General features: G+C 36.4%; 5 protein-coding genes across 5 annotated transcripts in view; 2 read left to right on the forward strand and 3 right to left on the reverse strand.

Moving 5' to 3' along the window:
• Positions 1-3,292, forward strand: part of LOC144974392 (EF-hand calcium-binding domain-containing protein 10-like) — an 8,471-nt gene extending 5,179 nt beyond the window's left edge. The window contains exons 3-4 of the mRNA XM_078917231.1: positions 1-66; positions 3,102-3,292. The exon at positions 1-66 is cut by the window's left edge and continues 25 nt beyond it. Of these exons, the coding sequence (XP_078773357.1) occupies positions 1-66; positions 3,102-3,147 (112 nt within the window). The 3' untranslated portion in view covers positions 3,148-3,292. The remainder of the gene's footprint in view (positions 67-3,101) is intronic.
• Positions 3,293-4,352: 1,060 nt separating this feature from the next.
• On the reverse strand, positions 4,353-18,288 carry LOC144974391 (uncharacterized). Its single transcript, XM_078917230.1, has 6 exons — positions 18,142-18,288; positions 16,524-16,644; positions 14,578-14,682; positions 11,840-11,906; positions 10,539-10,691; positions 4,353-8,854 (listed from the first exon to the last, which is right to left on the reverse strand). Exons 2-6 carry the CDS (start codon positions 16,606-16,608, stop codon positions 8,695-8,697), a joined length of 570 nt encoding a protein of 189 aa, XP_078773356.1. The 5' UTR covers positions 16,609-16,644; positions 18,142-18,288; the 3' UTR covers positions 4,353-8,694.
• Positions 18,289-19,559: 1,271 nt separating this feature from the next.
• Positions 19,560-21,059, forward strand: LOC144975581 (uncharacterized). The gene has a single exon (XM_078919745.1). The coding sequence runs from the start codon at positions 19,560-19,562 to the stop codon at positions 21,057-21,059; it is 1,500 nt and encodes a 499-aa protein (XP_078775871.1).
• A 12,456-nt stretch (positions 21,060-33,515) lies between these two features.
• Positions 33,516-38,043, reverse strand: LOC144975604 (solute carrier family 22 member 15-like). The gene is made up of 2 exons (XM_078919765.1): positions 37,954-38,043; positions 33,516-35,284 (listed from the first exon to the last, which is right to left on the reverse strand). The coding sequence occupies exons 1-2, from the start codon at positions 37,964-37,966 to the stop codon at positions 33,765-33,767; spliced, it is 1,533 nt and encodes a 510-aa protein (XP_078775891.1). The 5' UTR covers positions 37,967-38,043; the 3' UTR covers positions 33,516-33,764.
• A 10,519-nt stretch (positions 38,044-48,562) lies between these two features.
• LOC144975605 (solute carrier family 22 member 15-like) lies at positions 48,563-52,078 on the reverse strand. The gene is made up of 2 exons (XM_078919766.1): positions 51,967-52,078; positions 48,563-49,434 (listed from the first exon to the last, which is right to left on the reverse strand). The coding sequence occupies exons 1-2, from the start codon at positions 51,974-51,976 to the stop codon at positions 48,677-48,679; spliced, it is 768 nt and encodes a 255-aa protein (XP_078775892.1). The 5' UTR covers positions 51,977-52,078; the 3' UTR covers positions 48,563-48,676.
• Positions 52,079-72,089: the final 20,011 nt, after the last annotated feature.

Consider the following 72,089-nt stretch of genomic DNA (forward strand, 5'->3'; position numbering starts at 1 on the left):
TTATGACCCAAATCCCCATGGATCAGACATTGACAGGATAAATCTGGACATCTTCTCCAGGGAAGCGTAAGTTTGGATTTTTTGGGGGTTTTTTCTTTGTTTTTTGTTTTGCTTTGTTTTTCTTCTTTTTTTTTCTTTTTTTTGGAAGGGGGGGGGGGGGGGGGGGGGGGGGAGAGAGAGAGAGGAGGGTTGTCTTTTAGAATCTAACTTTGCATCGTATACCAATTTATAATTTTTGACTTATTATATAGGTGAGTTTCCTAAAATAATGATGGTCTAGAGGGTTGATTGCAACAGATATCATTGAGAAATCCATTTTACCTAGTTTTACTTTTAAAGGCGGTATGCTGCAATAACTATGCAGAGTTTTTACAGGGAAACGCTGAGAGAGAGAGAGAAAATATGTTAGGAGTGAAATATCTGTTCAATGTTACAGTTATCATTTAACGTTATAACAAGTGTAACTAAATGACAAATTGCCATATTTATGGACAATAAAGATCTATTATTATTATTATTATTTATTATTATTATTATTATTATTATTATTATTATTATTATTATTATTATTATTATTATTATTATTATTATTATTATTATTACTATTATTATTATAGTGATGCCCCCTGACTGCTAGACTCCCAACCTTGTGTATCACAAATTTAACGATGAATAAAAAGGATTAAATTCACAATGATTATATTCTTCATACAGGCCATTTAAATACGGTTCCAATCAAGGCAGTAAACAGCAGTTTTACTGTATATATTTAGAATAAACCCCATATGGGTTTTCCGATACAGAAGTTGGAAGAGCACAAGCAAAGAGACTGCTCTCAGTTTCTGGTGCAGTCAAGGCTTTTTTTTTTCTGATTCTGAGAAGTAAATGGATGGTCAGGTCTAAAAAGATCTGGTTAAAAATAGTAGCAGCCTGTCAAAAGGCTGGCAGGCAATTGTTACTTTCTTTTATGTTACAGAAACTGAATATCTGCAGGCTCTGTCTGACTTATTACGTCTTCTTGGTAGCTGAATTTAAATTTGACTGGTTTGTTCCAACTTTGTGGTCTTGTGGTAATGACACTCGCCTTTTGACTTGTAGATCCCTGGTTTAAGTCCAGTTCTGGCAGCGCAAAGATGAGTCCTTAGAAAAGACTTTTTACTCATATTCTCTCACCGTACTCGGGTATAAAATGAGTATCTGGTCAGTATCACCATGGTCTCTGTCCAAAAATATTGTAATATTACCTTACAGGCATCATGTCTCGGCCAACTTGTCTCTGTTGGCTAAAGATGCCTTGTAAAGTGCTTTAACCACATTGAGTGAGTGGATATTGCCATCCTTGTAAGGGAGTGTAAACGTTTGTGATTGTGATGTGTATTTTATTTTACATTTGCTGTGTCATGTGCCCAGAGCCCTCAATCCAGCGAGGGGTTAGGCGCAGTTAGAAGTGTTTAGCATTATTGTTATTATTATAATTGCTCTTCATAAGAGATAGAGAGAGAGAGAGAGAGAGAGAGAGAGAGAGAGAGAGAGAGAGAGAGAGAGAGAGAGAGAGAGAGAGAGAGAGAGAGAAAATAAGTAGGAGTGAAATATCTGTTCAGTGTTACAGTTATCGTTTAACGTTATAACAAGTGTAACTAAATGACAAATTGCCATATTTATGGACAATCAAGATCTATTATTATTATTATTATTATTATTATTATTATTATTATTGTTATTATTATTATTATTATAAAAGCTCAAAAGACTGAATCAGGTTTGACCGTGCATGGTCCATTATAAAACTAGCCATGATGGGATAATGGAAGTCAAACTGGGATATGATTGTCAATCAAAGAAACAGCCATCAATGATATTGAGATAGACGCCACAAGAGCTTTTTTAAAATTTTCATTGTCCTCTTTTGCTTATTGATATAAATACCAAATTGATGACAGACAATCGATGCCCATATCATATATAGGTTAAAACGAACTGGTCACCTATCACATTACTACGTCTTCTTGGTAGCTGAATTCAAACCTGACGGGTTTGTCCAACTTTGTGGTCTCGTGGTATGACACGTTTCTTTGGACTTGTAGATCCCTGGTTTAAGTCCAGTTCTGGCAGCGCAAAGATGAGTCCTTAGGATATTGCTTTGCAAACAGTAAAAGTAGCCTACAGGTCAATTCACATCTAATTACAGATGCAGGGCTCAGTTTACATTACTGGATTTAACCGTAGCCTTCGTTAACTTATTATAGCCCGACACGAGGACTTATATTAATGTGACGTCATTTTAAGTTAGTGCAGCACCTAGTGAGTTGTTTTCAGTAGTGCTCAAGAAAACAACTGATCGCATTGGTTGAACTAAAGAATACAACTCACTTCCATAGTGGGCAGGGAGGTAGACACTGTCTTCTATCCCCTTATATATGTTTTCTGTATTGTCTTGGAATGAGATTACATACATTGGTTTTGTCCTGGACCTGGCCGGAGTCCTAGCTCAGAGGGAAACAGTCAAATGCATAGTTGTTTTGGGAGATGATTTTTTTTCCCTTGTAAATCATCTCTCTGTTATGTATTATTATGTATAATGTAAGCATTTGAGTGTATTCCTCTTTGTTGGATTTTGTGCTTGTGTCCAGATGAGACTTATAGGTGATCTCAAACTAAGTACATTGGTGGTGTGCTCTTGGAATCTACATCTGATCCCTATTTGTTCCCAGTTCCCCTTTGTCTTACTTTCTCTTGGGTGCTTTAATTGTAATTCTAGAACTTTTTACTATCCCATTTTCTTCCTTTTTACTGGCGCTGATATAACCTAAATGTGTTGCAAGCGCCGTAAAACCTTTAAAAACAAAACAAACAATACAACTCACAATTTGCTTTCTTTTGGTGGTCTGGCCTTATATTTTGATATCATTTTTTTTGTCAGTGTCAGGCTATGATTTTACAAAGGCTACAATTTAACTCTTGTCACATTCAACATGAATAAAATCAAATGTGTTCAATTTCATTCATGTTGAATGTCATGTCAATCGAGATCAAAACTACATTTCTACAGTCTCTCTTTAATCTCCTCCTCCCCCCAATCCTCCATTCTCCTCTTCCAACAGGAAACAAGGTCTAGCCAATGCCTCTGCTACTTTCCATGAAGTCTGATGGGCATCTCTGTCTTATTTCATTACATTGTAAATAATACAGCCGTTATTTTCGATCATTTTACATTTTATAATTTTTTAAAGTAAGCATATTTTTATTTTGTTTACTACCATTCTAAATAAATCATTTTCATCAATTCCATAAATTTTGTTTTTGTGATTTAGCTTTAGATTGAAATGAAAGTAGATATACCGTACCATTTAATCAATACTGTCAATTGGTGTGGGACTCCATCATATCAAATTGTGGAGTATCAGATAAAGATATGAACAAGTGTGTATGAAAGATGCCAGACAAAGCAAGAAAGAAAAATTGAAGAAAAAAAAGCATCCCAAAAAAGTCAGTCGACCTCAGACCTTGTGATCACCGGTCAGACGTGCTACCATTAATGTACAACTCGTGTACACCAGATGTAAAGCATCTAACTAAATGGAATATATTATATCCAAATGTTGGACCTTGTGATCACTGGTCAGACGTGCTACCATTAATGTACAACTCGTGTACACCAGATGTAAAGCATCTAACTAAATGGAATATATTATATCCAAATGTTGGGATAGATGCGTAGTATAAATTTTTGTCATTATTAATGATGAACCCACCACCCCAGAATAGAAGATCTACTAAGGCACAAAAGAAGTATAACAATGGGTGGCAACAACAACAAAACAGAAAGACAGGTAATCAATATTAAAATATTTTAGTCTTGTTTGTCAAACATAACTTTATTCATTACAATCATGGATAGAGCATATTAAGTGAATAATAAAAAAAATAAAAAACACAATTAAAAAATATTACTTGACAATTTATTTAAAACATTTGTTCATTAGATGAGATAAGAAAAGCACCATACAAATTTTGAGTTTCAGAAACAATGAAAATTTCCTGTAACAATGGCAATATCAACAAAGGAACCTGTACCATGACAAAAGATTGCTGCAACAATACCAGATCTGGACATCAGGAAATAGATGAAGACAATACCTGACTCAAGAACACGTAGGAAACAACATAATCTTTCTTCGACTCATTTTAAAAATAAATTTAAATGGTTGTTCACTTTTGATTCGAGTGCTACAATATGTAAACATGATCTAGTAAATTACAAATATGATGTCTTGTTTTGTTCTTTAGGATTTTACGGCGCTTGCTACACATTTAGGTCATTTCAGCGCCAGTAAAAAGGAAGAAAATGGGAAAGTTTTACAATTGAAAGCACACAAGAAAAAGTAAGACAAAGGGGAAGGGTTTTTTTTTGTTTGTTTGTTGCTTTAGGTCTCTTCCAACACAAATGAGGTTATACGAGAGACCGCTGAAACAAAAAAAACAAGCAATCTAACAAAAATAAGGGAGAAGGGTTCAAATGGGGAACAGATGTAGATTCCAAGATGACACCAACAACGTACTTTGTCTGAGATCACCCAAAAGTCTTATCCAGACACAAGCACAGTTCCCAATAAGAGAAATACACTCAAATGTTACAATCAACTATATATCTTTTTTTTTAAAAATGCAACAGTACATAACAGATTAACAAGGAAAATAAATATCTCCCAAAACTATAACTATACATTTGACTGTTTCCCTCCCAGTCAAGGACTCTGGCCAGGGCGTAGGACAAAACCAAGCAATCCCATTCCAAGACAAAGACAGAAAGCAACTCTGAAAACTGATATACGGGATAGAAGACATAACCTCCTGCCCACCATGGGAGGTCAAAGAGCAAACTATCAATGTACATTGAGATCACCTAAAAGTCCCATCCAGACAGGATCCCACCAAGAGAAATACATTCAAATCATGACATTCATAACAAAAAAAAATATTACAGAACATAACAGAGAGATGATTTACAAGGAAAAGATAATCATCTCCCAAAACTATTATTATACATTTGACAGCTTTCCTCTCAGTCAAGGACTTTGGCGAGGGCCAGAATGTCTCATTCCAAGACAAAGACATATTATAGCAACTTGGAAAACAGATATAGGGGAACAGAAGACACAGCAATGGTCCTCTAGCCCACCATGGGAAAGGCTTGGATTTCCACCAAAGACAATTATTTTAGTGCATATGGATTCTAAACCACATACAGCATACATTGTCATATCCCAAATATAATGTTTCAGTCCAAAAATAAAACGCATTTTCATTATCTTTAACAAAATTACTTCAATTTCCAATCCTTTTTTTTCTTCTAATAGTTTATATAACATGATATAGAAAACTTGGCAAGCAAATAAAAAAAACAAATCTTTTTCCAAAGAATAGATTGCCTCTAAGAGAACACCATTCATAATAATATCATTGGCAATCAAAGGAGTAAAGATAATCAGAGAATCAAACATCTCCATCAATGCCAAAATAGTCTTCCTTTCAGATGCCAAACAAGTAAGACACTTTAAACAACCCAATGCAAACAGACCTGAACCATGTAAGTGCAGAGTTAAGGAAACTGAATCAAAGGGCAAAAGAAGTGATAATAAATATTTCAATGAATTCCTGGTAAGTGCGGCATCAGAGAAAACGAAATAGATACAATGGCCAAACTGGGATCTGAGGATGAAAACTTTTATGAAGTTCGTGAAATCAAGTCAATCATCATGTCCCAAGCAAAAGCCAACCAGTACATACACACATCCGAGCATCAATAAAAGTGATCCGATCAAACTTTTAAAATGTTTTTAAGGGTTTTACGGTGCTTGCAACACATTTAGGTTATATCAGCGCCAGTAAAAAGGAAGAAAATGGGATAGTAAAAAGTTCTAGAATTACAATTAAAGCATCCAAGAAATAGTAAGACAAAGGGGAACTGGGAACAAATAGGGATCAGATGTAGATTCCAAGAGCATACCATCAATGTACTTCGTTTGAGATCACCAATAAGTCTCATCCGGACACAAGCACGGCCCCCACTAAGAGGAACACACTCAAATGCTGACATTATAAATTATAACAAATATAATAATACATAACAGAGAGATGATTTACAAGGAAAAAAAATCATCTCCAATACAATAACTATGCATTTGACTGTTTCCCTCCCAGCCAGGACCCCGACCAGGGCCAGGACAAAACCAAGCAATCCCATTCTAAGACAAAGACAGAATGCAAGTTGGAAAACAGATATAGGGGGATAGAAGACACAATAAGTAAAACAGTCTTCAGACTGCAATCCTGAAACACCACAAGCACAAGATTTTCAAAATAGGAGGAACAGGCATGTGTGACTGTGGTAAATGAGAAGACGCCCATCATATGCTCCAAAGTATGCAACGGCAAGAGAGGATTTTTAGCCTGGTAGCATATCTCTGCAGACCAATGTGTATGGGCTCCCCTGACAGAGCTGAGGAAGACACCGGCGTTGCTTCACCAACTAGATACTCATGAAGACAACATGAAGGGGAACGAAGACGAAGAAGATAATAAATCAGTGTTAATGATAATTATCATAATAATGGAACTGTCAAATGTTTTCTTTGACAAAATATGATTGCAACAGAAAAGGTCCATGAAGCACACTCTTACTTTTGTTTTTTTATGAGAACAAAGCTCCCAAAAAATTCTAAGCAAAATACAAATGAATCATAATTTAGATTAGCATTCAATAGGGTAATCAAGTGCTTTGTGTTTGACTATCACGTAATTGGGGTCTTTCTTGTATTAATATAATAATAATAATAATCATAATAATAATAATAATAATAACAATGAATAAAGAACGATCACATTATATAAACCCAAACAAAAAGAACAAACATAGAATTTCTGTATGATATCTCGCCAACTTGACCAGAAAAAATTAATCATAATATAGCAATATCATTATCATATAAATTGATCAACATTACTTTGTTGTTGTTTATTCAATTCATTGACTTATCATTTTTAATTTTGTAACCTTTTCAACAAATATCTAGTTCATAATAGTTCATTTTAACTCATTGTAGTAAAATTCACTTTTAATACCAGTTACTTCTCTTATAGAACATTATAACATCAGTAGTAAAAATCACATTAAATCTTTACCGGGTGGAAAGTTCAATTTAACTTGAACATGGCATCGCATCTATCCATTTTCACACTGACAATAGAAAGAGCAATGAGACTCAGGCTTCAAATGAAGCCACAATATTCACAGTTACAAAACTGTCTTGGTGAAACCGTAAAGCCAGCAGTTTTATCCTGATAAATGACAGGAGAACTTATAATTTGAAAGAAAATCCAATGTATCTGCAATTTTTTAAAGAAAAAGTTAGGCAGCAACAACAACAAAAATTCTTAAAACAAAAATCACATCATTGTGTTAATTCTCCGATTACTTTGGGAACCTACAGCTGAAGTGTAAGGAACGATTTCATTTCTGATAACGCACAGTGAAAGAATAGGCCAATTGTTAATCCACATAACCGTACATTAATCCAAAACAAAAAAAAAGTCCTGGTTAGTTACCTTGGACATGAAAACAGAAAGATTTAATCACTACATATAAACATTTTATGGGGCATCAAAATTGGCTATTCCAGAGATTAGGAAGTTTACTAAAATTTTTAAAGAAAATTGGAGTTCTGAAAGCTCAGTTGGTAAAACATTGAATTGGATGCAGTTGAGTTGTGTTGGGGTTTTTTTTCTCTGATCCATCCATCTTCTGAGAAGCTGGGTTTGTTAGACTTTTAAAAAAAGATTTTTTTAAAATCGAGCTATTATATAGCGCAATATCCACTAAACATGCTCAAAGTGCTTTACAATGGGTCCTGACCAACAGCAACATTTAACATGTAGGACGGGACATGACGCCTGTTAGACGATATTACAATTTTTTTGGACAGAGACAATGCTGTTAATGGCCAGGTACTCGTTTCACACCTCAGTACGATGAGAGAATGTGAGTAAAGAGCCTTCTCCAAGGACTCAACTATGCGCCGAGACTCAACTATGCGCCGAGCAAGGCTCGAACCCAGCACCTTCTGATTCAAAAGCGAGTGTCATACCACAAGACCACATAGCCGCACAAAGACTTGGTGGAAAGAAGTTTGTGGTAGACTGGCCTCCTATCCAAAGGATAACAAACATTAGTTACCGCTATTAAACTCAAGCTCCATAGGCCTTTTGGTCCTGGATTTCTTTTCTGGAAAAATATTGTTATTGCAAACTCATAAATAGGCATTTTACCAAATCTAAAGTTTTCAAAAGCATTTTAAAGTGAAAACATTAGTCAAAAACGACAGTAATAATGCACTTTCGAGTTATTCCGGATTTTATCCTCAAATTTCTAATTCTTAAAAGTAAATATTGGGATTCATTGCTCAGTGCCTGTGACAGCTCTGTACAGATGGTCTTGCTAGAGTGTAATGATTATCTCACAAAATTTCATGGTTGAGAAGATTTTTCAAGAATGAATTGGGTGCCGTGTGAATTTGAAATCAAGTTTTCCAACACAAGCATTGATATTATTAAGTTAATATATATTTAAAAAAAAAAAAATAGGTATATAAAGCGGTCAACAATATGATATAACAACATAAACATTTCCAATTTCCACTAGACCTCCAGCTTGCTAGGAATTCTGGGTATGTTGGTGTCTGCGTTGGACTCCATGTTGCAATAGATGAGATAGACCAAGACCACCACAGCTGCCAATGCAGACAACTTGACCCACAACGGCAATCCTCCACTGCTCTGAGTCTGCACTGTCCCAGCGCTACAGAATGAGATGTAATGAAAAAAAAGTCATTATTACCACAAACCAATGCACATCATCATGGTCAGTTTGTATCATGTCTGACTGGTGCCAATGATTTTCAAAATGGCGGCCGCTAGATAAAGCCTTGTCATTTTTTGCATTCGCAATTGTATCTTCTCAGTTTTAATTCCGCAATGAACTTTTTAAAATGTTAATTCTTTGAATCTTCAACTATTTTATGACCAAAGATGCAAATTTACAACCTTTACAACCAGACATCAAATTTACGAATTTACGACCTTGATGAACACCCTGTTGTAGAGTATTGGTTGTTGAGTAACAGTTGGTGTTAGTGATCATTTTGACATGAAGGTGGTGGTCATTGTACGGAAGGTAATGAAGATGACCTGGTAGTGGTTGTATTAGTGGTGGTAGTGATTGCTGTATTCATGTTGGTCGTGGTGATGATAATCTTGTAGCTGCAGTAGAGGTTAATAGTGATAATGATGCGATGATGGCTGTAGTAGTGATAACGGTGGTGATGATGTGGTAGTGTCGCACCAGTGGTGGTGTTGGTGATGTGGTAGTGTCGCACCAGTGGTGGTGGTGATGATGTGGTAGTGTCGCACCAGTGGTGGTGGTGATGATGTGGTAGTGTCGCACCAGTGGTGGTGGTGATGATGTGGTAGTGTCGCACCAGTGGTGGTGTTGGTGATGAATATGAATTGGTGGTGGTTGTGGGAGTCATTGGAGTGATGATGTCGGGGTGGTAGCAATGATAATGGGGTGGTGGTTGTAGTAGTGGTAGTAGTGGTGTTGTGGTGGTTGTAGTAGTGGTGGTATTGATGATGATATAGTCTATCTCACTGTCACTTTGATTTTTTGATTTCTTGTCTACTGAAATAACAAGAGTGTCCCGTCTCTCTATCCTCAAATCAGAGGAGGTGCAGTCCATTGCAGTATACAGGGGTGGGAATGACTGGTCACTAAAAAGGAGGACATTTTTCAGCGCTTAGATCAAGAACCATCCATGCAAAAATAACCTATAAATTCAAATTTCATTAAAATTTACTATGATGCAATCCAAAATTTGTCTCGCAGCAATTTCTGACACCACTCGGAGGAATTTCAAAAACTGAAAGTGTAATTATAACATGGTGGTTGTAGTAATGGTAGTGGTAGGGATGATGATGTGGTGGTGGTTGTAGGGATGATGATGTGGTGATGGTTGTAGTAGTAGTAGTAATAGTAGCCACATCTCCCGTATTCACAGATTCACTTATGCCCACATCCCAATGTTTCAAGTTGATGCTGTAAATTTCAGAAACAATTCCGAATAATTTCAATGCTTAAACAGGAATTTCTGCAAACAAAATATAATCTATTGAGATCTATAATCATCCCAATACCCCTTGTTCCAAATCAAGTTAAGTTCCAAAACCAATTTCATTATGACGTATAAAATATTAAAATGAATGGTAGGGGTGGTGGTATGTAACAATGATATGATGGTGGCTGTTGTACTGTTAAATTATGACACAGGACATGATGACATTTATTTTTCCGTGAATCCACAAAACGGCCTGATGTTTATGAGCAGAGAGTTTCTGAAATGACGAAATCAGAGGAAAATTTTCTGAGAAATTACAAAACATTCCAGAATTTTTGCGGATCATTATCCTCAATAAAAACCAGAACTTACCTTGGTTTTGGTACGGGTCTATCTACCATGGGGTCGTAAGAACGTGTAGTTTTTCTGGCTGAGTTAAGGGAAGGTCGACTATCAATATGAGGAGAGTAGATATCACCGGGGTCTCTCCTTTGTCTGGTATAAGTCGGCTCTGGTGTCCTATGTCTGGGTCATCAAATACAAAATTATGAGATTTAGGAACTAAGGTACATAGAGATATATATTAGCAAGGGGCATCTGAAAAAAATCATTACAATTTCATAGTTTGAAAAGAACAAACACTAGAATGAAAAGGTATATAATTCACTGGTAAATAACCCGCTTCGTTGAAGTAATAATATACTTTCAATACAAATTAAATGAAGAGAAATGAACATCTGCGTCACAGGGAGTATTAAAAATTATATAAACTATTGTACCTACTGATTGAGATGGTTAACCAATCAGTGAACAAGACCCAAAAAAAATACATTCCAAAAAAAAAAAGGCTCTTGATCTTAACATTCCTTATGAGTCAGTAAGAAGAATATTAAGGGATGAAATTAAGCTGACCCCTTTCAAAATTCAAGTTTTTTACAACATCTGCTCTTAAATCTACAGTTATAGCTCATGTATGTTTTGCAAAATAAATCCGAATTGATGCTCTTTTCAATCATACCCATTAAAAAAAAATATTATTATATATTTTCTGATATTAGCCCTTCTTCAGTTGTCTGTTTTAAGGGTAGCCTGGTACATGGTGAATACACCATTAAAGTCTAAAAAAGTGGTTACTTGATACAGTATCATTATCATTGTGATAATTGCCATCATAAATATATTTATTATCACTATTAACTATTATTGTTACCATGATCAAATACGACAATCCAAATAGATATCTGAGTGTTTTTTCGGATAAAGGTTTGGCTTTTGATGTTCCAGCAAGTGTGTTGCTTCATATAGTTCTTTTTTATTTTAACCTCAGGAATGAAAGATATCCAATGTTTGTCGTCATTTTGCCAGTTCGGGTTTATCTTCATCATATACATACAACAATAGACATTGCCAAAAGGATATTGAATTTTAAAAAAACAAAAAAACTAACTAAATAAATAAATAAAACAATACATAAATAAATAAATTAATTAAAAAAAAAATTTTAACAAACAAAAAATTAATTTAATATGACTTAATAACCCTGGTACAATCTTAGATAGTAATCATTGCTATCTTCATAGATTTCCTAGTTATTCACTTTCAATAATTTTGTTTATTATGGATCTGACAATTTTTTAACACCATTTTATGGAAAATGATAATGAAAGACTTACATCACATTGGAAGGCGGTGGCTGATAAGTCTGTTGGGGTTCAGCTGCTTGGGGCTTGAACTGGACTTCTGGAGGAGTTGAAGAAGGGACTAAATTAAACAAAGATGTCGCCTAATAAAATATCATTTGGACGAAAATAGATTTGAAGAGCATTTTTCTAATTCAATCTAATCCAAAAACAACTCTAATTGGGAAAATGAATTAACTTACATAGAAAAAAAATCACAGAGATTTGTTTTACATCACACCTAAAATTACTGGTCTTGTAATTCACATGAAGGAATTGGAAATCTGCTATAGATGGACAAATTGTAATGGAGTCTCAGGAGAAATATCAGACCTTGCATCCAGTTGTTCTAGGAAGTCTCAGGTTAAACAGTCATTGTTTGTTTGTTTTTAAGGGTTTTACGTCGCTTGCAACACATTAAGGTCATACCAGCGCCAGTAAAAAGGAAGAAAATGGGATAGTAAAAAGTTCTAGAACTACAATTAAAGCACCCAAGTATCTGCCCATCTGGCAAACTCAAGCCGAAATGCAAAAATACATATACAATATGATAGATTTGTAACATTATATAATAAACTTCTTTTGTAAATACTTAATGAATCGTCCTTTCCCGAAAATAATTTTAAAAGCTCACAATATTAATCATACCGTTATCTACATCGAAGAGATGATAATTTTTTAGCACAAAGGCAAGTATTTGTTTTTACTTTACAAAGCAGACACTACAATACCTACAACCTGGTGGTTACGCAGTTTATAAATTAGACTCAAGAATATCTAACAACTTGCAAATCATAGTCTGTCCAAAGAAAAGGAAAATAGCAAATTAAAAAACCACCATTGCTTATTGAGTAATATTTTATCTTTCTTATGACAAAATGACTTCTAAAAACAAAACATGAAGATAGAAGAGTAGTTGGGATATAAATATGAGAAAGGGAGAGAGGCAGAGAGAGAGAGAGAGAGAAAGAGAGAGAGAGAGAGAGAGAGAGAGAGAGAGAGAGAGAGAGAGAGAGAGAGAGAGAGAGAGAGAGAGAGAGAGAGAGAGAGAGAGAGAGAGAGAGAGAGAGAGTTGTGAATTGATTTTCTATTTTTTTCCAATCCCTACCTTTGACACAAGACATGATGGTGATTTTTTCATCGATCCGATTTACCCCGTGAAGCCACCTGAATGCTTTTCATAGAAAAATGTTTGACACTGTAAAAACAGTGGAACATTTCAAAGAAAATACCAAAAGTCGTAAAACACTATGTATCAAATTGTCATCTTTTTGTTTTTCATATATTCTTTTTTTTTTTAAATTGCTGCTTTTAAAGTGGTGAATCTGAAATCATGTATTAACTAGGAAAGTATGAAACACGCATTAATTAAAGGCATTAACTTGAATTGTGCAGAAAATTATCTTCAGATTGATGTAGAATCTGCGAGCTTTTCCCCTTCCACACTATCCATGCATGTAACTTTTGTGAAGGAAAACTCCACCTCAGATTAGAAATTAGAAATTAGGACCTTATAATGACACTAATAAATTAAAAACTAAAATATCTGTGTTTAACTTTTAATCAGATTGAGCAAATCATTTGAAGGAATGTAAGGAAGCGAGTATTGTTGCTACAGCTCTTACACAAATACTAGTAATATAATTATCAATTATGCCACTTTGCAACGGCACCATTACATCCTGGTATAGAATACATCAAACAGGATTTATGATGTCAACAGTAAACACCCATGTTGTCCAAAGTGAGCTAATTGGGGGTTAATAATCTTGCCTAAAGAAAAAAAGTGCCTGAAGCGGGCTTGAACCAGGACCTTGCAGATCACAGTGCATCCACTAAGACTATCAGTTATTATGTCAGAAAGAAGTGGTCGCCCTTTCTCTATTTCAACGAAAACAGAGAGACACTGAAAATCTTTTCTGCCGTCCAGTATTAGGCTTTATAACAACAAGCAATAATCATTTTATATAATTATTTCGCATTTTTACTTTCAAAAAATGTAAATATTAATTTATCAATTTATTTGTTTTGCAATCTTTTCAATTTTCAATTTATAGTGACAGTTTTATCTTTTATCTATTTTACAGTGTTGAAATTATTCATATTATAAAGCGCAGTTCTGGTTATGGAGCTGCTCCTTTTTTATATATACATCCTATTTCCATTGTATTTTTATCTTATTGTGTAAGTTATAACACGTCTGAAAAAAAATTTCCTTTTTGGGATGCAATAAAATATTATTATTACCATTATTGCCTTAACTTGGCCCCCCCCATAAAATATAGTAATATAAAAATAATATGTGCACATGTATACCAAAATAAAAAGCCAACCATCGCATGAATAACTCACAGAGGAATATAGCTATTTTCTCAAAAAATTGGTCTCTCCACCGATAGAACCCCTAAGCTTCATGCTCTAGGATAAAATACAAGTAAGACTCCTGTATGCCCTACTTGATGTAACTACCACTGCAACTACAGACCTGTCGCTGTATATAGTTAACTTAAAAATCAACAATTTACCCTCACAAAGATTAAATAACTCGTCAAGTCAAAATAATTAAAATTATGTCGTCTGGCATCAACGTTCATTTTCAATAAGTTTAATGACTTCCGAGATGAAATTAGAGTCAAAATTTCGTAATTCTAGGAACTTTTTGTAATAGTAGGCAGGTCTGCAACTACAACAACCACATGTGTTTCTACAAAACTACAACCACCACTTCCTACCATCATCCTCGTCATTAGTTGCTGGTTCATATTTGGTGGTGAATGCCATTGTTGTTCCCGTCTTCAATTTGTGAAGTTTTCTCTCATAGGTTTTCCTCGTTGACACTGGAATAAGAAAAAGAAAAAAAGATGACTCTAATAGTGTCTGCATCGCATAAAAACTCATTTTTCAAAGTTAAACACCAAAAAAATATACTAACAGTTCAAATATAAAAAAAAACAAAAAAAAAACAACAAAAAAAAACGATCATGATTACAGAGATAAAGAGAATCAAAAGCTTGATAGGTTTTTTAGTCAGCTAAAAACTTATTCATAAGAAGCTTAGAAGTGTACAAACTACAGTCTTGAAATATATATTTTATACAAAATTTGGCTAAGACCTCAGAAACTTTCTCACCCAAGAAGCGGATTAACAGATGGTGACCATGGAATAGTAGTATAAATATAAAACAAATACAAATAGTAATAATACAATAACAATAATAATAATAATAATAATAATAATAATAATAATAATAATAACAACAATAATAATCAATATGCAAATGCATGCACATGCATATAATATACATATTAATTCAAACTAGGGCTCATAGGGATAACATATTTCACTTTGCAAAATTGATATATAATGTCGCAATGGGTTCTTAACTTTATATTTATACATTTTTATGTATGACACATCTGTAAAAGAATTTCCAGTTTTGGATAAATAAAGTACATTATTATTATTATTATTATTATTATTATTATTATTATTATTATTATTATTAATGGTGGCTAGTCGGATTCATGTGCTGGCTATTTTATGTCTCTGGCTCGCAGCGCTTATGGACACAATGTCAATGCGAAAGTAAATGCTCAATAGAGGAGAATGAATCGTCCAGCTAGCGGTTTTTAGGCATTTATTCTTCACAACAACAAATTTTATCTGAGTTATTGGGGGGGGGGGGTGTCTCACTATTGCGAATGCAAACACTGCATCAAAAACGCGCATCGACTTTGCTCCAGGGCTATGCCCTTCACGCTATAGAAGAGAGAACAGAAGTAGACCTAAATAAGAAAACCAGTCCTAACACAGGTAAAAAATGCGCACACTCCTGTGTACAAGAACTGGAGTCAGTGCAGGAGAGGACAGTACAAATGGGAGGATCGAAGTGTAACAGAAAGGTGGAAATATAAAACAGAGCGCCCAACCATCAGCAAAAGAAAATCCAAAATATGAACATACAGATTCATCATACTTGTAAATAACCAAAAAATTTAGATGACGGAAACCTTTCGGAGAAATATAGGTCGCTTATATTCCCGACCCTTGCGAGAAATAGTCACTTCGAATAATAGTAGTGACAAGACTATTGGGTATCCGGCGCACCAAAGGGTAGGGTATCTGAATATTATGTATGTTGAAAAGGATTGGTTGAATCCAAGTTTTGTGTGTACTGTCGTCTATGTATTTACGTCTTTATTGGTGGCTGAAGGGTTTTGAGCCCGAAACATTCCATGTTTGGTATTTTGTTCTTTTTTGAAGCTGTATATTCATTTTTGTTTATTACTTTTTACAGTCCACAGATTCTAGCAGCTTTGTATCACCCAGACCTACAGTGACAGTGATTCTACAGGAATTACGCATTTTGATCTGATAGACAGAACTATGCAAAAGATCAATTCTTATTCAAGAAAGAAGCATTCTAATTCTACTTCAATTTTAACTCCCTGCATCATAAAACTTATGACTCGACAGAATTAATATGTTTTTGTTCAGCTTTCAATATGTATGTAAAGAAAAAGGGATGTGAAAAATATAAAATGTAACATATATAAAATGTAACATATCTAATATGTAATATATATATATATATATATATATATATATATATATATATATATATATATATATATATATATAATTATAATTGAGATAAATCTGAAACATTTGATTTACTGTTGATTGGTCCCACATCCACACCATAGTCCTTCAACATCTGAGAGAGTTCTTGGTCACTCAGGGAACTGTAGTCGATATCCATTATGAACCTCTTATCTGCGCTGACAGAATGATAATGCTGTGAATAGAAAATTCAGAAATATATTATTATATATATAGTTACATCTATTCAGTTGGAACACCTGAGAAAAGTAAGTGTACAAAGACGAAAAAAAATAGGTGGCGTTTTTATACACCTCCGTTGGAGGTGTACAAAAACGCACAGTTTTTATGCACCTCTGTTGGCGGTGATGGTAAAGTTGTTGCTGCATACGTCCATGAGGTTTAAATAGTTTTAGATTGTAGTTTAGCACGCTGCTTAGTGATTACCGATGTACAATGATAATAAATTAAAGAATAATAACAATAATTTTTAAAAAATCAAAAGTAAAAAGAAACATGGCACACAAAAACTGATCTCAAATAAATAAATGATTTTAGAAAATTAAAAGCGAAGTTTTTTAAAAACATGATAAAAAGTTTTTGAAAAAAAAAAAAGAAAGAAAAAAAAAGCAAACAAAAACAAAGTAAATCAAAAAAAAAAAAAGGTCAACATTGGGAATCCAACCCGGTACTTTCAAGGCTAGAGTCTGACAGCTTGTCCACTGCGCTACGGAGCCACCTGACTGTTCATCACATTTAATAAGGTCTTTCTAAAACATTATTTTACCTTCAATGCAACTTCTATTTTCTGGTTTTATATTTCGATTTTTTAAATTATTAATATTTTTATATAAATTTATTAACAAAGACATCCTACAGATGTCACAATATAACTTTCTCCATGTCCAAATGAAGAAACACAATATCGCTAATGAAATTGGGTGGAATGCGCATGCGTGACGGAGGTGTATAAAAACGATCCGTTAAGATACACCGTCAACGGAGGTGCATAAAAACACTACGAAAAAAATATGTCCCAAGGTAACCTGACAGAATAATGAATAATGGATCCGGAATTCCAGATTAGAGAGAAGACACTGTACTGTATGAGTATGAACAAATAAGAAATCAGGGAGACCTAAATCTAAAGAGATTTTTTTTCTGTTTTTTGGGGGTTATTATAGTTGTTTTTTGGGGGTTTTTTTTATGAGGAACAGGAACCGGTGTGCAATACAACAAAAATAAATTTTAAGTTTAAGACAGGAGAGAGAGAGAGAGAGAGAGAGAGAGAGAGAGAGAGAGAGAGAGTGGGTGTGGTCAGAGTGTGAGTGTGAGCGGGAGAGGAGAGGTGGTAGACGTGTAGAGACAGAGAAGTAGAAGTAGAAGAGATGGCAAAGGGTGGAGTGGAGAGCGAGATGGAGATCCTTGGTCCACATCAGATTATTTTCACCTTTGATGTATTGAGAGAGGACTTTTTTGTGATAATGAAATCAATTTACAGTGGGAAAAGTCTTGAGGTTTGTCTCAATAATATGAGGGGGATAATACCATCATGATCATCACTTTTTTCCCCCGAAAAACGAAAGTGAAAGTGAAGATTTGTCGAAAAATAATTGGTAAAAAGTTGGTAATCATTCTTTTGATTTCTCCATGCGATGGATTATCTATCTACTACACTCAGCCATATGTTTACCTTGCTCTTTGATGAAATGAATGTAGACGTATTACAAACGAAAACTAGAGAAGAAATTTAAGTTATGGGTGAGTAATGACTAAAAATTACCAATGGGCTGACTGTAACACTTTTCGGTACTAAATTTTATTTTTTTAATGCAATCAATTTTCTGCAGAAATATTCATTACTCTATTCTTTGTTTAGATGACTTGATTTCGAATCTATATTAAAAAAGTCTCTCTCATCAATGTCCTTTTTAATGTAATTGATAATGACAATTAACTTCTCTAAACTCTTCTTTTTAATAGATTTTTATTTTGTTACTTTTTTATTTCTTATTTATTTATTTTTTGCTGAATTTGTTGCGAATCTGGCAAACTAAAAATTGGGTCCAAGAATTTAGAGCGGAACTGGCGCGAACGTCATTCAAGCAATGGTTCGCAATTTTGGTCTCAATTATTTATGGAACTTCTAGAGCGACCCCAAGGAATTTACCCAATTCGTTTAATTCTATTCTCAGTTAATACAATTATGTAATCAGCCCATAAAGACGCCTATCAAGTTGATTGCTAAGCAATACAGGATGCAGAAGCCGACAAAACACAGGGCCTACACTGGTACTGCAAGAAATGTAATAGGTTTGCCAGTGGATTTATGTCAGGGCTACAGCGCCTATCGGCCAGACAAGACGCCCTAGAAGAAAATTTTGGCGCACTCGAAGCACGAGTTTCAGAGAAACTTAAGGAGGTGGATGAATCAAATGAAGACCTAGGTAAGAAGGTGCAATCCTTGGAGGAGAGAGTAGTCAAACATCCATCTGAATATGTAGAGCTAACAGTCAAAGAGGTGCAGGATAGGCAAGAAAGAAGGCTAAACATTATTTTCTACAATTTGGCCGAAAGCTCTGCCGAGGACCCAAAGCAGGTGAAAAGCGATGACCTCAGGACAGTGAGTGATATACTGGACCAAGTGGGCATTAAAGTTCCCTTTACCAATCCCACTCGCCTAGGAAAGAAGGAATCGACATCGGCAAGACCCCTCAGGATACAAACAACAAGTGAAGAAGATGCCACTAGAATCTTAAGGATCGGGAGGAAACTCAGGGAGATTGAAACTCTCAATACAATCTATGTAAACAAGGACAGAACCCCTTTAGAACGAGAGGAATGGAAGAAACTACTAGTAGAGCGGAAAGAGAAAAACCAAGAATCAAGAGCAGAAGGCAAAGAGGAAAACTGGGTCATCCGCAACAACAGAGTTGTCCAAGGGAAGCCTCAGGATCATCTCTAGCTCAGAAACCACTGGAGAACAGACAAATTGTACATAAACCTAATTTAAATTGTTATTCACCTGTAAATATTGTTAGAATTAACCAAAGTTTTGTTCGAGGTGGGTTAAGGATTTTATTAACTAATGTAGACGTAATAACCACAAAGATGCCCGATTTGCTGCAGCTTATTGAAGATCATGAACCTGACATTGTTGCCTTGACAGAAGTAAAACCGAAGTACAGTAAAACCACCCTCACAGAGGCAGAGATATGTATTGAGGGTTATCACACCCCAATTCATAATTTAGAAATGGATGGGAGAGGAATCTGTATATATTTTTCCACTAAACTTAGCGTGGCGGAATTCAAATGTACAAGTACACAATACTTTTCTGAATGTGTTTGGGCTAACGTTTCTCTTGGAAACAATCATAAACTTCTGTTTGGATGCATATATCGTAGTCCGTCAAGCACCTATGAAAATAATAGAAACCTGGAAAATATGTTACGTGCCATAGTAGATATGATCCCAGAGCGCCTAGTAATTGTTGGGGACTTTAATTATCCCCATATAAACTGGGAGGAATGTGCAGCTACAGTTGAAGGTTCAGACAGTGATTTATTTACAGAATGCCTCATGGACTGTTTCTTAACACAACATATCGAAAGACCAACACGATATAGGGGGGACCAACAACCATCAGTACTAGATTTAGTGTTAACATCCGAGGAGAATGTTGTGAATAACACCCAGTATCTGGCCCCAGTGGGCAGCAGTGATCATTGTACCATCATATTCGATTATACATGTCAAACACAGGCAATTGAAAGTAAAACCGTGAAGTACAAATATGACAAAGGGGACTACAGAGGAATGAGACAATATCTTGGTGGCATAGACTGGGCCCATACACTTAATGAATGCAGTGAGCAAGAGGATTGGGACACTTTCCAGAATATATTAGAATCCGCGATGAAGCAATACATACCTGTGCACAAGGCTAACGACACTAAAAGAAAGAGAAAAAGAAATCTATATATGAACAAAGAAGAGTTTAGACTTATCAAGACTAAAGACAGATCATGGCAAAGATACCTTCAGACCAGAAATAGCCTTGATTACAGGTTGTATTGTGACGCCAGAAATACACTGAGAAGTTACACAAGGAAGCTTAAGAGCGATTTTGAGGAGAGTATTTCAAATGAGATCCAAGAAAACCCAAAAGCCTTTTGGAAATACACCCAATCGAGAACAACAATAAGAAGCGGGGTAGGTGATCTGCGGGACAGTAATGGAGACCTGCAAAACGAGGACATTATAAAAGCAGAAATATTGAACAAATTCTTCTGTGGTGTATTTACACATGAGGACACTAACCATGTGCCAGCATTGGAGACAAGACATTACAGCGAGGCACTTGTCAGTATAGTTATAAAGAAAGAAGACATACTGAAAAATATTATGAAGCTTAACCCAGGCAAATCGGCAGGACCTGATGGACTCCACCCTCGAGTACTAAGGGAAATTGCGAATGAAATTGCCACACCGCTTCAAATCATATTCACAACGTCGTTACACAACGGGAACTTGCCACAACAATGGAAACTTGGACAGGTTACTCCAATATTTAAAAAAGGTGATAGAAACACTCCTGGCAATTATTGACCTGTGAGTCTGACAGCAGTTCCGTGCAAAGTGATGGAGGCAATAATTAAGGAACATGTGATGGAGCATATGGTTACAAACAATCTGTTCTGTGATGAGCAACATGGCTTCGTGCCTCGGAGATCATGCATAACACAACTAATTACCTGCATTGATGAATGGACAGACGCATTGGATAGGGGAGAACCGATGGATGCGGTATACCTCGACTTTAAAAAGGCATTTGACACTGTACCCCATGAAAGGCTCATTCAAAAACTACATAGCTATGGCATCAGAGGAAAGATAAACGAATGGATATCTAACTTCCTGCACGACAGAAAACAGAGAGTCTCACTGAACGGGCACACATCACAGTGGTCGGATGTCACCAGCGGCATTCCACAGGGGAGTGTTCTGGGTCCAGTATTATTCGTGGTATTCATCAATGATCTACCTGATGTTGTAAAAAACGTGATCAGAATATTTGCTGACGATACAAAGTTGTTTGGACCTGTAAGAACAGAAAGTGACCGACATACTATACAAGATGATATCGACAAATTATCAGACTGGTCAGACAAGTGGCTGTTAAAGTTTAATGCAAGCAAATGCAGCGTAATGCATCTTGGTTACAAAAATCCAAAGCACACATACAGAATGAGAGACGATAACGGAGTGTACCAGCAGCTAGGGGAAACAGAAGTAGAAAAGGATTTAGGAGTGCATGTAGACAACAGACTATCCTTCCACCATCATGTCAACTGTGCAATAAATAGAGCAAACAGAACTCTCGGAATTATTAAAAGGACATTCACCAGCAGAAATAATGATATTATTAGGCGGCTCTACACTGCTCTGGTACGACCATCACTTGAATATGGTAATGCACCGAGGATATCACAGCATGTCGGTGACATGGATAAAATTGAAAGGGTACAAAGGAGAGCAACGAAGCTTTGTTCAGATTTGAAGCATCTACCATATGAAGATAGACTGAGGCATCTCAAACTACCATCATTGTACTACAGAAGACAAAGAGGAGACATGATACAAGTATATAAGATAATAAACGAGAAAGATAGAGTAGATAGAGAGCAAATAGTACCAGAGAGCACATTTAATAGAACGAGAGGACATAGCGACAAATTAAAAAAAAGACAGGCCAGATTAAATGTAAGAAAATGCTCCTTTGGACTCAGAGTGACAGATAACTGGAACAGCCTTCCAGAAGATGTAATTAAAGCGAGGACAGTGAATGAGTTCAAAGACAAGTTAGACAAACACTGGCATTACAAGCGTTACCAGCTCCGCCCCAACCATGCAGGTGCGCGTAGATATATCAGAGATAGTGCAGAACGGGTATTACAGGCATAGCCTTCAACCCGAAGAAGATGTATCAAGGTATCAAGGTATCAAGATTGTAATGACAATCACCAAAGTCATCCTTCACAAACACTTCTAATAATATCACTCAATAATTCCGTTACGGTAATACTGACGTACATAATTCGAATAGATTATGAATAACTCCAAAAACCCTTCTACATTGGTGTGGTCGGGCAAGGAAGCCTCCATATTTTTTTTTCCAAACCAGTTTTCTCCTGTGTTATTTATTAATAAATTTATCTATTTATTTTATGGATTTTAAAAAAATTATTTTATAGATTGGCCTGGTTTCAAATGAAGGTCTTCGATTCGGGGTGCGTGCCACATCCGTTTATCGAAACCTCCTTTTCCCTGTAAGCAGGGGCGTTGCTGGCTGTTTATGGCGACATGGATCGAAAACACATTCTCTCACAGTACTCATGTGTAAAATGAGTACCTGACCGGAAACTGTGTTGGAGGAAAATGTTATCTCGCCCAACAGACAGCATGTCTCGTCTCTCATGTTGTTATGAGCCTTTTTTTAAAGTGTCTTGAGCACACTAGGTGGATATTCCGCAATATCAAAGTTCTAGTGGGTTTATTTTTTTAGAATGTGTAGATATTATTGTGTGTAAAAAAAAAAAAAAGGGGGGGGGCATGCGTGGTTTGAATTTTAAAGAGGTGTACTCACGTATATTAGCATTTACGAAGGGCATAATAATATGTAAAAGAGGTCCATTTGTCGACCTTCCTCTAGAGAAAAAATGGTATAGCATTATATAGATCCGGCCCCCATCGGTTCAATAGCACACGCTCCCAAAGTTGTACAGGCAGTTTAGGTATGTCGGCCTCCTTTGCCGGTTTCCTTAGCTTCAGGATGGCAGCTATCTGAACGTGCTTCCACACTAGTGGAAACTTTCCTTTTGCAAAGACGTCAGACATTGCTTTTGCCAACCAGGCCCGTGTCCTGGGGCCCAGATGCGTCACCATATCGGGATATATGCCATCTATCTCTGCTGCTTTTCCGTTCTTCACATCTCTAATGACTGCACCCACTTCTTGGAGACTGAACGTGGATATCCAGTCAGACTCTTCGTCCGCAGGTAATGAGTCCAAAATCGAACGGTTTGTCTTGTGGGCACCGCGCTCGAAAGACCGATTCGGGAACCGTTGGCTTTATATTCTTGGCAATTGTGTCAGCCTCACACTCCGGTGCTGCCTTCGCAAAATTCCGGTCAAGATCTAATTTCTTTATCAGTCGCCAGGCTTGGCGGCTAGAGTGTGTAAAGTCGAGACTTTCCACGGTCTCCTGCCACCGTTGTTTCCTTCCTTCTGCCAGAGACGGGAGTAGTCTATAGGCTATGTCCTGGGACTAGGTATGCCGGCACTCCTCTTACAGATTTTCCGACTCCTCCGTCCAGCAGGTGGTGTAGAATTTTCGTGGAATGGAGCGGTGAGCGCCCTTAACCAACAGCCTGTTAAATTCCGTTATGTTCTCGGGCTTGGGAGGAATAGCAGAGCAGACCAGCTCGATATAGGAAGCAAATTCCTCCCAGTTAGCCTTCCTGATTTCCATCTGCAGAGTAGAGAGACTGCACCCTCGGGATTGTCACCACCGCTGTGACAAGTAACGACCTGTGCTGGCTATGTGGGCAGTTGCCAGGGACTATCCGCTTAATCTGCAACGGTTCCCCGTTCGCTCCCTTTGTCACAAGGTGAGGTCAGGAGTATACTATTAATGGCGGGTGCCCCTAAAGGTACCCTAGGCCGTAGGATTGTTACACTAGGTGGAAATCGTTACAGTCCATCCATGAGTGAAGTTGTCTATCTGCCTCGTTGCAGTCTCGGTGGCCCCACTCATGGTGGGTGGAGGGGGGGGGGGGAGGGGGAGGGGGTGAAGCACATTGCTTATGGCTGTCACAAGTGAAAAATATCGATATGGCAATTTACCAGCCAACGACAACCACTAAGTGTCAACTGGGTTGACACGCTATTATTGGTTGTGCGGCTATGTGGTCTTGTGGTATGACACTCGCTTTCGGATCGGAAGGCCCTGGGTTCGAGCCTCGATCGGCGCATAGTTGAGTCCTTGGAAAAGACCCTTTACTCACATTCTTTCACCGTACTCAGGTGTAAAATGAGTACTTAGCCGTTAACAGCGTTGTATCTATCGGGAACAAATTAATATCGCCTAACAGACGTCATGCCCCATTCTACATGTTAAATGTTGCTGTTGGTCAGGAACCCTATGCAAAGCGCTTTGAGCACATTTAGTGGATATTGCGCTATATAAAATCTCATTAAAAAATTACTTCCGTAGAGAAGGATTCAAATTTCACACCTACATTAGAGCAAACCATTTTCATCTATTAAGTAAGATGATAGAGATTAGACTGTTAAGATGCTGATCTTTTCAACATCAAAGTACTTTTGTAACACGGACACAGTTTTTTGTGCGAAAACCAGAATGGAAAGCTTATATTAATACAAAAGATGAATGCGAGATCTTTAAATAAGATGCTGGTCTACCATCGCAGTAGACTTATATGTATGTATTAAACTTACATATCCAATAACCTTTAGGTTAACAGAAACGGGCACACAAGTTCATTGTAATTCAGGAGTTGAAACAAAGTTGATTTGCATTGAGTTAGAACTCAGCAAAGCCTTAAATTGAAAAAAAAAAAAAAAGAAAATCAAAACAAAAACAAAACAAAAGAAGAACAGCAATGAACAAACCTACAATGTGCACTAAAATGAATGAAATTAAAAACACCTAGTTTTTGAGGAAAACAAAAATTACTCTTAGTTTTATTTCACTTTAAACTGTATCAATGGACACCACACGTTGCATATTAAATGAAGATACCTCTGATGTTATTATGAGGAATAGTCACATTCTCACCCACCCATCTGTATCTGAGCCAACGAAATTAAAGACAGATTACATGTTTATACATATCACTTTTATTGTCATTTCATTTATATTGTTCATGCTGAAAATAACACAAATATAGAGATTTGATGTATCTCTACTACAGGTATGCTTGTATTCTCATCCTGTGAGGAGAGAGAAAGAATGAGAAAATGAGGAAAATTGTTAATTATTAGTGAAACGGTAGGGTCCTATTTAAAAAAAATCTATTATGAAAGCCCCCCCAGCAAAAGCGTTGGTCAAAAAAGGCTCTTCATCTTTAAAAAAAAATTGTAGAGAGAAAAAAAGTTTTGTTTAAACCCTCTCCTTACCACCTAGAGCAAAATCGTCACATTTGTTACGACACAATATACATTTTTCTTATTCAGATTTATTTAGTACATCACAAACTTTGAAGAATGATCTTTGTTTAATTAATAAGAAAATAAAGTTGCTTTGTAGAGAGCTTGTTTGAGTTTAAAAGATCAATTTTTCTGCTGGGTAAGCCTGTCATTTTGGGAAAATACTGAAAATGGTCGGTAAGGAGAGAGTTAAAAACAAATGAATAAATAGATTTTCTCTGCTCTATGACTGCATCAGATTATTTTCAAGGAAATGAAGGAAAATAAATGCATTCAGAATCAATGAAAGGTATGTGACTTTTCTTAAATTGAAATTGTATACTAACTTGACCATGCAAGTTGAAATCAAGTGATTATTTAAGATAACTTCAATTGACTTGATTTATATTGCTAAAAATATAAATATACCTAGATCTCTTGAGATATTATATACCTTGAATATCCGGTACATAAACGCTGAGCCTAACATCCTCAATTCATGTTAAAATCGGCCCGTCGCTCTTCCACTCATTTCCCTCTTTCAGTCTGCTTCCTGTCTACAGTCTCCATGCCTCAAGTTAGATTCTGTTTCTATATTTCTTTCAAAATTTGTTTTTACTATAAATAAAATGATTTTTTATATATCAAAAATACATTTAAAAAAAACAACAACAAATCATTACATTTTCTACAAATGCTAGATTATATTATATATTTTAAATATCAACTGCAATATTTATTACAGGGTCAAAAGACCAATCTATCAAATTTTACTAATATTACAAAGCAGCACTCTTATCCCATTGATAATTGTTAGATATAAAGAAAAGAATAAGATATTTTCTAAGAAAGTTCATCAAATGAAAGGATATAAACAAGAATAAAAGATATTGCATATTTCTTTGTATTCAAAACCAAAGAAGCAGTGTTTTAACATATTTTTCTTGACTCCCCGTTGTAAAAGTGTATGACAAGCACACGGGGAATCTGAATCTATTGTGTAAAGAAACAGAAGCCAATACCAATGACATAAAGAGATAAGTGCCAATATAGGAATATTATAGGCATATTGATAATAATGGTTTTAACTTGTATTAGAGACTTGCACTAGAAAAAAAAACGTGAAATAGAATCTCTAAAATCTACAGCACGCTGCTTTTAAAATAAGGAATCACTTGAAAACAAAATAAGGTTTTGTTCTCTCTGCTTAATCGCCACCCTATAGATTCTAGACCATGGATTAACAGGTCTATTCAGTGAGAGATTTTATAAAGACTATAGAATAAAGAAGAAAAGAAAACAACGAGCAATTCTATAAGCTATAGTAAAGTTGAAAGTTATTTTGATCACCTTGAAGGATATGATGATGAAGATGATGATGATGATGATAATGATAACAACAACAACAATAATAATAATAATGATAATAATGATAATAATAATAATAATAATAATAATAATAATAATAATAATAATAATAATAATGATAATAATAATAATAATAATAATAATAATAATAATAATAATGATAATAATAATAATAATAATAATAATAATAATAATAATAATAATAATAATAATAATAATAATAATAATAATAATAATAATAATAATAATAATAATACTTTTTTCTGAATATAAATTGTTTAGTTGCCATGGTATAGGCAGGGCAAAAATAAAGAGGTGCATGCTTGTTGTAATGTTATTGAGTCTGATAACAATTTTAGATTTAAAAAAATCTTGGCAAGAGGGTCTCCCTAATGCCTTCTCCCTCATGGGCGACGTGACATCAGACTATAGAATCAAATTACGCGATAAATGGTGTTATGTAAGGTCTTCCACAACGTACAATTATATTAAAGAATATTGTAAGGCGGTGTTAGATACCTCGAGAAAAGTGTATGCGTTGCATTGCTGGCACCGATTGTCGCAGAGATTTACCTCTTACTTTGTTAAGTTGATGATCTCTTAACTCTCTCCTTACCAGCCATTATCAGGATTTTCCCCAAAACGTCACACCCAACACTAACACAATATTGGATTTTTATCACCCAAACACTACAGCAGTAAGTTATTGCGATAAATAATTTCTTTAGCAAAACATGCCCTACAACACATTATTCATTTTCTTTAAATTTTTTAATGCAGAAGATACATTTGAAAAAGAAAAATGTTGGTTGTATCGTAACGAATGTGGCGATTTTCCTATAGTTGGTAAGGAGAGCGTTAAACAAATTGTACAGTTACAACATATTTATTTGGCCTTATGTGCAACTGAAACACCAAGAGGATACGTCTGGGTGGGGTTCCTGACCTCCCATACTGGGCAGGGAGGCACTTACTGTGTTTTCTATTCCCCTATATCTGTTTTCCAACATGGTCTCTGTCTTTGTCTTAGAATGGATTGCTTGGTTTGTCCTGACCCTGGCCGGATACCTTAGCTGGGAGGGAAACAGTCAAATGTATAGTTAAAGTTTTTGGAAATGATATTTTTTCCCTTGTAAATCATCTGCCTGTTATGTACTGTTCTTTTAACATATGATTTGTAAACATTTGCGTTTATTCCTCTAAGTGGGATCTTGTGCTGGTGTCTGTGTGAGACTTTTAGGTATTCTCAAACTAAGTACACTGATAGTTTTCACTTGGAATCTACATCTGTTCCCTATTTGTACCATTCCCCTTTGTCTTACTTTTCCCTCAAGTCCTGTTCATGATTTTTAATTCTTCCATCATATAATTTATTTTTCAACTTTTTAAACAGTTTGCGACGTGAACTGAGTACCGCACAAAGATTGTTTGTAATGCTATTTTCATGAAGGTTAAATAGGTACTTTTTGATGACATCATATTATTTGATTTGACACCCTTCTCCCCCCATGTCAACACATCAACATTTAGCAGATCCCCCCCTCCCCTCCCCCCAGCTGATGACCTAATATATGTGAACATTCCCCAAGCCACACATTTTAACTGCAAGTTGTTTTGCCGCTGCCACATGAACCTAGGTCTGACTCCGCGGTTTTTTGCAAAAAATATTTCCAAAATTTCCAAAGAAAATGATGAATTTTGCAGAAGAAAATAAGAAAATTTGGCAATAATTTTGCAAATATTTTGCAGGTTTCTGAATATGTTGTATCATACCTCTAACAAGTAACTACATGCAACCCGTTTCATAAAATATCCCGCGGAATTACGCAATTTCAAACTCAAAATTATGCAAAATTATGGGGCAAAAAATGTCAAATTATGCTGATTTGGAAATAGGCACAAAATTGGGAAAACAATATTAGATCTACAACAAAATATTGCTGTCAATGAAATTGTTATAATAAAAAAGTAAGAAATTCGGAAATGACCTTTATTTAATTTAAATAAAAGGTCATATCCCAATTTAAAAAAAAAGAATCGAAGAATTTGTCAAAAGTTTGCAAAACGTGCAGATTTTGCGGTTGAAAAGCAAATCAGAAAATTTTTCCAAATTTTGAGGCCGCAAGCTGTGCAAAAAAAAAAAAAACAAAAAAAAAAAAAAAAACAAAAAAAAAAAAAAAAAAAAAACCGCGGGCCAGCTAAGTGTGTTATGAGTTTTCATGAGTCTGCTGTTGTCCCATCAAATATGACTTTCCTTCACTCAACCAAGTCCCTTGAAGATGAATCTCAACTGATACCAGCTGCGTTCGGTTACGAAACATTCTTTGCTATTGAGCTGTGTTTGTACATGATTGAAACACGAATCTTCGTTGTTTTCAAATTCCATCAACATCATTGTCTTTTATCATCGAGGCATTTTATTCACCAACTCTTCTGTTCATCTCACAGGACTGTCCGTGTCCCAATTTTTAAGCTCCTTAGTGACAGTTTTACGCATTACTCAGTTGAAGGAGCCGTCGGTTCACAACATGGGTGCCAGCAGGAAGAAGTGCTGAAACCTGAAACTAAAATCTCGACACTTTTGCTACATGCCCTTACAGAGAGAACGTAATCCTGATTTTGCGCATGCGTCTCTCGTCCTCGCTTCCGGTGAAATCGCGCTGTTAGTTAAATCGTTTCTCAGCGATCTTTAAGTTTTATCGAACCGTGTGTTTAATTCTAAACATTTTTTTCTCTCACCCCAATAACATTATATTTAGAACTTGAAATTATTTTTCATTCTTTAATTCTTTTTCATAATTAGTGAAATCTCCTTAACCAAGGAAAGATATCCTCAGTTGAAAAGTTTTTTTAATTTTGTGGTCTATAGTCTATACGGTGCGAAAGTTTGGTTAATGCACCTTCGTTTTTACAACTTCTGCTGTAGTGCCTTTTAACATCACTAGTAGGCCTACCATCACCGTGCCCTCCGCCGACTCCATATTGGCATTTTTGACGTATATCATGGCGCACAGACCAAGAGGTAAGATTGTGGTTTATTTGGGAACTTGGTGCTCTTATTACTGAAAAGATTTATTTTTAAAAAATTGAACTTTTATATAGGGCAATATCCACTGAAAGCACTCAACGCGCTTTACAAGGGGTCTCAAGCCAACAACAATACTTAACAGGTAGGAAGAGACATAACACCTGTTAGGCTATATTATTACAATTTTCCTGATAGAGATAACGCTGTTAACGGCCAGGAATTCATTTTACACGAGTACGGTAAGAGACTGTGAGTAAAGAGCTTGCTCCAGGGACTTAACTATGCACCGCTCGAGACTCGAACCCAAGAGCTTCTAATCCAAAGGCGAGTGTCATATCACTATGCCTCATAGGCGCACATAATGTTAATTAGATACCTCTTTAACGTTTACACAGGCTATATTAATGCAAAATATTAAATCTTAGTGGAAAATATATTCATACAAAATTGGGTCTTAACTTTGTGCTTTGAAAAATCTATTTTTTATCATACTACACCCGTTACAAACATTTTTAGGTACTTACTTAAAAACGTGGTCCTTGCCGAGCCGAGTAATCTTACCGATATTTGTTAGCTATATGTCTTATGTTGATCAATAAAAATAGCAGCAATTTTTTATGTTACGATAAATAGGTAGCCAATTTTTATTCATGTTGCCGAAAAAAAAGGATCAATTTCTGACACAATGTTGCCAAGAAGAAGAAGTAGTAGTAGTAGTAGTAGTAGTAGTGGTAGTAGTAGTAGTAGTAGTAGTAGTGGTAGTAGTAGTAGTAGTAGTAGTAGTAGTAGTAGTAGTAGTAGTAGTAGTAGTAGTAGTGCTACTACTACTACTACTACTACTACTACTACTACTACTACTACTACTACTACTACTACTACTACTACTAGTATTTTTGTTTTCTTTGTTTTTTTTACGTTAATTTGTGTATTGTTGTGCTGACGAAGGGTTTGTACCCGAAACGTCCCTTGTCTGTATCGTTCATATACGAAGCCTCTCCATTTTCACTCTTTCGTTAGTATTTTCACATTCACAGGCAGCCCCTACATTTTTCTACTATAATGGTAAATAACGCTGCAGAATCGGGTGGTGTTCCGCTATCATGACTAATGAAGGTAAATTAATCATTAACTTTCATTTATTATGGAAATTTTTGTGTTATGTCTACTTCGAATTAAAGCACGCTTCGTGATTTAAGGACGCCTCCAGGTGACTGTCTTGAAAGCGGCATGAGACACTTCACCGGAAGCGAGGACCAGAGACGCATACGAAAAACGAGGATTACGTTCTCTCTGTAAGGGCCTACACTTTACTCGGGGATGGACAGGCCGAGGCCTTGACCAAAGGGAGTTCCGGTTTCACGAATCTACCTCCATACACTGAAAAGGTGGCTGAATCACGTTTTCTTATTTTTATCGATGCTATAAGGTTATTTTACTCACAACACTGAAACCGGAGGTATTTGACTTCGAGTTATCGCGAAACCGGAATTCCGGCATGAACCGGAAAACTGGCATCCATGGATCACAGCAAAAGGACTGACAATATCTATTCTCGATTCCGTCAAGCCTTTTTTTTATAACCCATCTATCTATCCAGAGATGCTAAGGTAGTTGGATCTGTTATATCAATTTGTGATTTGACCGATGAAGAGCGCGCAACTCTCAACATTTCCACGTGGGCATTCCGAAAGTCTACACCACTTTGAGGAGAGAGGAGTTAGAAGGCTGTACGATAAGTATCATCCTAGGACGCAGCTGATAGACTTTTTCAATCTCTGGTAGACAGAAGGCAGAAGATGTAGAAAGACCGCGAGAGGTCATGACTTATCACACTCAAGTTGCTATGCTTGATGACTAATTAATTAATTAAGAAATTGGATCCCGACCAGATATGGGAAGGCTGCATCAGAGAAAAGGCAGAAATAATAGCCAAGAAAATAATGCGTAACAACCAGTTCTCGAATCGTGTTATCGAGTACATGTTCACAAGGCAAACTGACATATTTGGACCTCGTCACTTTATTGAGGGAGTCGGAGTAGTAGTAGTAGTAGTAGTAGTAGTAGTAGTAGTAGTAGTAGTAGTAGTAGTAATAGCAGTAGTAGTAGTATCAGTGGTAGTAGTAGTAGTAGTAGTAGTATATGTAGTAGTAGTAGTAGTAGTAGTAGTAGTAGTAGTATAGCAGTAGTAGTAGTACAGTGTAGTAGTAGTAGTAGTAGTAGTAGTAGTAGTAGTAGTAGTAGTAGTAGTAGTAGTAGTAGTAGTAGTAGTAGTAGTATCGGTGGTAGTAGTAGTAGTAGTAGTAGTAGTAGTAGTAGTAGTAGTAGTAGTAGTAGTAGTAGTAGTAGTATCAGTGGTAGTAGTAGTAGTAGTAGTAGTAGTAGTAGTAGTAGTAGTAGTAGTAGTTGTAGTAGTAGTAGTAGTAGTAGTAGTAGTAGTAGTAGTAGTAGTAGTAGTAGTAGTTGTAGTAGTAGTAGTAGTAGTAGTAGTAGTAGTAGTAGTAGTAGTAGTTGTAGTAGTAGTAGTAGTAGTAGTAGTAGTAGTAGTAGTAGTAGTAGTAGTAGTAGTAGTAGTAGTAGTAGTAGCCGTTCAATTCCAGATAAGCGAAGGCTGCCCTTAGCATTATGGATTGTAAATCAGATAGTAAACGACATTATATACAGATATGTAGCAAAATACATAAGCATAATGATCGTGGTGGGTTCAAGGTCTTACAAAAAAAAAAGTAGAAATGCACCTAGGAGTCATGACTTAGGTATGGTCCAGCCCCTTTAGAGCATAAGATATGCAGCTAAACACGACTTGTTCAAGACGGTTTCTTTTCTGAAGACATTTTGCTTTAACTCTGCACGAGTTTCTTGATATATTACACTTGGGGCCCCGGGGCACAGGCCTGGTTTTTAGGAAAAATGTTTTATGTCCATTCATAGAGAAGGCTTCCAAAGGTATAAAACCACACAAATATAATTGTCAGGTGGAAGCTAGGCAATGTTGCGAAGGTGGCGGACAGCTAGAGACCCTATCACTCCTAATCAAGCATATGATGTTATGATTATGAGTACAGTTCAAAACTTTTTGTTTACGAAATAATTATTAAAAAAAAAATAAATTGAGCTTTATATAGGGCAATATCCACTAAATGTGCTCAAAGCGCTTTACAAGGGGTCCCTGGTCAACAGCAACATTTAACATGTAGGACGGGACATGACGCCTGTTAGGCGATATTACAATTTTTCGGACAAAGACAACGCTGTTAATGGCCATGTACTCATTTTACACCTGAGTACGGTGAGAGAATGTGAGTAAAGAGCTTTTTCCAAGGACTTTAACTATGCCCGAGCGCGAGGCTCGAACCCAGGAGCTTCCGATCCGAAAGCGAGTGTCATGCCACTAGACCACATAGCCGCACATTTAGACGTAAAGGATAGAGGCAATACAAAATTATATTTGTTATAAACGATCTTTATTGAGTTGTTGGAAATGTGACATAGTCTAATCACAAAAATATGCTTAAAATGATTTGTCTTTAGATCCATGAGATATCAGTAAAATATGTCCAAGAAACGTAAGAAATCTGATTAAAAACTGACTCGTTAAACTTCAAGACCTTGAGGGTAGACGCAGAGTAAAACTCAAAGATATTCTATTTTACTCTCGGTAGCTTGTCCAATCATTTAATTTAAATTAAATCCAATGATCCAAAGCCTTCTCAAATGACGTAAACTTTCACTTTTTGCCCCTTTCCCGATTTTCCATCCTCCCATGTATCCCGTAATGGTTTACCCCGTGTTTCTGGCAAAATGAGAAACATGAGACCACCGAGGAAAACAAAGCCGGCCATGGCCAGGTAACATATATAAAAAGCACTAGGATCAGTAGGAATTAGAAATGGTGCCAAAATGCCTCCAATCATGGAGGCCATTCTGCAAAAAGAGCTGACAGTGCCCCGGACCACGGTTGGGTACATCTCTAAAGCAGCCGTGGTAAGCACGAACCACTCGGCACAAGTAAACATTTTTGCCACCACTATCGTTATCAGAGTACCTATATTCTTCAGTTCCCCAAAGGCCAACAAATCAAAGGCTACAGTACCAACAAGACACAGAGAGGAAAGGGTGGCAAACACGACAACGGACACTCTTCTTCCAGCAAGGTTTCCTGACGCTGCCGTGATGATGTTTCCTGGCAATTCCGCTAAAGATGTAATCAACAAATTCTCATATAAATTTCCAGGAATAGCCGAGATGCCTAAAGCTATTGCTATATATACCGAATCAAGGATTAAGAAAGAAAAGAAGATGATTATTGTCTTTATCCTGTGCCCTTTCCTAAGCAGTGAAATGACAGGATATGGTCTGGTTTTATTAACATTCTTTGATTTAATATTCACCACCAAATCGATGAATTTGTCCTCCGGGATATTCGTTTTATTGTATGTTGCAATCTTCTGAATTACGTCCGAAAACTGTTTCTCTTTTCCTGAAGCAGAGAGATATCTTGGAGTTTTCGGAATCCAAAACATTACCATAAAAGAAACCGCGGATGTAACACAACTAATCAAACGTAATGTTTTCCAATCATGAAAAAGCATCGCAAGAACAGAGAATAATACAATTGCGACCCCCCAGGTAGGTAAACTAGCTACCCTTAACCTCCACATGCGGGGTACGAACTCGTTGACTAAGACCAAAACCAATGCTCCAAATGAAACACTCAAGCCTAGAAAAAATTCTGTTACTGCAAACATTTGCCACGAAATTGAATACACTGAAACAAGGTTGAGTATAACTTTTAAGAATAAGCCAGCCTGCATTGTGATCTTTCGACCAAACTTATCACCTAAAACTCCCACGAACATAAAACCTATAGCATTTCCCGCCATGAAAATGGAAATACACACAGATGGAATCCAAGAATGCTCACACACGAGTCCAAATTCTGTCACAATAGTAGATGCTGCTGGATTGAATTCAATCTCTGAACAGTTTTTGAACCGATCACACGACTCTGAGCCATAGTCAGATGTTCTGTTTCCGAAGACAAAGCCCGTGCCATTTGCAGAAGTAGTTACGTTGTCCAAACACTTCCATCCTGGATTGTATATTCCAAAAGACATAAAATACAAAGACCAGAAATCTGGAGTGGAAATAATGAATGTTAAAGCGTTCAGGATAATTTGAAACTTTCCACATCCAAGTTCCTCTATAAGAGAATCCAAATTATTGGGATCTGTGGAGAAAAGTCATTGATAATAATTTTATTTATATTCAAATAGTCAATTTATAAAGAAAATTAATGTAGGGAATTAAATGATTGATTGTCTATTTCATTAAAATTTTAAAAGTAATTTCAATACCAGGATGATGGAGGGGGTAGCCTCTTTGCAAGTAAAGGTTGTAAAATGCAACCAACCGCTTGTAGCTGGTATTATTAGCGGGCGGGTCAATGGACGACGAGATTTTGGAAGACTTTTCTCCGTAGAGGACGGAACGTCTGGTCCTTTTTACTCTAAAAGCTACTTGTTATAAAAAAATAATAATAACGCCACCAAGAGTTACGCCCTTGAAAAATTTTCTGAAGTTAAGATACTCCCAAATTCAATTTTTGTTTTTAAAAGAAAATGATTCCAGCCACTTTTAGATCTGAACACTTTTCAAAATGTTTTATGACCTTTGTGACGCAAAATTATGAAACCAGTTTTTAGCTGCTATTTTCTAAAAATGATGATAACTAGTTCTTAATGAGGGCAAGTCAGGAGTCGAACTAAATGCCGTCCGGCTGCTTAGTGAAGCCGTCCGGAGGTCATCTAAAGCATTCTCAAGCCATCCTGAGGCGAACCTCAGAGCTGTACGAAGCTTTCCAGAAGACGTCCGAAAGGGAGGCCTTCCGAAAGCTCCTCATTCTGCTCCGGGCGGCTTAGGACTGAAATTAGTAGGACGGCAGGTAAGTGTGCGTTATATCGAATTAAAGAGCATTGCTTTTATGTACATGTTCAAAATATTTGTAGTCACTTGTATCTGAGAATCAATTCTTACAATAGTTTCATGAATATTAAAAAACATTATCAGAGAAAAAAAAAAAGAAACAGCAACTTTTGGGACAGTTTTATCATGATGATTTTAAAAAAAAACGCACGTAGAATGATGGCTAAATGAAATTATTCCAAAACATTAATCGATTATATTTTTATTTAGACAGTCTACTGGCTTTTATTTTCGTGTTTGAATTTGTCTTCTGTGAGAACAGAGACACACAGCTGAACCGATGCTCAGTACGTTTAGACCTGCCCTAGGAAAAAGGCAGGTGCACATGGAGACTCAGGAAGGTTCTTGGGGAACTGGCATTTTACCTGATGCTTCAATAAATGTTACATTTTGACAAAATCATTGAAATAGTAATAATCAAAATTGAAGACCTTCAGGCCATATAGCCGATGGAGCCGGAATTTACCCCGGTTTGAATTGCGTGAAAATGACAATATCAATTGCTTTCTACCTTTTGGACATGACGCTAGTCTTTCGGAAAGTACTTTCGGCCTGATCAAATAGACTTAGCTACCCAACAACTGCTAGGTGAACACGGGATGTCAGAAAAAACCTCGACTTCACTATTTATACTATTTATAGTAATGCGCACGATTCACGTGGACTGAAATCTCAGTTACTTTGCGAAAGAAGCGTGTGCTCTACCATCTGAACTATGGAGAACTTTGTGGACTCCAGGTCAGCACGCATTTGGTACCGTGCGTTGAGCGGCAATAAAACCGGGATGAACAACAAATTTTGTGGCTCTAGTGATACTGATCACAAAAATTCAATAATCTTAACTGTAACAGATCAGCGGAAAACCAGGGAAGCTGTCCAGATAAATTATAAATAGAATGAACTTGACGTCACTCGGGTCATTGTTAATTTTTTTTGCCATTCTCGTAAGTAATTGTACTAACCAGATTATTAACCTTTAAGGTTACACGTATATTGTTTGTGTTGGTCCGTTATACTTCCGGATGTTAATGATATGAGCTTCTTAGCCAAGCGCATACTCTATATACCTCAATGCGCATGACAATGTTTCATTAATTATTTGGAGCTTAACATTTCCATATATTATAGTGGCCTGGTAGGCGCATTACTTGTATAAGCACTCGTCCGTCACGTTTATAACCAGGTACTCGTTTACTCTATAGTCGAGAGATAATAAGTGTAAAGTTGCTTACCCGATGGCGTTATCGAGATGACAGAGTATTGTCACTCATGAGATCATTAACCACGCCCAACGCAGCTTGTTATTGTTACATGACGATACACCGACATCACAAACAAGGAACACATTTCTTAAGCCCATCAGGACGAATTAAATATGAGCAGTAATTAACCAATTAACTGCCTTACTCTGGAAAAAAAAAAGTTTTAGAATATTTGGCCGGAAAACTCGTCCTTCAAATGTCATTTGAATTAAGTGACTCTCATCTTGACAAACACTCTCAAAATTGGGACTTAGTGAAGTCCCAGGTTTGAGAAATGTTTGCAAAGATGAGGGTCATTTAAATTGATTGATATTTGAAGGACGATCTTTCTGGCCAAATTATTTAAATACGTGATTTTCCAGAGTAAGGCAGTAAAGTGGTTAATGATAATAATAATAATAATAATGATGATAATAATAATAATAATTATAATAATAATAATAATAATAATAATAATAATAATAATAATAATAATAATGATAATAATAATAATAATAATAATAATAATAATAATAATAATAATAATAATAATAATAATAATAATGATAATAATAATAATAATAATAATAATAATAATAATCGTTCATTCAAAATCGAAAAAATAACTAGCAAACAAATTGTTAATATATAATATTTTAAGATGTTTACTTACCTTTCTCCATCATGCCAACAAAGTTTCCGTAGGCGAAACAAAATACTATGAAATATTAATTAAAATTCGTCAACAATGCATTTATCATCTCCATACCATTTAGCTAACAGGTCGTTAAAATGTATGAATAATATCAACCCGTCGGTAATAAAGGCTAAAGAATCATTGGAGACATCAGTTTGATAGGACACGTACAGTGCTATGATGTTGGGTAATGAATTTCATGGTTCTTTATAAAAATAGATGTAGTTGTTGTGTCTTGTGACATCATGTAATCTGTAAAGAAATCTGTATTTGATATGATACCAGTTTGATAGGACACGTACTATGATGTTGGGTAATGAATTCCATGGTTCTTTATAAAAATAGATGTAGTTGTTGCATCTTGTGACATCATGTAATCTGTAAAGATATCTGTATTTGATATGACAATCATTGAACAATAATACATGATCTTTATTTAAGTTATCCTGCCCTATTTAATTTCACTTTGTGCGCTGCCTTATGGAATCTAAAAAAAGAGCTTTTATATAGTGCAATAGCCACTAAATGTGCTCAAAGCGCTTTACAAAGGGTCCCTGACCAACAACAACACGTACCACGTAGTATGAGACATGACTGACGCCTGTTAGGCGATACTACAATTTTTTTCCAGACAGAGACAAAGCTGTTAACGGCCAAGTACTCTTTTTACACTCGAGTACGGTGAGAAATGTGAGTAAAGAGCCTTTTCCAAGGACTCAAATATGCCCCGAGCGAGGCTCGATCTCAGGACCTTCCGATCCGAAAGCGAGTGTCATACCACTTGACCACTAGCTATATTGCTGTAATTCAGAGTATACAGATCATTCCATTATCGTATAGGACTATGTGCGGCTATGTGGTCTGGTGGTATGACACTCGCGTTCGGATCGGAAAGTCCTGGGTTCGAGCCTCGCGCTCGTCACATAGTTGAGTCATTGGAAAAGGCTCTTTACTCAAATTCTCTCACCATACTCAGGTGTAAAATGAGTCCCGGGCCGTTAACAGCGTTGTCTTTGTCCGAAATTTTGTAATATCGCCTTACAGGCGTTATGTTCCGTCCTACATTATAAATGTTGCTGTTGACCAGGGACCCCTTGTAAAGCGCTATGAGAACGTTTAGTGAACATTGCTCTATATAAGAGCTCACTTAAAAAATAAAAAAATTAATAGGGCGTTTACAGTTTCAGTGACGATCTCATATCAATACAAGGGTACAGATCTGGCACTCTGATGAAGTTGTAAATCAGGGAAAAGATGATAAAAACGAAACAAAACAGGACGCACATACGTAGAATCCAATGTTCTATCTTGATCTATATGTTTTGTAGTTTTTATGTCCTTCAAAAAAGTTGAAACAGGCACCATAAACTATTTTGACCAAAGCTTGGTGACAAAATAGTACTTCTACTGATAGTGATTATAAATCAAATAATTTTAAAAACCAGTATCAGACCAGAGAAAGAAGAAAAGCACGCCAAAAACAAAACATGAAAGTCGATATTATGTCACACTTTTTGTAAAGGGAGATAACCAATAATAATTATCTTTAAAAGTGCTGTCATGACGGAGTTATCGACATCGTCCGGACGAAGGAAAAATGTAGGTGTAATCCTTATGCTGATGTATCAGTCCTTCAAATAAAAAAAATAATGAAAGGAAACAAATGGAAAATGTAACATTGTGTGTGTCAGTGCATGAGATAATCAATCGGGAGATGAAATTTTGTATTTGCAGTTTTTGCATTTTCCGAAATCACCAGAGCATTTTAATCTTTATTTGAAGTAAATCGTGTAATTTTTCATGGAGTTATGGTCAGATGTTGTATCGGAAAGGTATCCAGCAACTTTTTAAAAATTTCATTTTCAACTTGACTAGCTGTAAAAATATTTCGTTGTGATATTAAGCTTTGATATTTCCCAAAGATGTACAAAAAGGGTTGATTTAATCATTTATGACAAGAACCGTTTTGGAAAAAAAATTGACCTTCTAACTAATCTTGGCAATATTTCAGTTTAAACCTTTTTACCATCCGACTGATTATTCACTGTGACATTTATCCACAAGGGAAGTCAATTTGCTGGATAATTTGGTGGCCCTTAAAGTTGCCATTTTCGATTTATTTATTTTAAAAAAAACCAAAATCAAAGGTGCATAAATAAGTCATAAAATGTATTGTAAAATAAAAGAGGGAAAAACAACTCGCATAAAAGATACAAAACAAAGTAACGACGTTTCTGAAGCGCGGCAAACAGTTATATGGAACCTTTAGCTACGAATAACCCAAATGTCTGTATTTTGATTTTCAATCATTCCATAATGACCATTAAAACAGCTCCTCGATTCTCAATTGTCTGCAGAGAAATTTTATATGTCTCTACCAATAATTTCGTTTTCTTTTGTAAGATATCGTCTACTCTGTGGCTATGTGGTCTTGTGGTAGGACACTCGCTTTCTGATCGGAAGGTCCTGGGTTCGAGCCTCGCTCGGCGCATAGCTGAGTCCTTGGACAAGACTCTCTACTCACATTCTCTCACCGTACTCAGGTTAGGTATAAAATGAGTAACTTGCCGCTAACAGCGTTGTCTCTGTCGAAAAAAACTGTAATATCGCCTAACGGGCGTAATGTCTCATTCTACATGTTACGTATTGCTGTTGGTCAGAGAACCCTTGTAAAGCGCTTTGAGGACGTTTGGTGGAGCTTGATCTATATAAATAGTCAAGTTCACGTTTAAAAAAAATACAACTTATATTCAATGAGCGTAGAGAAAAGTTTAGATATCTAGAATTTTAAAGAAAGTTAAAATATTTGAGGTCGTGTGTGATATAAAATAGTCATTAACCAGACGATGAGCATTTAACAGTCTTGTTGTTGTTACGTAAGCAGAATTCCCTACTATTACGAAAAAAAAAGAATTCGTAGAATTTTGACATTTTGCTTCCAATTTCAGAACTTCATGAGCATTTCTTGTTCAGTTAAACTTATTGAGAAGAATGAAAATTGATGCAAGGCTTGATAATTTTAAAGATATAGAAGTGTCATTAAATAATTATTGTGAGGGTAAATTGTAGATTTTGAAAGTCAACTATTATATTGACTACAAATTTTATTTCCCAAAAATTACGAATGTTCAGATCTTCAAGTCGAAATGTCTGCGTAAGCAATGGATACAACTCTCTTCCTACCACCTGCATCAAAATCGTCACATTTGTTACGACACAATATACATTTTTTCTTATTCAGATTTATTTTGTACATCACAAACTTTGAAGAATGATTTTTGTTTAATTTATTAGAACATAAAGTTGTTTTGTAGAGAGCTTGTTTGAGTTTTTAAAATCAATTTTTCTGGTGGGTAAGCCTGCCATTTCGGGAAAATACTGAAAAGGATCGGTAAGGGCTATGTGGTCTAGTGGCATGACACTCGCTTTCAGATCAGAAGGTCCTGGGTTCGAGCCTCGCGTTCGGCGCATAGTTGATTCCTTGGAAAAGGAATTTTACTCACATTCTCTCACCGTACTCAGGTGTAAAATGAGTACCTGGCCGTTAACAGCGTTGTCTTTGTCCGAAAAATTGTAATATCGCCTCATGTCCCGTCCTACATGTTAAATGTTGCTGTTAACCAGGAACCCCTTGTAAAGCGCTTTGAGCACATTTAGTGGATATTGTTCTATATAAAGCTCAATTAACATGGAGAGAGTTAACTGGATTTGGCGTCATCGGGCTATTGACAAGACGTGAATTTTGTCCTCCAATGTCGATAGCCGATGTAAATGTTGCTGCTCGAAGCTCGAAGAAATAAATAACAATTTCAAATTGAATGTAAGCTTCAATTTAATAATATACGGAAACAGATAAAATGGACGTTTCGGGTTTCCCCTTATTAACAAAACAGGATGAATGAAGTACTAAAGACGAATGAGATAATGTGGTAGTGGCGTTGTTAAGATTAATGAACTGGATTATTGATAAACAGGTTTATTCATCTTAATAACGCCACTAACTACATTATCTCTTCGTCTGTAGTCTTTCATTCATCCTCTTTGTTTGATGAATGGGGAACCCCGAAACGTTATTTTGCTTGTTTTTCTTATATTAAATTGGAGCTTAAATTCAATTTCACATTGCTATTTATTAATGTCTATAGCCAAAGAATAGCCAAAAATAATCGAGTACGCAATGTAAACACTGAATCTCGCTATTTTATTGAGAAGAAGCGGACTGAATCTATCTCGTCGTTCAGTTCAAGAGAAGTGAATGCTGTCATCAGCAGAGTTAAGATTGGTAAAACAGCGGGCGTTCTTTCTAGAGGAAAGCTTCCAAAAATGCAGAAAAACGCGAAGATAGTAGCCATTCAAAAGACGTGCAAACCTAAAAAAAAAAAAAAAAAGGAGGCGGAGAGCTAGAGACCCGCTTCACCTCTCGTCAAATATATCCGATTGCAGTTTAAATGTTTAGTTTCATGAAAATATATTTTAGACGTATAGGCTGAAGATAACATAGACTTCTATATTATTTCCAATAAAATATCTTTATTGAGCTACTGAAAATATGACATAACCACAACCAATATACAAAAAAGGGCATATCTTGATAGTCAAGTGAAAACAATAAGATATATACAGGAAACTTAAGAAAGCTGTTTGAAAATTGAATCATTAAGCGTCAGGGCAGGAGGGAAGACGCACGGGAAACCCAGAGATATTCAAATATACTCTTGGTTGCAGGATCAACAATCTACTTCAAATTACATCTGATGACTCACAGCAGGTAAGTCCTCTTATATGATGGAATTTTGCTCTTTTCCCATTTTTCCATTCTCCCACGTATCCTGTAACGGTTTCCCGCGTGTCTCAGGTACAATAAGAACAATTAGACCGCCGACGAAAACAAAGCCGGCCATGGCCAGGTAACATATATAGAAAGCACTAGGATCAGTAGGAATTAGAAATGGTGCCAAGATGCCTCCGGTCATGGAGGCCATTCTGCAATACGAGTTGACAGTGCCCCGGACCACGGTTGGGTACATCTCTAAGACAGCCGTGGCAAGCACGTACCATTCGGCACAAATAAACATTTTGGCCACCACTATCGTTATCAGAGTACCTACATTCTTCAGTTCTCCGAAGGCCAACAAATCAAAGGCTACAACACCAAGAAGACACAGAGAGGAAAGGGTGGCAAACACGACAACGGACACTCTTCTTCCAGCAAGGTTTCCTGACGCTGCCGAGAAGATGTTTCCTGGCAATTCCGCTAAAGATGTAATCAACATATTTTCATATAAATTCCCCGGAAGAGCTGAGATGCCCAATGCTATTGCTATATATATCGAATCCATGAGTAAAAAAGATAAACCGATGACTATTGTCTTTATCCTGTGCCCTTTCCTAAGCAGTGAAATGACAGGATATGGGTCAGATTCAGCGTGGGTTACGCAACTGGATGCGTGGGTTGACGGAGGCAGGAAGCAATAACAAACCCACATGGTTGCCATTACCTCCACCATCATTCTCGCTCACGGTTTGTGGAAAGCACTTCATTACAGGCACGTAATAGTGAATCTAGTTTTTGTTTTGAACATTTCTATTATTATTCTTTGTAAATTGACCCATATTAAAAGAAACATACAAACAAAAAAGGCATGACCAGTCACTAACAATGCCGTGTAGTGTGTAGACAGTAACACAGTACGGTGAACATGACTGACACTGACATTGGGGTCGGAATGTCGGAACCCATGAGTCGTTCGCAACTCTGCCTCACGTATTCATTTAATCAGTCAATTTAATTTTTATTAAGCTTGCGTAAAACATACAAACAAAAAAGACATGACCAGTCACTAACAATGCAGTGTAGTGTGTAGACAGTAACACGGTACGGTGAACATGAATGACACTGGGATCGGAATGTCGGAACCCAGTAATCGTTCGCAACTCAGCCTCGCGTACTCATTTAATCAGTCAATTTAATTTTCATTTAGCTTGCCTATTCTTCAAGTTTATGTTATATTCACCTTTTCTATTTAAAAAGGGTAATCCAAACAGACCATAAACGATTTTATAATAAGCCGACTTCAACTTCCATCACACACGAACTTATTTTGGGTGTTTTTTTTTTAACCAAACCGTTTGACTCAAATTAAAGCTTCGGCATTGGATAAGGAGCGAGGTCCCTGTTGCCATCTTGCTTAGTTTATACAGAGACTGGGTTGCCACCTTGGCTGTTCTTGATAAATAGTAAAATAGTACAACCTTGTGCAATATGAGAGAAAGAGAGAAATTTTGAACAAAAAACGAATCTCTCTCTCATCCTCTCTCTCTCTCTCTCTCTCTCTCTCTCCTCTCTCTCTCTCTCTCTCTCTCTCTCTCTCTCTCTCTCTTCCTATTTCATCTGTCACACTGTTTGACAATCTTCATCACCTGGCTCACGTGTACTTGTAATATCGGGTGTGAGGTAAAATTTTGAACAATTATTATGATTTATAAAATGCAGAATCTTTTCAAATAAACGGATAAAATAGAGATTAATTCTAATCGAACAGTGGAACACAAAGGCAGAATTTGCGAACAATCTAACACATAAGTGTCGTGGTCTTATTTATAAAATGCAGAAACTTTGCAAATAAACGGATAGACTAGATGTTATTTCGATTCGAAAAGTGGAACACAATAGGAAAATTTGCGAATACCCAGTCCAGACATAAGCGTTATGGTCTTATTTATAATGTGCAGAATCTTTTCAAATAAACGGATAAAATAGAGATTAATTCTAATCGAACAGTGGAACACAAAGGCAGAATTTGCGAACAATCTAACACATAAGTGTCGTGGTCTTATTTATAAAATGCAGAAACTTTGCAAATAAACGGATAAAATAGAGATTAATTCGATTCGAAAAGTGGAACACATAAGCAGAATTTGCGAATGCCCGGTCCAGACATAAGCGTTATGGTCTTATTTATAAAGTGCAGAAACTTTGCAAATAAACGGATAGACTAGATGTTATTTCGATTCGAAAAGTGGAACACAACAGGAAAATTTGCGAATACCCAGTCCAGACATAAACGTTATGGTCTTATTTATAAAGTGCAGAAACTTTGCAAATAAACGGATAAAATAGAGATTAATTCGATTCGAAAAGTGGAACACATAAGCAGAATTTGCGAATGCCCGGTCCAGACATAAGCGTTATGGTCTTATTTATAAAGTGCAGAAACTTTGCAAATAAACGGATAGAATAGATGTTATTTCGATTCGAAAAGTGGAACACAATAGGAAAATTTGCGAATACCCAGTCCAGACATAAGCGTTATGGTCTTATTTATAAAGTGCAGAATCTTTTCAAATAAACGGATAAAATAGAGATTAATTCTAATCGAACAGTGGAACACAAAGGCAGAATTTGCGAACAATCTAACACATAGGTGTCGTGGTCTTATTTATAAAATGCAGAAACTTTGAAAATAAACGGATAAAATAGAGATTAATTCGATTCGAAAAGTGGAACACATAAGCAGAATTTGCGAATGCCCGGTCCAGACATAAGCGTTATGGTCTTATTTATAAAGTGCAGAAACTTTGCAAATAAACGGATAGACTAGATGTTATTTCGATTCGAGAAGTGGATCACAATAGGAAAATTTGCGAATACCCAGTCCAGACATAAGCGTTATGGTCTTATTTATAAAGTGCAGAAACTTTGCAAATAAACGGATAAAATAGAGATTAATTCGATTCGAAAAGTGGAACACATAAGCAGAATTTGCGAATGCCCGGTCCAGACATAAGCGTTATGGTCTTATTTATAAAGTGCAGAAACTTTGCAAATAAACGGATAGACTAGATGTTATTTCGATTCGAAAAGTGGAACACAATAGGAAAATTTGCGAATACCCAGTCCAGACATAGTGTTATGGTCTTATTTATAAAGTGCAGAAACTTTGCAAATAAACGGATAAGATAGAGATTAATTCGATTCGAAAGTGGAATGCAAATGCAGAAGTTGTGAATACCCGGCCCAGACATAAGCGTTATGGTCTTATTTATAAAGTGCAGAAATTTGCAAATAAACGGATAAGATAGAGATTAATTCGATTCGAAAGTGGAATGCAAATGCAGAAGTTGTGAATACCCGGTCCAGGCATAAGCGTCATGGTCTTATTTATAAAGTGCAGAAACTTTGCAAATAAACGGATAAAATAGAGATTAATTCGATTCGAAAAGTGGAACACATAAGCAGAATTTGCGAATGCCCGGTCCAGACATAAGCGTTATGGTCTTATTTATAAAGTGCAGAAACTTTGCAAATAAACGGATAGACTAGATGTTATTTCGATTCGAAAAATGGAACACAATAGGAAAATTTGCGAATACCCAGTCCAGACATAAGCGTTATGGTCTTATTTATAAAGTGCAGAAACTTTGCAAATAAACGGATAAGATAGAGATTAATTTTAATCGAACAGTGGAACACAAAGGCAGAATTTGCGAACAATCTAACACATAAGTGTCGTGGTCTTATTTATAAAATGCAGAAACTTTGCAAATAAACGGATAAAATAGAGATTAATTCGATTCGAAAAGTGGAACACATAAGCAGAATTTGCGAATGCCCGGTCCAGACATAAGCGTTATGGTCTTATTTATAAAGTGCAGAAACTTTGCAAATAAACGGATAGACTAGATGTTATTTCGATTCGAAAAGTGGAACACAATAGGAAAATTTGCGAATACCCAGTCCAGACATAAGCGTTATGGTCTTATTTATAAAGTGCAGAAACTTTGCAAATAAACGGATAAGATAGAGATTAATTCGATTCGAAAGTGGAATGCAAATACAGAAGTTGTGAATACCCGGTCCAGACATAAGCGTTATGGTCTTATTTATAAAGTGCAGAAACTTTGCAAATAAACGGATAAGATAGAGATTAATTCGATTCGAAAGTGGAATGCAAATGCAGAAGTTGTGAATACCCGGTCCAGGCATAAGCGTCATGGTCTTGTTTAAATGAAACAATGCAGTTTTAAAAAATTTATGGTCATTGAGTAATTAAGCTAAATATGCGGAGTTCAAATAGATAACTTGATCTGTGAATTTTTTTATAATTAGCTGTTTTTATTCTCCATCATTTAGATTATGTGATTAAGTTTATAATTGAAATACAAACTTTTTCTCACTTATCAATGTTTTGCAATAAAGGAGAGTGTGAGTGAACCTGTGCAAAGAAAATTATTTGATAGAGTGATATTTATCATGCTTTTCAGTTTGTAGTTGAATTCTAGAATGGATTATTTATAGTTCTCATTGATTGTATGTCAGTATGTCAGTCTTTAGGACACCGATTACCCTAATGCGGTCACAATTTACAATGTGACGGCCACAAGCCCGTTAAACGCAGAGTGGGGTATTGTTGTTTGCAAGTAATGCTATAGTTTTAATATGATATCTGTCTCCTATTAAAATACATTCCTGTGTTGGATTTTGGATTAAATTCATGTCTTCTTCGGATTATGGGATATTTAATTTTCATGGATTGTGATTGTGATTTTCAAGACTTTTAATGTAAGTAAATGCCCAAATAGATATTTTTATTCATTTATTCTTTATTTTTATTTTTTTAGTTTTGTTTTGTTTTGTTTTGAAGCATTTATTATAAGAAATAATGTACATATGCACTTATACACCAAAGACTGCTTTCAACTGCTTATTATTATTATTATTATTATTATTATTATTATTATTATTATTATTATTATTATTATTATTATTATTATTATTATTATTATTATTATTATTATTATTAATTATTATTAATATATATTAATAATAATAATAATAATAATAATAATAATAATATATATAATAATAATAATATAATAATAATATTAATAATAATAATAATAATAATAATAATAATAATAATAATATAATAATAATAATAATAATAATAATAATAATAATAATAATAATAATAATATAATAATAATAATAATAATAATAATAATAAATAATAATAATAATAATAATAATAATAATAATAAGTGCAGTGAGTGAAATCCCAATCACGGTTGCCCAAATAAAACTGGCGCTAGAATCCCGACTACCTGTCTAAACGAATGTTGTTTGTACGATACATACTAACTACACGTTCAATATCGGGGGCAGAAAATATGCGTTTGGTTTTATGAAATTAAAACAGTAGTCCCACATTGTTCTTTGATGTTATTTGTGGTTGCATTTGCTTTGAAACTTACACATTATATTGTGTTACATTGTTTACAAAATATTTCTGGTACTCGTATGCATGTGTAGTCAACGGTCAATCGTGTTCTTTATTATTTTATTATTAATTTTGGCTTGGCATCTTACATATGTGAATTTGACAGGTTGTTATGGATGGTAATTACTCGTATAACATTAAGTGATTTTTAAACATTTTTACGGCGTTTTAAATGTCTTTCTTGCATTCATTGCCGAGCACCTCCACTTTTCTGTTACTATTTTAACGATCAGCTGATTTTCTCTTGCCTCCCCTTTAATTTCGCGGACTTTTTTCAGAACGAGGCGTGGGAGTGGCTAATGGTCTGGTTTTATTAACATTATTCGAATCTTTTTCCATCACCAAACCGATGACATTAATGTCGGGGATTTTCGTTTTATTGTAAACTGCAATCTTTGGAATTACGTCCGAAAACTGTTTTATTTTTCCCGAAGTAGAGAGATATCGTGGCGATTTTGGAATCCAAAACATGACCCGAAAGAAACAGCGGATGTAACACAACTAATCAAACGTAATGTTTTCCAATCACGAAAAACCATTGCAAGAACCGAAAATATTACAATGGCCACCGCCCATGTAGGTAGGCTTGTTACTCTTACCCTCCACACGCAAGGCACGAACTCGTTCACCAATACAAAGGCCAATGCTCCAAATGAATTAATGAAGCCCAAAAAAAATTCTGTTACTGCAAACATTTGCCACGAAGTCGAATACATCGAAACGAGGTTCAGTACAATTTGTAGGAACACACCAGCCAGCATTGTGTTCTTTCGACCAAATTTATCACCTAAAACTCCAACGAACATAAATGCTGTAACTGTTCCAGCCATGAAAATGGAAATACACACAGAGAGAATCCAAGAATGTTCACACACGAGTCCAAATTCTGTCACAATAGTATATGCTGCTGGATTGAATTCAATATTTGAACAGGCCTTGAAACGTTCACACGAGTCTGAGCCATAGTCAGATGTGCTGTTTCCGAAGACAAGGCCCGTGTCATTTGCAGAGGTGGTTTGGTTGTCTAAACACTTCCATCCTGGGTTGTATATTCCAAATGACATAAAATACAAAGACCAGAAACCGGGAGAGGCAATGATGAAGATTAAAATGCCCAGGATGATTTGAAACTTTCCACATCCGAGTTCTTCTATGAGTGAATCCATGTTACTAAGATCTGAAAGGTTGGGTGGGGGGGAGGGGGGGGCATTGATAATTCAAGTAGTTTATTATTTATAAAATAAATCCAAAGAAATTGATAATGATTATGTAAGTTTTTAATATAGGGCTTGTACCATACAATGCAGCATTAGGCGTGCAATAGAAATGGTATGCAATAATAAAATTTACTCTAACATATTATCAATAGTACTTAGTTAAGAATACAGAATTCTAATAACAACTTAAAGGATAGTATGCAACACATGTGAGGTGACACCACACACATGTTTTGTCTTTAAAACAAATAGTATATACATGAAGATCGCCCATTCACTATTCCTAAAATAAATGAGAGAGAGAGAGAGAGAGAGAGAGGGAGAGAGAGAGAGAGAGAGAGAGAGAGAGAGAGAGAGAGAGAGAGAGAGAGAGAGCGCGCTTAATAATTCCTTCTACATATCATATCTAAATATAGCCGAAAAGATGAGTGGCTAATTTTCCTTTAAGACTTTCAGAATTCATAAAATTAGAGCCGAGATGAAATGGCGGAGATGTGGTTAATGACTGATAAGATAAGATAAGATAAGATATTACTTTATTCATCCAAAAAATAAATGATTGAATAGTTCATAACGAATTGTTTTAGTGATGTCATCAATGCACGAATGAGGGATACGATAGCCCCAGTGCAACGTTGCAAAATGTGACTAACTGCTTCAAACTTGTATTATCAGAGGGTGGGCCAATGGACGGACTCCCCTCCCCCCCCCTTCTTCCGCGCTTCCCATTGGGAGACTTTTCTCCTTCAGAACGGGTTTAAAAATTCTCTCGAGTCCACCATCATTTAAAATCGAATAAATTTGTTCAATTTTCTATGAATATGAACTCGAGAGAGCAAAATCTTATCATTTTTACTTTAAAATCTACTTGTTAGGACCAAAGAATAAAAATGGTTTCGCCATCGAGCGTTAACGACCTTCAAATAAAGTTAATATTCGAGCATTGGTTATTTAACGTTCGTGCGGCTATGTGGTCTTGTGGTATGACTCTCGCTTTCGGATCGGAAGGTCCTGGGTTCGAGCCTCGCGCTCGGCGCATTGTTGAGTTCTTAGAAAAGGCTCTTCTACTCACATTATCTCACCGTACTCAGGTGTATAATGATTACCTGGCCGTTAACAGCGTTGTCTTAGTCCGAAAAATTGTAATATCGCCTAACAGGCGTCATGTCCCGTCCTACATGTTAAATGTGGCTGTTGACCAGGGACCGCTTGTAAAGCGCTTTTAGCACATTTAGTGGATATTGCTCTATATAAAGCTCATTTATTTAAACAACCACCTGGTTGTTATCTATAGTCAATCTAAAGTCGGGGTATAAAGTACCTTACCCACTGGCATTATGCTGATGATGGAGTATTGTCACTCATATTAACCAGCAGATTTTTGTCCAATCAGAACATGGCATTTGTGACACACCCTCACACGTGTTCGGACAAGCATATAGTTTGCTGTTTATAAACTAAAATAATTTGAATGAAATCGACCTCTCTCTGACCGTTGTTATTGTTTTTATAACGCCAAATGGGTGACTAGTTATCACACGATTTTCTCGGTCATACTATAGATAGAATGCGCTTGGCCAAGGAGTTCACAACATTGCCATCCGGAAGTATAACGGACCAACACACAAAACTCTGTGTAACCATGAACTTTTATAGTCTGGTTAATACAGTGTAGTGAGAACAACTCACAAACGCGGATGGCAAAAACAATAACAAAGGCCTGTGTGACGTCATCTTCGAACTATCTATACGCGTCTGAATTTACACACATAGTTTTCTGTGTTGGTTCTATTGATCTAGCATTAGAATAATGGGTATTTTACTAAGACACATACCATCGATAGTAAATCATGTGTAGTTTGCTATGTCAACCAATCACTGCCATTGTTTACAGTATGACGACTGTCCGAGAGGCGTGGTTATCTATGTGTCTATTCTCTAACCACGTCCATCGCCGCTTGTTATTGTTACAAGACATGGCAAGCTGCGGGAAAACCCGATTCTTTAGCTAATCATAGTTAATTAAATGTAAAACAAAATAATCAGAGCGATTAGGCCCTGGAGCACGGAATCTATCCCGGTTTCCATGGCGTGAAACGAACAATAGCAATTGCTTGTTATCCTTTGGATAGGACGCTAGTCTTTCGCAAAGTAACTTCAGTCAGATCTATCAGGACAAACTGCCCAATCACTGCTAGGTGGACGGGGGGGGGGGGGGGGGGGGGGGGGGGGGGGGTGGGGGGGGGGAGGGGGTCAGAAGAAGAAAAAAAGCTCAATTGCTGACAGAATCGATCTCGGTCCCTTCGCATGTGAAGCCAGTTCTCTAATAATGGATCCACCTGGGCCCGCTCAAGCTTAAAGAATACAGGAAAATGAAATTAAAACACGAGCGTCGAGTAATAGAGAATAGGAAGCGTTTAAATATTCAAAATGAAAAAAAAGGAACAAGCACACACATTTTTGATTTTGTTTTGTTTGCTATGTTACCTTACCTTTCTCCATCTTGCTACCGAAGTTACCGTAGGCTAAACAAAATACAGTGAAATATTCACTAAAATTCTTCAACGATGTAATAATTGATTTTTATCTACAGGCCTCGTACTAGCTAAAAGGTGGTTAAAACGTGTCTCTAATCAAATACCGCCACTGACAAATATTAAAGTCCCCTGGGAGTCATCAATTGGCTGAGACACGTACAATATCAACGTGATGGTAATGAATTTCATGGTTAGTTATACGTGAAAAACAGGTGGAGTTGTAGCTGTAGCGTCTTATGATATAGCTATTCTTTCCTTGTGGGGCTATGTCGTCTAGTAGTATGACACTCGCTTTCGGATCGGAAGGTCCTGGGTTCGAGCCTCGCTCGGCGCATAGTTGAGTCCTTGGAAAAAGCTTTTTACAAACATTCTCTCACCATATTCAGGTGTAAAATGAGTACCTGGCCGATAACAGCGCTGTCTATGTCGGAAAAATTTTTATTGTATTATCACCTAACAGGCGTCATGTTTCGTTCTACAGGTTACGTGTTGCTATTGGTCAGCGACCCCTTGTAAAGCGCGTTGAGCAGGTTTAGTGGATATTGCGCTATATAAAAGCTCAATTTATATATCAATATATTATTATCTCTGTTTATTGTTATCCCTTATGTGAATAGTTTTAAGAGGACGGGTAAGCTGTATTTGACATGATAAGAGAAGTTAAGATAAAATACAATAAGATAAGAATAAAAATAGAAGGTCGGTATACCGTTATCTTGTGTCTATATTGACAAATGCCAAACAGATTTGAGTTGATAGCACAACCCACAATAATTGAATTCAAAAGGAATCGATTTAATGACATTAATTTATGAAATGTGAGGCAAATACAATTAAGCCACGGACCTAAGCTAAGCCACCGACCTAAAGCTAAGCCACGGACCTAAAGCTAAGCCACGGACCTAAAGCTAAGCCACGGACCTAAAGCCAAGCCACCGACCTAAAGCTAAGCCACGGACCTAAAGCTAAGCCATGGACCTAAAGCCAAGCCACGGACCTAAAGCCAAGCAACTGACCTAAAGCTAAGCCACGGACCTAAAGCTAAGCCACGGACCAAAAGCTAAGCCACGGACCTAAAGCTAAGCCACGGACCTAAAGCTAAGCCACGGACCTAAAGCCAAGCCACGGACCTAAAGCCAAGCCACCGACCTAAAGCCAAGCCACCGACCTAAAGCCAAGGCACCGACCTGAAGCTAAGCCACGGACCGAAAACATTCATACATTTATGACCATATAAACAAAACTTTCATTTAATAGTACTCTAGAGTGCAATATATTGAAATTATTCTCATCCAACAATTTCAAGTACGTCTGTTGACTCGGTCAAAGTTAGCACACACACTATACACACACAAAGCACACACACATACACACACATACACACACACGTCGCCCCGTTTCTGTTTTTAACAAAATATCAAATTGAGCAGGCAGTGGTGTAAGATTTTAATATAAAAAAGCGTGTATGAAACAGTGCCAGACAAAGCCAAAAAGAAAGATACCAGCCCCCCCTACCCCCAAACAAACAAAAATCAAAACAAAAAAACAAAACACACACACACACACACACACACACACACACACACACACAAACACAAAACAAGCATAATTCAACGTAAAAAAATTCAACAACAAATGACAAAACAAAAAACAAAAACATAAACCCCCAAAAACAGTTCTTCTCGACTGGTGCAATGGTAGGCACGTCTGACTGGTAATCGGGGGGAATGAGGTTCGATCCCAAGTCGCGGAAGACAGATTTTTGGGGGAGTTTCTTGTTGTATTTTGCTTTCTTTTAATAGATATAATAAATTGAGCTTTATATAGCGCAATGTCCAGTAAATGTGCTCAAAGCGCTTTACAAGGGCCCCTGGTCAACAGCAACATTTAACATGTAGGACGGGACATGCCGCCTGTTAAGCGATATTACAATTATTTGGACAAAGACACCGCTGTTAACGGCCAGGTACTCATTTTACACCCGATTACGGTGAGAAAATGTGAATAAAGAGCCTTTTCCAAGGACTAAACTATGCGCCGAACGCGAGGCTCGAACCGAGGACCTTCCGATCCAAAAGCGAGTGTCATACCACTAGACCACATAGCCGCACACTTTTTCAGACCATTATCGAATCTAGTAGGGGGAATTAGGCTAAAACCGTGCAAATTCGGGTTGAAAGCATGAACAAACGCATACAGGTTACCAGGACCCATAAAAACATCTGCTATAGAACCACTCTGGCAATCAATCATAACGTTTCGATTTAAGGCCTTAGATTTTACCTGTTACAGCTATGTTAAACAAGGGAAATAACTGCGTAAATACATATTTTTTCTTCATATTCATTAGGGGAAATTGGACTAAAACCGTGCACATTCGGATTGAAAGCATGAAAATTGGCATATAGGTAGCTAAGACCCATATAAATGACACCTGCTATAAAACCACTCTCGCAACTTATCATAACAGTGCGTTTTTCGCACTTCTATTTTACCCTATATAGCATTACTTATCCATGGGAAATAACCACGAGAATACAATGTGCGTTCAATAATTTAAATTCAGTGTTTACCATTTACAGTAGCTAACACATGGCTTCGGGTGGGAACAGTAAAGAAACAATGGACGTTTCGGTACAAACCTTCGTCAGCAAAAGGAACATAGAAAACATAAAACAAAATGTAGTAAGAATTGTAGCGAATTTTTAATTCAGAAAAGTGAGTGGAGCAGGCACTTATGTTGGTAACAACAAGATATGAAGTGAGTAGAAAAGTGCCAGAAGACAATAGAGAATAAAAATTTTTTTCGCGGCGGTGGTGGGGTTTGAACCTGCGACCTTATTGGTACGACAACTCCGCCTGGCAGGTGAGAGCGTGGCTCTACCGTGTGAGCTATCCACGAACACAAAAAATATTCGTTTCAAACCCAAAGTCATTTCTAGATCCCTCTCTCACCCACTTCTTGAGATCGCCGATTCGTTCGCCACCATCGCGAAGTAATTTTGCCCAGCAGTTAAGCTTAATAGCCAATATTCTCATCACAAACATATAACATAGAAACGATTGAGACATTAAGTATGCTCCGGTGTATCGGGTGAATTTTTAATTCAGAAAAGTGAGTGGAGCAGGCACTTATGTTGGTAACAACAAGATATGAAGTGAGTAGAAAAGTGCCAGAAGACAATAGAGAATAAACCCATACACCGGAGCATACTCAATGTCTCAATCGTTTCTATGTTATATGTTTGTGAGGAGAATATTGGCTATTAAGCTTAACTGCTGGTCAAAATTACTTCGCGATGGTGGCGAACGAATCGGCGATCTCAAGAAGTGGGTGAGAGAGGGATCTAGAAATGACTTTTGGTTTGAAACGAATATTTTTTGTGTTCGTGGATAGCTCACACGGTAGAGCCACGCTCTCACCTGCCAGGCGGAGTTGTCGTACCAATAAGGTCGCAGGTTCAAACCCCACCACCGCCGCGAAAAAAAATTTTATTCTCTATTGTCTTCTGGCACTTTTCTACTCACTTCATATCTTGTTGTTAAGAATTGTAGCGTGTGTATTCCTGGGTGGTTGAAGCAAGAATGAGACGTTAGCGTGGTGCTATCCAGTTGACATACTAAAAACTTGTCCTACCAGCCCCTGTGACAAGTTCTTTTTGCCATTGTAATTAATTGTATCTGAGAACATGCAAACGCAATCCTTTTTAGTCATATATATTCTTCCACCTCTCTCTCTCTCTCTCTCTCTCTCTCTCTCTCTCTTTTTCTTTCTTTCTTTCTTTCTTTCTCTCTTCCCCCCCCCCCCTCTCTCTCTCTCTCTCTCTCTCTCTCTCTCTCTCTCTCTCTCTACTTTCTTTCTTTTCAAAACCCATCAACATTTAATTAAGAATTATGAGATGTCATATGGGTTACTCAAGTCATGCTACAGTTTTAAAACGCAACATTAACTGCCCAATGGTTCACCAGAAAGAGAGCGTGACTCTACTGTATGTGCTATCCACGATCCCCAAAAAGATCGTCTTTAACTCAGGTCAATCTTAGAGCTTTCTCTTTCACCGACTACTGGAGATCGCGGGTCAAACACTTACAACATCCGCAAAGTTAGTTGGCCAGCAATTAAGCTTAATAGCCAATATTCTCAACACAAACATATAACATATATATATATATATATATATATATATATATATATATATATATATATATATATATATATATATATAGACATATAATATATATATATATATATATATATATATATATATATATATATATATATATATATATATATATATACTGCGAGTTCTCCACGAGAGGTTTGAAAAAACCGATTCATTCCGACTTGTACGTTTCATCTGCCAATTTTCAATCTAGAGACAACTTCCTTGGCCATTTTCATTTCCCGTATTTCCCCCAATCTTTCCTGGAATTAATAGTCGATGGTACTTCCTGGAAATCCCCAGTTTTCAGAGATTTTGACAAGATGAGAGTCAATTTAATCCATCGAGGTAAGACTTGCGATTTTCCTGCCTATTTGAAATGTTGAAAATGTAGTCTACTCTGTTTAGTACATAGGTATTCATAATTACTAAAAAATATGAATTAAAATTGAAAATTTATATAGTGCAATATCCACTAAACGTGCTCAAAGCGCTTTACAAGAGGTCCTTGGCCAACAGCAACACTTAACATGTAGAACGTTGGATGACGCCTGTTAGGCGATATTACATTTTGTATCGGACAGAGACAACGCTGTTAACGGTCAGGTGAGTACTCATTTTACACCTGAGTACGGTGAGAGAATGTGAGTAAATATCCTTTTCCAAGGACTCAACTATGCACCGAGCGAGGCTCGAACCTTCCGATCTGAAACTGAGTGTCTTACTACAAGACCACATAGCCGCAGTTTAGAGCATCGGTATTCATAAACGCCATGACAGTTGTATAATCGATTTTGTTGCGGTTATGGAGGTCAAGCCGGGAACCAAGAATAGTAACAATTAGATAAGGCTCTAAGCTTGTCGGTGTTTTCATACAGTTTACACAGTGCTATTAATTCTGCAGTGTGGCATTTCCCTCAGTACCGGTAGGTCCCTGGTTCGAGTCCAGCTGGCTACTACTCTTAGTGGCGCAACGTTGAGTGATTGGAAATGGCTCTTTACCCACATCCTCTCACCGCACTCAGGTATAAAATGAGTAGTGGTTAGCCGTTGTCTCTGTAGAAAAACAAAATTTTAACAGCTCTTCACAGGAGCCATGTCTCGTCCTACTACATGCTTAGTGTTGCAGTTAGCTTGGGACCCCTTGAATTCGCGTTAATCACATTTTTAGTGGATTATATTGCTCTAACTAAACGATACTTTGTAAAAAAATATATATAAATATAACCATACCATCACCAGGCAAACCAGCTTTCTAAACTCCCGCCTGCTTGACCATTTTGACTGTCAAATTATTATAAAACAGCACGCTTTTATCATGCGGCGATGTGGTCTTGATGTATAGCACTCGATTTCGGATCGGAAGGTCCTGGGTTCGAGCCTCGTTAAGCGCATAGTTCAGACATTGGACAAGACTCTTTACTCACATTCTCTCATTGTACTGGCCGTCAACAGCGTTGTCTCTGTCGGAAAAACTGTAACATCGCCAAAAAAGGCGTCATGTCTCGTTCTACATGTTACGTGTTGCTGTTAGTCAGGGATTCCTTGTAAAGCGATTTGATCACATTTAGTAGATATTGTTTTATAAAAAAGCAGTTATTGGGTAGATGGATCTGTTAGATCTGGCATCAAATCAAAAGGATAGCAAGCAATTATACTATTGCTCGTTTCACGCTATTAAACCGTGATAAACCCCAGTTCCAAGGGCTTTAAAATAAAATTTATTCATAATTTGAGAAAGGTCTTGTTATTTGTCTTAAATTGAGTTAGATCTATACAGAAAAATGTCTCTCAGGCCTATTAGGCCCATAGAGTCTGAGTTTATCCCTGTTTCTGTATGGTCAAATTGAGTTAGATCTATACAGAAAGTGTCTCTCGGGGCTATTAGGCCCATAGAGTCTGAGTTTATCCCTGTTTCTGTATGGTCAAATTGCGTTAGATCTATACAGAAAGTGTTTCTCAGGGCTATTAGGCCCATAGAGTCTGAGTTTATCCCTGTTTCTGTATGGTCAAATTGAGTTAGATCTATACAGAAAGTGTCTCTCAGGCCTATTAGGCCCATAGAGTCTGAGTTTATCCCTGTTTCTGTATGGTCAAATTGAGTTAGATCTATACAGAAAGTGTCTCTCAGGGCTATTAGGCCCATAGAGTCTGAGTTTATCCCTGTTTCTGTATGGTCAAATTGAGTTAGATCTATACAGAAAGTGTCTCTCAGGGCTATTAGGCCCATAGAGTCTGAGTTTATCCCTGTTTCTGTATGGTCAAATTGAGTTAGATCTAAACAGAAAGTGTCTCTCAGGCCTATTAGGCCCATAGAGTCTGAGTTTATCCCTGTTTCTGTATGGTCAAATTGAGTTAGATCTAAACAGAAAGTGTCTCTCAGGCCTATTAGGCCCATAGAGTCTGAGTTTATCCCTGTTTCTGTATGGTCAAATTGAGTTAGATCTAAACAGAAAGTGTCTCTCAGGCCTATTAGGCCCATAGAGTCTGAGTTTATCCCTGTTTCTGTATGGTCAAATTGAGTTAGATCTATACAGAAAGTGTCTCTCAGGCCTATTAGGCCCATAGAGTCTGAGTTTATCCCTGTTTCTGTATGGTTAAATTGAGTTAGATCTATACAGAAAGTGTCTCTCAGGCCTATTAGGCCCATAGAGTCTGAGTTTATCCCTGTTTCTGTATGGTTAAATTGAGTTAGATCTATACAGAAAGTGTCTCTCAGGGCTATTAGGCCCATAGAGTCTGAGTTTATCCCTGTTTCTGTATGGTCAAATTGAGTTAGATCTATACATAAATTGTCTCTCAGGGCTATTAGGCCCATAGAGTCTGAGTTTATCCCTGTTTCTGTATGGTCAAATTGAGTTAGATCTATACAGAAAGTGTCTCTCAGGGCTATTAGGCCCATAGAGTCTGAGTTTATCCCTGTTTCTGTATGGTCAAATTGAGTTAGATCTATACAGAAAGTGTCTCTCAGGGCTATTAGGCCCATAGAGTCTGAGTTTATCCCTGTTTCTGTATGGTTAAATTGAGTTAGATCTATACAGAAAGTGTCTCTCAGGGCTATTAGGCCCATAGAGTCTGAGTTTATCCCTGTTTCTGTATGGTTAAATTGAGTTAGATCTATACAGAAAGTGTCTCTCAGGCCTATTAGGCACATAGAGTCTGAGTTTATCCCTGTTTCTGTATGGTTAAATTGAGTTAGATCTATACAGAAAGTGTCTCTCAGGGCTATTAGGCCCATAGAGTCTGAGTTTATCCCTGTTTCTGTATGGTTAAATTGAGTTAGATCTATACAGAAATTGTCTCTCAGGCCTATTAGGTACATAGAGTCTGAGTTTACCCATGTTTCTGTATGGTTAAATTGAGTTAGATCTATACAGAAAGTGTCTCTCAGGGCTATTAGGCCCATAGAGTCTGAGTTTATCCCTGTTTCTGTATGGTCAAATTGAGTTAGATCTATACAGAAAGTGTCTCTCAGGGCTATTAGGCCCATAGAGTCTGAGTTTATCCCTGTTTCTGTATGGTTAAATTGAGTTAGATCTATACAGAAAGTGTCTCTCAGGGCTATTAGGCCCATAGAGTCTGAGTTTATCCTTGTTTCTGTATGGTCAAATTGAGTTAGATCTATACAGAAAGTGTCTCTCAGGGCTATTAGGCCCATAGAGTCTGAGTTTATCCCTGTTTCTGTATGGTCAAATTGAGTTAGATCTATACAGAAAGTGTCTCTCAGGGCTATTAGGCCCATAGAGTCTGAGTTTATCCCTGTTTCTGTATGGTCAAATTGAGTTAGATCTATACAGAAAGTGTCTCTCAGGGCTATTAGGCCCATAGTGTCTGAGTTTATCCCTGTTTCTGTATGGTCAAATTGAGTTAGATCTATACAGAAAAATGTCTCTCAGTCCTATTAGGCCCATAGAGTCTGAGTTTATCCCTGTTTCTGTATGGTCAAAGGGACAATATCAATTGCTTGCAATCCTTTTGATAAGATGATAGTCTATCGCAAAATATCTTCCGCCAGATTTTACAGACCCAGCTACCCAATCATTGCGTGGGTGGACAGGGGTGGGGGCAGAAAATAAATATAAATTTCGCTGGGATTGATCTCGGTCCCATTGCAGGTGAAGCGAGTGCTCTACCGTTGAGATAACGGGACACCTAAGTTACACATATGTGACCTGAAATTAATAGGATTCAGTGATGTCACGTCCTCCCAGCAACGGACAGCTTGGTTCTAAACAAAGAAAATCTTTTTTATTCTTCATGCTGGCCAGAACTTTTTCACATGTCATGTGATCAGAATGTATAAAAGTCAAAACATGATCAGATTTATAATGCTTTTCTCCTCTTGATACACTTTTATGCTCGTCGCAGAAGTATTTCATAAGGGCGTCCGCCATTGTTCCGGTAGTTTAGAACCAGTTACTAAGTTACTATGTGTCAATACGAGGGAAATGACGTTACGACTGACTGTTGAAGCCTATTCGGCCTCAAGCGGAAAATCTTATTAGCTATAATATATCGTGAACAGTCGTCTCTAAATGTTATTTTGTCAGGATGAGCATGTTGCATAACATTTAATTTCAACCTGAATTTTGGGATGAAGTAAGTGATAGTGCTTTCATTTTGGAGAGAGAGTTTGTGCGGCTATGTGTTCTTGTGGTATGACGCTCGCTTTCGGATCGGAAGGTCCTAGGTTCGAACCTAGCTCGGCGCATAGTTGAGTCCTTGGAAAAGTCTCTTAACTTACATTCTCTCCTCTCACCGTACTCAGATGTAAAATGAGTAACTGGTTGTTAACAGCGTTGATTCTGTCCGAAAAATAGTGTAATATCGTCTAACAGGCGTAATGTCTCGTTCTACATGTTAAGTGTTTGCTGATGGCTATGGACTTCCTTGTAAAGCATTGTGAGCCCGTTTAGTGGATATTGCGCTATATAAAAGCTTTAATTTTTCTTCTTCAATCCTTAACAGACAGCCCCTGGCCCACATTTACTGCAATCTATGCTCAGTAACCTGAGATATATCTCTTTTTATAAAAATTACCTCATATCATTTTAAAGATATATAAAATAACATCTCACAGTTATTTGAAAAACAAACAAAGAAAAAATAGATTAAAAAAAAACAAACAACAAAAAGCAAAACAAAACAAAATGTTTCTTTAATTTGATACCAAGTGCAAAAATAAACGAGGGTCCCAATAGCTCAGTTGGTAGAGCACTTGCTTCACACTCAAAGGGACCGAAATCTATCCCAGGTGCAGTCGAGATTTTTTTTCTAATTCTACTGTCTACTCAGCAATGTGAAGCTAGGTCTGTTAGATCCGGCGGAGAGCACTTTGCGATAGACTAGAGACCTATCCAAAAAATATTAAGCAATTGCTATTGTCCGTTTCACGCTACAGAAACCGGAATAAACACCGGCTCCATGGCCTAATGGCTTTGAAGGACTACAAAAAATAAAAATCTTACAATCCTTTCTTAAAAAAATATAGCATTGTGGAGAACATTGTGCTTATTTGAGTCAATAAAAAAATTGATACGGCGCGCAACTCTACTGAAAGATTTGAAAATTAGAAATGTATTTTTTACAGATAGATAAACAGATAACTTGATTTCCTTTTATAATTTAAAGTCAGTTTGAAAGTTCGTTGAGTCAAACAGATATCATAAAATATGTACCAACGACGACACTTGGCTCCCAAAATCAACTAATTTTGATACTGTAAAAAGTTGTCAATTTGCGTCATCTATTTAAGACATCAAGTATTATTATTACTTCCGTTGTGTTGTTGATTTAGCTGTGATCAGTGTTATGTATATTCTAATTGCGTGTGTTTGTGTATGTGTGTGTGTGTGTGCGTGTGTGTGTTTGTGTTTGTGTGTGTGTGTTGTGTGTGGTGTATAGATAGTATGCGCTTGGCTAAGAAGCTCATAACATTGCCATCCGGAAGTATAACGGACCGACACACAAAACTCTGTGTAACCATAATTTTTTATAGTCTGGATAATACAGTTACGTGAGCAGTACTCATAAACGCGGATGGCAAAAAAAAAATAACAAAGACCAGAGTGACGTCATCTTCGAACTATCTATACATGTGTGTGTGGGTGTTGGCATTTTTCAGCAAATCGTGGCATTCATAGTGATATTATTCACTTGATCACATGAAGGTATTTCAGTCGCAATTTTGATTCTTTTTTTTACTATTAGGGTTAGCTCGAGATCGAGGATATTTCTTTTTCTATTAAGGTTAGTCATAAGTCTTATTAAAGGTGCTAGGGTGTTTGTTTTTCCATAAGTTAAGTAAAGGGGAGACATTCCGAAAGCTCCTACATCCCCAGTATTCTTTAAATTTGTATTTTCACCGTTGATATTTTGTCAGGCATTTATTTATTCAATTTGTCATTATATCTAGAAGTATTTTGAAAACTCTAGAACAAACCTTGATAGATTTGTGAAAGTTTAAAATTTCTTAATTTGACCATTGTTTTGATTTTCAGCTGCCATTTTGATTTGTTAAATATTGAAATGTAGTGCAAAGCAGTCCGAGTGTTGTTTTTTTTCTAATAGGGTTAGCTCGAGAGGTTAGTCATAAGTCTTATTAAAGGTGCTAGGAAGTTTGTTTTTCCATAAGTTAAGTAAAAGGGAGACATTCCGAAAGCTCCTACATCCCCAGTATTCTTTAAATTTGTATTTTCACCTTTGATCTTTTGTCAGGCGTTTATTTATTCAATTTGTCATTATTTTTTCTATTAGGGTTAGCTCGAGATCGGATGATTTTTTGTCCTATTAGGGTTAGTCATAAGTATTATTAAAGTGCTAGGGTGTTTGTTTTTCCTATTGGGGTTAATTAAAGGTACTAGGTTTAATTTTTTCTTGGGGTTAGTTGAGGGAATATATTATTAAATATATTATTGGGCCACACAGAAAAATCAACCGAAGATATACCAAATTACACAGACAACGTTGTTTACCATTCTGCCCTCATTAAATGATGGTGCGTACAGTATCGAATGAAAATATTTCTTTCCACGCGAAATTGCGGGCTTTTTACTAGTTTGTTAAAAGAAACCATACAGCTATAAAACAGCTGTCATTTTAAAGAGAAATGGTTTTAATTTGATACCAAATACAAGCATCAGTATCTCTCAGTTATTGAAAGCTACAACTATAAAACAATTACCATTGTAAAGAGGAATGGGTTTAATTTGATACCAAATACAAGCATCAGTATCTCTCAGTTATTGAAAGCTACAACTATAAAACAATTACCATTGTAATGAGGAATGGTTTTAATTTGATACCAAATACAAGCATGAGTATCTCTCAGTTATTGAAAGCTACAACTATAAAACAATTACCATTGTAATGAGGAATGGGTTTAATTTGATACCATGTACAAGGATCAGTATCTCTCAATTTATGAAAGCTACAACTATAAAACAACAACTATTGTAAAGAGGAATAATTAATTGTTCCGTAACCAGTTACGTGTCGTACTCTGGAAAACCATGCATTAAAAAATTTGATCAGAAAATCCATCCTTAATTATTAATAAATCAACCAGTCAATCTGTCTACCTATCTGTCTACCTATCTATTTATCTCCGTTTAATGTTGCTACACATCTACACGCGGCTATGTGGTCTTGTGGTATGACACTGGCATTCGGATCGGAAGGTTCTGGGTTCGAGCCTCTCTCGGAGCATAGTTGCGTCCTTGGAAAAGGCTCTTCACTCACATTCTCTCACCGTACTCAATTATAAAACAGGTACCTGCCCATTTACAGCGTTGTCTCTGTCCGAAAAAATTGCAATATCGCCTAACAGGCGTCATGTCACGTCCTACATGTTAAGTGTTGCTGTTGGCCAGGGACCCCTTGTAAAGCGCTTTGAGCACGTTTAGTGGATATTGCGCTATGTAAAAGAGATCAAAAGCTAAATCGTTAAAATAATTGAGATAACGACAAGTATTTTGACAAGGTTATATGACACCCATCTCGTCAATTTGGTTTCATGTTGGAATGGTATAAATCATTAAAAATGAGTTTAAATTCTATATTATCATCAATAAATTGGATATTTAGAAATAATACCTCAGCAACATCAATGAGGGTAGTTAACCTAACTTAATTTTTATGAATTATTCTTCAATCTTAATTCTAACCATTAGGGTCATATAGTAATAATACCATAATTTTGAGTCATTTCGTTTCATTTATATTCTCCATTTGGGGTTAGTAAGACCATTTCCTGCTCGTCATCTGTAGATTTTTCACAAAAAATCATGCGGTTTTAATTTTTATATGTGCTTAAGATGTTTGACAAAAGCTAGGACAATGTCACCGATGTCGGCGCTCAAATTCTTTGGAGGTTTGTAGCAAACATGGTGAACCGTCCTCAGTGTTGTCACTGCTGTTTTTAGAAGGTTGGCGGAAACAGGGTAAAACTTCATCGATGTTGTCATTGCTGTTTTAAAAGATGTTGTGGAAGCAGGGTAAAACGTCATCAATGTTGACATTGCTGTTTTTAGGAGGTTTGTGGAAACAGGGTAAAACGTTATTGATAATATCACTGCAGTTCTCAGGAGGTTTGGTAAAAATGGTGCAAATCGTCATACATAATGCTACTCCAGTACTCAGGAGCTTTGGCGAAAATGTGTAAAACGTCATAAATAATGTAACTGCAGTTCTCATGAGGTTCGATGAAAATGGTGAAAAACGTCATTGATAATGCGACTGCAATTTTCAGGAGATTTGCGAAAACGTGTAATACGTCATTGATAATGGCATTGCAGTTCTTGTGAAGTTTGTTGGAAATGGATTAAAACATCATTGATAATGCTACAGCAATTTTTTAGGAGCTTTGGCGGAAACAGTGTAATACGTCATTAATAATGTCTTCAGTTCTCAGGATGTTTGGTGGAAACAGTAAAACGTCACCGATGATGACATTGCAGCTCTCAGGAGTTTTGGTGGAAATAGGTTAGACGTAATCAATAGTCATTATAGTTCTCAGGAGGTTTGGTTAAAACAGATTAAAACGTCACCGATGATGACATTGCAGCTCTTAGGACGTTTGGTGGAAATAGGTTAGACGTCATCGATAGTCATTATAGTTCTCAGGAGATTTGGTTGAAACAGATTAAAACGTCACCGATGATGACATTGCAGCTCTCAGGACGTTTGGTGGAAATAGGTTAGACGTCATCGATAGTCATATAGTAAAACGTCATCGAGGAGGTTCGATGAAAATGGTGTAAATCGTCATACATAATGCTACTGTAACTGCAGTCCTCATGAGGTTTGGTGGAAATAGTGTAAAACGTCGTTTTTAAAGCTACGGCAATTCTCAGGAGGTTTGGTGAACATGTGTAAAATGTCATAGATAATGCTACTGCAGTTCTCAGGACATTGATAGAAACTGTGTATTACGTCATCGATATAGGCATTGCAGTTCTCATGAGGTTTGGCGGAAATGGTTTAAAACGTCATTGATAATGTCGCTGCAGTTCTCAGGAGGTTTGGTGGAAACAGAGTAAATCGTCATCGAGGATGACGTTGCAGCTCTCAGGAGGTTTAGTGGAAATAGGTTAGACGTCATCAATAGTCATTATAGTTCTCAGGAGGTTTAGTGGAAATAGGTTAGACGTCATCAATAGTCATTATAGTTCTCAGGAGGTTTAGTGGAAATAAGTTAGACGTCATCAATAGTCATTATAGTTCTCAGGAGGTTTGGTAACTTCATTCTATCTTTTCATTTTCTTTAAAGATAGTGGTAATATTTTTGTATAATACTATTTGTATGTATGACGGTTATTTGCTATCGAAACAGAACATTTTTCGAAACTCCTCCTTGTATCGAGAGCTTAGTACATAATAAATAATGATAGTAGTGCTTGAATTAATGGTTTGCACGAGCATAACGATTTCATAGAAAAGATGATAAATGTAAAAATGAAAGTCCACTTGGAATTCCAAAACAAATTCAAACATCACTGTGTAAGGAACAACCAGAAGGTAGCATGTTGTAAACACCATTGAGATTACGACAATCATACGGAGAAGTTTCATTTCTCTTTTTCGTTTCGGATGCACTTGAGTAGCATTTCCTGCACGAGATTTCCCCGTAACACTTTCTTTACATTTCGATGCATTTGTAATTGTAGAGACGGATGCAATCATTGTTGATAAAGACACCCCGGATGATTTTTGAAATTTTTGCGATAAATGCACCTTCCAAAATATTATTATGTTCGATATTATAACAATTGATATTGCCAAAAATCTTAATGCTGTATAGTTCAAAAGATAAAATGCCCTGTATATTTTTGTAGAAACGAAATTGGTTTGATACAGTTTAATAAACGATGTATTTTTCTCATAATCGAAGCCTCGACCCAAGTAAGCAAAAGACATCAAAGGAATATCGAATAGGATTATCAGTAGTGAAACAGCAACGGTGACAGCCAAGGATCTGTTGGCGGTAAATATCGTCTTGATAGTCAAAGGCTTGCAAACACAAATGACCCTCTCAAAAGTCATGAGGGCTGTAATCCAACACGTGACATTGAAAGACACGCCGATATAGTAAGTGCATAATATCGATATGCTGTACGGTGTTGACGGAATCCCTCCGTCATCCGAAAAATGTACGAAGTACAAAGAAACGATACGAACAAGCACCATCAAACAGCTACACTCATCCGAAACGGAAATTCCCGCAAGGTGGACCGTAGAACTACTTGAAGAAATTCCCTGGCGATAAAAGACGATAAAGTTGATGATGTTTGAAACCAACCCGAATGCAGCGAAGATTCCATTTGTCACCATATGGATACCGAGCTCTAAAAGGAAGAACACGTCATAACTGAACGGTTCTTCCATATAATTTAAGGGATTTTCTGGATACTGAGTTGTTATGTTGGATTCCATTTGCCACGTGGTTTGTCTTCAAAGTAATCTGAAGAAAAAAAGATTATCAAAAGCTTAAAAGCAACACACATCGAATCAGTTAAAGGTAATAAAATTAATGCATTAAAGACAAATAAACAAAATAAAACAACAAAAATGAAAACAAAAACAGACTACAGTAGAGAAATGTATCAATGCATTCATAATGATAAAAACCCCATTAAAGCCCCCTCCCCTCCTATCCCCCAATCCTAAAGAAAAAACAAAACAAAACAAAACAAAACCCAAAGAAAGAAATCCAAAAACTAAAAGCAAGAAAACAAAAAATCAGATAAACTAAAAACCCTCAACCACCCCCCCCACACAAAAATCAAAACAAAACAACACCAAAAAAAAAGCAAAAAAAAAAAAAATAAAAAAAAATAAAACAACCCCAAAACAAACAAAAATCTAACAAACAAACAAAAAATGAAACAAAACAAAACAAAAACATGAAAAACAATCAAAAAGCAAACAAAACGAAAACAAAAGCTAATGAAAAATGAATTTAAAAATCCCCCAAGAAAACAAGCAAATAGAAATACAAAACAAAAAAAAAAAACAAAAAAACAAACAAACAAAAAACAAAACAAAACAAACAAACTAATAAACAAACAAGCAACCCATATTTCGTATTTTTGATCATTGTCACTTCAAATTCACTTTTCGGTATCTGAGTGATCCCGAGATTATTTCAAATTAATTCTATAACCTTCAGGGTCATACGTTTACACCAGTATCTGAAGCGTTAAACGGACAGTAACTATTGCTTGTTATCCTTTTGATAGGACGTTAACCTGTCCCAAAGTACTTTCCATCATATCTAGCAAACCCCGCTATTGCTCATAACAACAATGTTAAAACGAGCCCAAAAGTGTGTCATCTGACAGACCTGTAAATATGTTCACGTCAGTTTGAGGCATCCGGAGAAGCAAAGCCATCCTTAACTCTCTCCTTACCAATCCTTTTCAGTATTTTCCCAAATTGGCAGGCTTATCCAGCAGAAAAATTGTTTTTTTTAAACTCAAACAAGCTGTCTACAAAACGACCTTATGTTCTTTATAATTAAACATAGATAATTCTAGAAAAAAATCCTAAAGTTTGTGATGTACAAAATAAATCAAAATAATCTACAAATAAATTGGAAAATCTACAAAGCAACTTTTTATTGTTATTAATTAAACAAAGATAGATCATTCTTCATTAGATCATTCTTCAAAGATTGTGATGCACAAAATAAATCTGAATTTTAAAAAATGTATATTGTGTTGTAACAAACGTGAGATTTTACTGCAGGTGGTAAAGAGAGGGTTAACGGTAAAAATATTTTGTACATTTAAAGATAGTATATTGTATTATATCTAAGTGGAAACGTACCTTGAAATTCCAAATTGGAGGATGACAGTGTTAGCAACTAATCCCGTGAACAAATGACCCACCGTTGTAGACAAATGGTCCAGATTCCAGGGTGTGACATTCGTAATGCAAAAGTGATAAAACGGACAGCAAACTATTTAGTTTCTCATAAAAAATGGAAAAGTCGATTGATTACTTTCATACCAATCACTGTAGCTCCCTGTGGTTGTCGTCATCAGAGAACTCAATCTTCTTACTCCATTCATAGCTGGGGTCGATTTTAGTTCTCTCGTGGCTTTTACTGTCTAGTTGTGTTCGTGGTAACGCTCGGATCGATGGGTGTTCTGCCGTTTGTTTAAAAAACACAGTATATTTCTATTGGTTAAAATTACATAATTTATTGCGATTTCAGAACAACGGCAGTGCTATGGTATAAAAGAAATAATTATGATTATTTTATCTCATCCCCTAACGTAATTTAGCGTTGCCCTCAACTGTGGTCACGTGCCCAAGCTCACGGATCTGGGTTGAGTAGATTTAGTTCATTCCTTGTTCATGTCGTGTGAAGAAAGGTTGTGTGGGAAGATGGTTGACTAGTTGATGAGTCTGAAAATGTGTCTATGTGTTTAAGTGTTTGTAAGTATGTCCAGGAATAGTATGTATCATCCTTTGCTTCTCCTCTCAGCTTATCGTGCATTTTGCAGGGTTGCCATAATGAATGCCACATCTCCATGCATCTCAGTTCATTGCATCATCTTCCTCAAGGCCCAGTTCTTTCATAACAAGCTTTACCTTATCCCACCATCTAGTCTTTGGGCGTCCCTTTTTCCTCTTTCCCGCTATTTGTAAGTCCAATACTTTCCTCCCGACGTAATCCCTCTCTTGTCTCTTTACATGTCCGAACCTTTTCAATCTATCTTCTCTCATCTTTACTGATACATTCTTCACTTCAGTCAACCTTCGAATTTGTTCATTTCTCACTTTATACTATACATAGCACGTATCGTCTGTAATAAATGTTTAATTGTTTTAACACATCTGTGTCATTCCTTATGTTTATTTCAACGGCATGTTCATCTTGTCACATACTCACGTATTCCTAGATCGGTGTACTCTCTCGGATGTTGTCCCATCTAGATGTTTCTCTTTCTATCTGAATTTCTCTTCTTCTCACCGTCTTGGCTCATCGTAACCTTATGATGTGAGCCCGGAGACTTTCCATCTGTGGATTCTTCTTCGTTCTATTTTATGTTACGAGCCGCATTTGTCTGCTGTCTTAGGGCGAAGAGGTTGTCTTGAACCCCCTTAACCTTCTCCTTACCACCTATAGGAAAATCCTCACACTTGTTACGATGCAACCAACAGTTTTCTTATTCTGATTTCATCTTGCAATAGTTAGAGCTATAAAAAAATGACACTGTATTGCAGAGCTAATTGTTCTGAACAAATTATAGAATATACTCGTTACTATTCTATTTGAAAATTATTTTTTCTTGGGTGAGTATGACGTTTCGGGTAAAATTCTGACAATAAGTGGTAAGGAGAGAGTTAAACAAACAACCCATAACAGAAGGCCACCGGTTCCAGTCTCCGTATGAGCTGTGGAAAGTTGAATATTTCAAACAATCTCCTTACTCATATTTGCTCACCGTACACGTGTAAAATCAGTCAACTTGACTATCAGGTCGGTAAGAACGCTGATTCTGTAGAGGAAAAAACCCCCCTGAAAATGTTTTGCTCAACACTATTTTTTGTTTAAAAAAAAAGGCTCTTTATTCATATCCTCTCACTGCACTCAGTTGTAATAATATACGTAACTCGTCGGTAACAGTGTTGTCTCTAACCAGAAACATGTGATAGTGCTTTGCAGGCTTCATATCTCGTCCTATACGTTATTTGTTGTTGTTGGGCAAAGCGCTTTGAGAACATAATTCAGTCAATATTGCCCTATATATAAAAGTTTAAATAGTTGTCCAGCCCGATATTATTGAAGTTTATAGTGGCGTTGTTCTTACAACCCTCTTGGAGGAAATGATTGGGTCCGACATTGCAACCTTATAAATGATGAAATAAATTATATTTTGGGTGAAATTCCGCCTAAGGGCTAACCCACACCGGAGACTGACTCCGACGACCCGGCACGACCGTCCTCTACCGTCTTCCGAATAAAGACGTCGGGCATGGACAAAATACTAAGAATAAAGAGAAAAGCCGCTAGACCTACCCATACCAAGCACCCGACGTCCCCTGCCGTTTTTTTTTCGTCAATGTTGTTGAACCCTATTGGCGTCAAAGTTTAAGTGCTGCTACAAGTGAAACTACTCGGCATCTTCTATTCTATTTAACCACGTGACTTCCGCACTCTAGAAAAACGCGTATTATAAATTTTAGGCTAGAAAACTCGTCCATCAAATATCGATCGTTTAAAATGATCTTCATCTTTGCAAACAACTCAAAAATCTGGGAGCTCGCTAAGTTCTAGGTTTGATCGTTTTTGCCAAGACGAGAGTCATTTAACTCAATCGATATTTAAATTACGAGTTTTCCTGCGAAATGTTTAGATACGAATATTTCCAGAGTACTTCAGTTAACTGCTTGATCAATAATCTTCATCATTATTTGCTACTTCTATATTATAGGAACTACAACTATGATAAAAGCAACCAAGTCATGCTTGAAACAAAATCTTGATTACATCAAACAGATTTATTGATCGGGATAGGAAACGAGATTGGAGCAGTGCATTATGTGTGATAGATTGCTCGATAAGTAAAGTCTTAAATGCATATTTCTTTCGGTTCTAGGTGAAAAATAAAAAATAAAACAAAGTAATGATAGTAATGTTAATCATTATAATGTTTATACCGCGTCTATTCTATATATAAACATCTCTAGGTATCTTTTCAATACAATATTACTGCGACATTTACCGTTCATACAAAAAAAAAAGAAAAAAGAAAGAAAGAAAAAACAATAGTAAAAACAAGAAATAGAAAACAAAAATTAAAATGGTATTTATTTTAAAACAACAAAAACACTTAGACATTCGTACGAAGAAAAAGTGAATTATATAACGGAAATCAATTTTAGTCTATAAATATTTCCGAATATAATACGTCTTAATATTTGTCCTTGATTTACATTAATACACTTCAACAGGCGTAACGTCACTTCCCTCGTAATGACGCATGGCAACTTAGTAACTGGCTCTAAACTATCGGAACAATGGCGGACGCCCTTATGAAATATTTCTCCGACGAGCATAAAAGCGTATCCAGAGGGAAAAAAAACACCATTATAAATTTGATCATGTTTTGACTTTTACACATTCTGATCACAAGACATATGAAAAGTTCTAGCCAGAATGAAGAATAAAAAGTACTGATTTTCTTTGTTTAGAACCAAGATGACCGCCGTTGCTGGGCGACGTGACATCAGACTATTGAATCCAATTATTGGATTTTCATTTTTTAAAAAATAATTGGTAAGAGAATTCCTAAACAGAAGTGGAAACATGAGCAAAAGTCCTATCAGAAAACTTTTGGAGCCTTTCTTGAGGAACGGTTAATTGGGAGATGATTACTAGATAGATCTTTAGGCTTTGTAAAG

The sequence above is a fragment of the Berghia stephanieae genome, chromosome 6 (genome assembly GCF_034508935.2).
Source record: "Berghia stephanieae isolate SIO BIC M18660-M18661 chromosome 6, UCSD_Bste_1.3, whole genome shotgun sequence".
NCBI lineage: Eukaryota > Metazoa > Mollusca > Gastropoda > Nudibranchia > Aeolidiidae > Berghia > Berghia stephanieae.

Coding starts and splice junctions, on each gene's coding strand:
- LOC144975581 (XM_078919745.1), top strand. CDS start 19,560: ATGCCCGATTTGCTGCAGCTTATTGAAGATCATGAACCTGACATTGTT.
- LOC144974391 (XM_078917230.1), bottom strand. CDS start 16,608: ATGGATATCGACTACAGTTCCCTGAGTGACCAAGAACTCTCTCAGATG. Junction 14,683..16,523: donor GGATGTGGGACCAATCAACA/GTAAATCAAATG, acceptor TTCTTATTCCAG/TGTCAACGAGGAAAACCTAT. Junction 11,907..14,577: donor AACTAATGACGAGGATGATG/GTAGGAAGTGGT, acceptor CAACTCCTCCAG/AAGTCCAGTTCAAGCCCCAA.